This window comes from Miniopterus schreibersii (genome assembly GCF_964146895.1).
Source record: "Miniopterus schreibersii genome assembly, chromosome: 13".
Classification (NCBI taxonomy): domain Eukaryota; kingdom Metazoa; phylum Chordata; class Mammalia; order Chiroptera; family Miniopteridae; genus Miniopterus; species Miniopterus schreibersii.
Window position 1 is genome coordinate 2620513 of NC_138113.1, and position 69037 is coordinate 2689549.

At 54.8% G+C, this 69037-nt stretch overlaps 2 protein-coding genes across 3 annotated transcripts; both read left to right on the forward strand.

Moving 5' to 3' along the window:
- The first annotated feature begins 684 nt into the window (after positions 1-684).
- On the forward strand, positions 685-42360 carry GRHL1 (grainyhead like transcription factor 1). 2 transcript variants are annotated; one of them, XM_081156285.1, is made up of 16 exons: positions 685-838; positions 4024-4210; positions 6794-6864; positions 9062-9452; positions 10418-10494; positions 11955-12111; positions 12294-12405; positions 13551-13645; positions 29786-29944; positions 33598-33649; positions 34836-34975; positions 35876-35913; positions 38983-39074; positions 39379-39464; positions 39887-39951; positions 40614-42360. In XM_081156285.1, exons 1-16 carry the CDS (start codon positions 819-821, stop codon positions 40726-40728), a joined length of 1857 nt encoding a protein of 618 aa, XP_081012411.1. In that variant the 5' UTR covers positions 685-818; the 3' UTR covers positions 40729-42360. The 2 variants fall into 2 exon arrangements, with proteins under 2 accessions (XP_081012411.1, XP_081012410.1); XM_081156284.1 differs by having other exon boundaries at positions 699-838; positions 33598-33685.
- A 16269-nt stretch (positions 42361-58629) lies between these two features.
- On the forward strand, positions 58630-68376 carry KLF11 (KLF transcription factor 11). Its single transcript, XM_081157165.1, is given in 5 exon segments — positions 58630-58808; positions 60188-60457; positions 61675-62638; positions 65375-65614; positions 65617-68376. Coding segments are annotated over 5 exon segments (1551 nt in total). The 5' UTR covers positions 58630-58766; the 3' UTR covers positions 65652-68376.
- Positions 68377-69037: the final 661 nt, after the last annotated feature.

Consider the following 69037-nt stretch of genomic DNA (forward strand, 5'->3'; position numbering starts at 1 on the left):
AGCCAGAGGCCGCCTAAGCGCGGGGACGCGGACAGAGAGGGGACGGGGGCGGGAGGAGGTCGGGGCGCTCAGAGGCTCCGGCGGGAAGGAGCCCGGGCGGCGGGCGGCGGGGAGGCTCCGTCGCGAGGGCGCCCAGCGCCGGGAAGGCAGCGCCAGGCCCGGTCCGGCCCGACCCGCAGGACGGCGGCCGAGGGCGCGACGGCGGGCAGAGCGCGGACACGGTGCCCGGCCGCCCCGGGTGGGCGCGCGGAGGCGGGGACGCGGGGGCGCAGGAGACAGGGGCGCAAGAGGCAGGGGGCAGGGGGGCGGGGGCGCGGGGGCAGGGGGGCAAAGGGTAGGGGGCCAGGGGCGCAAGGGACAGGGGGCAGGGGCTCGGGGGCAGGGGCGCAAGGGGCAGGGGCTCGGGGGCAGGGGCGCAAGGGGCAGGGCGCGGGGGCTCGGGGGCAGGGGCGCGGGGGCAGGGGCGCAGCGCGACCGCGCGGGTCGAGACGGGAAGGAGGCCCGGGCGCCCCGCGCGCCCCCCACACGCGGCTCGGTCCCCGCGCCCCGGCCCCCGCACTCCGTCCCCCGCGCCCGCGCCCCAGCCAATCAGGCGGCGCCGCGGGCCGCCCGTCCCCGAGGCCCCGCCCCGGCGCCGGCCAATGGGCGGCCGAGCCCGGCTCCCAGGGCGCGCAGCCCGCGCGGACCGGCTCAGAGCGAGAAAAGCGAACCCAACCCGTCGGGGCTGCCGCTCCGGACCCGCCGCCGCCTCCCCGAGTCGGGCCACCGTCCCAACCCGAAAGTCCAGTTCTGCGGCCCGGCCGCGGCGAGCGAGCGCGATGACACAGGACTACGACAAGTGAGTGCGCGGCCGGCCCGGCGCACCTGCCGCGGGGCCGGGGCCGGGGCCGGGGCCGGGGCCGGGGCCGGGGCCGGGGCCGGGGCCAGGGGGCGGCGGGGTCGCGCGCCCCGGGAGACGGGCTCCCCCCGCCCTCCCTGCCTTTGTTCCGCCGGGAGGGGCGCCCTGGCCTCGCGGACTGACCGGGCTCTGCGGCCCCCTCGCGCCCCTCCCCACCTCGGCGTCCCCGGCGCGGGGGGCGGGGGGAGACCGCGCGGGCGCCCCGGGCTCTGCCCCCCGGTGCTCGGGGCGCGGGCCTCGAGGGCTGCGGGCCGAGCGCGCGGACCTTGCGCGGCGCCCCCGCGGGTCGGGCGGCTGCTCCTGCGCCGGGAGCCGGGAGCCGCTGGCGGCGCCCCCGGGGGTCCCGCCGCGCGCGCGCCCGTGAGGCCCGGGGAGGATTGGGGAGGACCGAGGAGGACCCGGGAGGATTGGGGAGGACCCGGGAGGATCGGGGAGGATCGAGGAGGACCGGGGAGGACCCGGGAGGATCAGGGAGGACCCGGGAGGGGAGGATCCGGGAGGGGACCCCGCCGGCCGCGCGGGGAGGGGACCCTGCGGGAGCTGCTGCGCCGCGGGTGGGGCCCGGCTGGGGCCGTGGGAAAGCTCGGGGACGGCGGGGGGGCTCCCGCGCGCGACGCTGCCCAAGGCGCCGGCCCCCGCGCCCCGGCCGGAGCTTCCAACTGTTCCGCCCGGCGCAGGGCGACTTCGGGCGCTAAGCTAGGGGACCCTGCGAGGCGTAGCGCTGGGCTTTCTTGGCAACTTCCCTGTGATGATAAAATTGTCCCAAAACATTTTTTTAAAAATACACAAAAAACCACAAATCGCACCCACCCGAATCAGGCTGTGCCAGCGCGCCCGCCTCCTGGATGCGCAGGGAGGGGTTTACGCGGGACGTCCCACGCAGAGCCACCGTTTGCTGTGGAATATGCGGTGGGATCGTCTCTCGAAACACAGCGTGGGCAGCGTTGGGGAGACCGCGGGTGGAGGGCCGGGGCGCCCCAAGGCGCTGACGGCCCCGGGGACTGGCGACAGCCTGTCCTACGAGGAAGTGCACAAAGGCGGCCTGTGTCATATTTATTTCTCAACCTGCGGCCCAGATAAGGCAGGTTTCCAAAGCTGACATTTCGGCCTTAGGCACACTTTGGAAACGCAAGACACCTTCGGGGTGATCGCAGGCAGAACGATTTGCGAAAAAAGCTGTTCTACCTTCTGCTGCCCCTCAGATTTGGGCCGGCGTGGGAGATGGGAAGCCGAGCAGCCGGCGTCACGGGGGTTGAAGGAGCCAAGGGCTGTCATCGCCCTTTGAAAGTAGCTATTAACGCTATTAATAATTAGCAGTAGCACCAGCGAGTCACCCCAAAAGGCACCCGCCGGTTCAGGAGCTGCCGTGCGCCCTGTGCCCGATGGCACCGGCAGTGCCCCTTGCGCGTTTCGTTCCCTCGCCTCTTTTCAGCAGCCCGTTGGGTCTCTGTTCCAGCAGCGCACCGTCCCGAGTCTCCTTTTTCCTCCAGATGTAAGCTCCTAGGACTTTGATGCCTAGACATGCGTGAAAACACTGCCTTTGAAATACGACTTAATTTTGACGGAGATAAATTAAGTTGTTGGATTCCTCCCACCCCCTTTTTCAAAGACGCTCTCCTTTTTTTAAAAAAAAAAAATCTGTGTCTGTTTTTAAAGGGCCTGGGTGACTGCCAAACCCTAACCTTTGTTGATTACTTGAAAAGATAACCAGTCAGTCTTTCTACATTCACTTTTAGAGTGGGTAGGTCACCTTTAGGCAATTTACATATTTCATCTGTGTGTTGCAATGAGAACTGATCCTTACGTTGGCTTGTCAGAATAGCGATCGTTCAGAGTGGTTCTGAACACTTCAGTTTTTTTCCTTAAAAAAAAAAAGAAAGAAAACCACTTCATTTCGCTGGAGTTAGTGTTCCACTTTCTCTCGTTATTGACTTACTAAATAGTACCCACTGAACGGTTGTTGAGACTGTTTGCATTTCACGTTTTTGGAATCAGTAATGTTTGCTTTAATCTTTTAAGTCAAATCTTCTGTGAGAGTTTACTAAGATCCACGTTGATTTTTCTGGATTTTTCCCACCAAACTACACTGTTGAGAGGAAACCGTTGTTGGGCCGTGTGGAAAACTGGTAGAGATTTTTTTTAAAAAAACAGACAAACAGATTTCTCCTTCCTAGTTTTGTAAAAACCTTTTTGTTCAGTGGCTTCATTTATTGTAGATTCTCAAGTGTTTATCTCTAAGATAAACAGTTCACTCCCTCCTCGGGCCAGAAAATTATGCCTCCTTATTGATTTACAGTCCCCTTTGGCCACATTCCATGCTCAATCTGCGGGTAATCAGTAGAATACTCTAACTTTCTCATATACCCCGGAGGATTAAACCAAGTCTCCCTTTTCCTCCCGCCCCCTCCTCCCCTGCTCATTTGGCTGCGGGAAGGTTTTTAAGGCCTGGAACCAGCGGGAGGAAGGGAAGTAACGTGTGGCAGGGTGAAGACTGAACCGTATGTGCTCCCTTTAGGAGGGTACGGCCTGGTTGCCTGTGTCTGGAGAGAGTCGGCGTTCTCTGTGGCCCTACTGTGTCCTTGGTGTTTGCTTATGTGAAGTGTTGGAATAGCTGAATTTTCCTGCCAGATGGTACCTCCTGGGTTGCATGTGTAGGTTAACTGCAGCTCCTCTGGCAGCCTAAATACCTTATATCTTACGGGGTGACCCACTGGCCTGCGATTAAGTGAGTTGTCTTCTGCTCTTGTCTTGATTTACTTTATAGAGTCATTGAGGAAACAATGGACTATTTTATTGGAACATCAGTGAATTGGTTGTTTGTTTCGTTTTGTTTTTTAAATATATCTTTATTGATTTCAGAGAGAGGAAGGGAGAGGGAGAGAGAGAGAAACATCAATGAGGAGTCATTGATGGGCTGCCTCCTGCACGCCGCCTGCTGGGGGCCGACCCGCCCCCGGGGCATGTGCCCTGATGAGGAATCGAACCCCGATCTCCCGGATCCTAGTCGACAGCCCTCAACCGTGAGCCACGCCGGCCAGGCTGTTCGGCTCTTCTTAAAAGCGAGCTTATGATGCCTTGCAGAAGGAATACATGTGTTTATACATGTTTCTTAAATGTCTCCGAAGCAAACGGCCGGTGTTGGTTCTTCAGAATGAGGCACTTTACCCGCAGCGGCGCTCCTACACGAGCGAGGACGAGGCCTGGAAGTCCTTCCTGGAAAACCCTCTCACCGCGGCCACCAAAGCCATGATGAGCATCAACGGCGACGAGGACAGCGCGGCCGCGCTGGGCCTGCTCTACGACTATTACAAGGTAGGGCCGCCGCCCCTTCCACGGCCCCGGTGTAAAACAGTAATTTGCCGGTAGGATGTAGCGCAGGTTGCTTGTGTAGTGACTATAAATAGTTTAATGAGCACTTTGAATTGCTCTGGTTCAAAGCTGAAGATCCGAGATCGTAGAATCAAAGGGTTGTTTTTCAAACGTGAGAAGAAGCCGGCTGCTCTGGCTCCGTCGGGAAGGACAGGATGGGGGATGCGTCTTACTGACACTGAACGTTTTACGGAAGGTGGTTCTTAGCGCCATCGGGGTGGCGGAGGCGCATCCCTGGGTAGTCAGAGTGATCCCCTTTCCCCGGAATGATGTAAAGCCTTGGATTGGATTGGACTGGGTTGTAGGATTCATGAAAAACAAGCTCCCGGTATTTTCTAGTCTTGGACTTTCTAGTTCCGAGATCAGAATATTTTTTGTTGCCTGTCGCTAGAGGTTTGGATGAGTCTTCATTAAGGAGAGTCTCTCCTCTGCCTGGAGGTTCACGTGGTGTTCAGGACATGACACACTGCCCTGTATCGTCATCGCTGTATCACTGTCCTAGTGATGCTAACTGCCACTTACCGGTCACCTAGACTGTGCTAGACCTGCTCACAGCGTGCGTGATACTTCCGACGCGTCCCTGCAGGATCCCTGTGGCGTTACCCCTGGTTTGCAGATGAGAAAGATAAGTCCTCAGGTCCCACAGCTAGTGTGTGTTGCCGCCAGGACGTCGGGCCTGGTCTGGTTTGTGCCCGGGTCGTCCTCTTGGGTGTGCCATGGGGTCTCCCGAGGGATGGGCCCCGCTTGCTGGACTCTCCTCAGCAGATACGTGAGGATGGCTACGTGTTAAGTTCATGTTTGCCGCCTTTTTGTTTTGAAAACTTCCAAACCTGTAGAAAACTTAAAATAACAGGATAATCAACTCCTTCATACTTTCCCTTAGGTTGGCCATTTGCCTGCCTTTTGTTATAGTCGGGCCCTGAGTTCCTTCCCGAATGTAAGAAATGCAGAGCCCTGGCCTGTTTGGCTCAGTGGTTAGAGTGTCGGCCCTTGGCCCTTGGACTGCAGGGTCCTGGGTTCGATTCTTGCCCAGGGCACATACCTCAGTCACAGGCTGGATCCCGGCCCTGGTTGGGTATGTGTGGGAGGCAACCAGTCGATGTGTATATCTCACATCGACATTTCTCTCTCTCTCCCCTCTCACTCCCTCTGAAAAGCAATGGAAAAAATATCCTCAGGTGAGGGTTAAAAAAAAGAAAAGAAAAATGCAGAGGGGAAAAAGCAAAGAAGATAGTTTGATTATCAAAATTAGGGTGGGACCTAAACAAAAGGTTTAATTATTTTCTGATACGAGGTCGTGTGGTCAACTTGTGTTTCGGAGAGCGAGGTATTTTTTTCTTTGAATATGAATGGAAACTTGTGTAGTAACTAGTGAGGCTGCAAGAAACCTTGTCTGGGAAATACGGCCACTAAGGTTCCTTTGAAGTAGAACTTATTATATAATCTGTTCTTTTTATGGCTTGTTTTATTGACTCAATCAGTGTGAAGACCCTGAGTTCTTCCTAAGTATTAATTATGAAGTTTGAAGTTACATATTTGTAACTGAAACTCTTGAGAGTGGGAGGAAACCAACAGGTTTAGTGCCAGAAAGACTGACTAATGATACTGATTGCAGTGTGTGTGTGAAATAAAGGGTCCTAAAGGTATTTTACACCTTAGGAGGAGATCAGTTTTCCTGTCTGCTCATTAAGGGTGATAATCTTAGTAGTTCTCTATGTCAAGCTGCTTTTGATAAGTGTAGGGTTTTTTGTTTGTTTGTTTTTAAATGAACCAACTTATTTGTTTCCATTCTTCAGGTATAACCACCAGTCATTTTTACATAACAACCTTGGTAAAGATTTAAAAGCACATTATTAATGCATGAAAAATACATTTTTTTTCCTTTAAGGGTAAAATAAGTTTCAGACATCTTAGCAGGGTTGGCGCACACATTGGGTGTACGCCTCAGCTGGTTGAGGTGCGCAGTGTCCCTGCGACGTTTACCTGTGCTCGCCTCCTGTGCAGAGAAGAGCAGAATCGGACAAGGAACGGAGCTCACTGAGTTCCGTTTGTCCTTTGGATGATGGGCCATGATAATCCCCAGTGTCTAAAGAAATTTATCATTGGAAACCAGCATTTGGATCTTGGGGGTGCTCTGTGAACACAGCTGATCCTTCTGATTTTGCATTTGATCTGAAAGGAAAAGTAGCAGAGAGGAGCAGCAAGAAAGCCGGACGCGCCCAGATGTGCGTTCAGTAACGCCTTTTCCCCATTTTTCTGCATAAACCAGGGCAGAGCTATTTCTTTTAAGAGATGAAACCCAAACTCAGTGACAGTAAGTGTTGGGATGCCCTGAGTCTGTTTGACAGCGAAGTGATAGTTGGTTTTTCCATATGCACCTGGTGGCCAGGTTGGAAGCTCTTGAGGGCAGACGCTGTGCCATCTGTCCTGCTGCCCCAGAGCCTGGCGTTCGGGAGGCGGCAGGAGGCGGAACCTGTGCGTCGCTGAGTAAGGGTCAGATTGTCACCATGTGTGTTAATATCTCAGGTTCCTCGAGAGAGAAGGTCGTCAACCGCAAAGGCTGAAGTTGAGCACCCAGAGGGCGATCACAGCAAAAGGTAATGTCTGGCGCAAGCCTAAAGCAGGCCTCTTGAAAAATGCCAGGTGTCTGTGACGGTAAGATGGGAGTTTGTTCCAATGAACCAGTACAAGAGGAAGAGAGAGGTAGGCTGGACTCTGGCTGTCTAAACTGACATTTCATTACTGCTTTGCCTCTCACCGGTGATGATTCTGTTGCTCTGAGGAGTCACCAGCTCCTTTAGACGTGGTTGCCTTTTCTAGAAAGCAAAGCGAGAACTTTCTCCCCCCCACAGGGGTGCTTTCAGTGATCACAAACGTGTTCGCTTATTTGTCTTTGATGTTCTCTTAAGGATGTGGCTTACGGCAGTGGTGGGGTCCATGAAAAAAAGTTGAGTACCAGTGATCTTGAATAACTATGTAAGCGAACCTTAATAAAGCAAATTCAACTGTATTCCAAACTCCTGTTAAAGTTATTTTTAAAAATATTCTATGTTAAAACTTTCAGAAAACTAAATTAAGGTTTGAGTTTATAGTCATGAAAAGAAAATTTAAATATACCTTTAAAATTGCCCTGTGGCCCTAGTCAGTTTGGCTCAGTGGCTAGGGCATCGGCCCTTGGACTGAAGGGTCCTGGGTTCGATTCCAGCCAAGGGCATATACCTCAGTTGCAGGCTCGATCCCTCGCCCCTGTCGGGGCACGAGCAGGAGGCAACCAATCGGTGTGTCTCTCTCACATCGATGTTTCTCTCCCTCTCCCCTCCACTGTCTTTGAAAAGCATTGGAGCCCAGCCGGGCGTGGCTCAGCGGTTGAGCGTTGATCTAGGATCCAGGGGATCAGGGTTCAATTCCCAGGCAGAGCACATGCCCGGGTTGTGGGCTCCATCCCCAGTTGGGGGCGTGCAGGGGGCAGCCGATCAATGGCTCTCTCATCATTGATGTTTCTATCTCTCTCCTTCTCCCTTCCTCTCTCTAAAATCAATAAAAATATATTTTTTAAAAAAAAGAAAAAACAGAAAAGCAATGAAAAAAATATCCTCAGGTGGGGATTAAAAATAAAAAAGAGCCTAAATGATTCGAGGACACTTGGAAAATTCATTAATTTTACCCTGGACTAGAATCATCTTCTATTTCCCAGGGTATTTATTAAAGCAAAAGTGATTTTATGCAAATATATCTACTGGTGCAGTGTAATCATAGGTGCTCTTATGGTGGAAGAGAAAGTCAAAGAAGTATAAGTATTGGGAACACAGGTGGCCCAGTAATAACAGCACACATTTCTTGAGCCCTGGGTGCGAGGCATTGTTACACACGGCAGGGCGTTGACTCATTCACCCTGACACAGCCTCGTGAGGACAGACACCACTGTCCCCATTTCACAGGTGAGCAGTTACTCAGAGGTGGAGTAACCAGCTCAAGGTCACACCGAATTTGAGCCAGACTCTAGAGCCTGTATGAGAGCCACCATACTAGACAGACCCAGCTAACCATGTTAGTAGCTTCAGGGCTCTAGTAAAACTTGGAAATTTATTAGAATTATTGAAAGTAAAGTGTAGCCCATGGCTCAGCGGTTGAGCATCGACCTAGGATCCAGGCGATCGGGGTTCGGTTCCCGGTCAGGGCACATGCCCGGGTTGTGGGCTCGATCAATGACTCTCTCTCATCATTGATGTTTCTATCTCTCTCTCCCCCTCCTTTCCTCTCTCTGAAATCAATAAAGATATATTTAAAAAAAAAAAAAGTAAAGTGTAATAGAGGAGAGTTCTGAGTTCTTAGTATTCAAAACTCAAAAATACGTTTGGATTTCATTTGACCTGTAACTATGAAGTCTAAGGCCATCATGGGTTGTTCTGCATTTTCTATTTCTTTCATTTCTACCAAGTGTATTATAATTATTGCACAGGACCCAGCGGCCCAGTGCCGTTAGAAAAATAAAAATTGTCCCTGGCCGGGTGGTTCAGTTGGTCGGACCACCGTCCTGTGCACCAAAAGGTTGTGGGTTCGATTCCCAGGCAGGGCACACACCTGGCTTTTGGATCTGATCCCCAGGTGGGGTGCGTATGGGAGACAGCCCGTCAGTGTTTCTCACATCGATGTTCCTCTGTCTCCCTTCTTCTCTCTCTAAATCAATAAAACATGTCCTTGGGTGAGGATTGAAAATAAATAAATACAATTAAAAAGTAAAAATCGTCAGAGGGCTGTGTTCACATTGAAACTGCTCTGTTTGTCTTCTTAAAGAACCAGCGTGCCAAACGTGCCCGAGCCGCCCCTCGTTTCTGCCGGAGAAAACAGGGTGCAGGTTCTGAAAAACGTGCCGTTTAATATCGTCCTTCCCCACGGCAACCAGCTGGGCGTCGACAAGAGAGGCCACCTCGCAGCTCCGGATACAACAGTCACCGTCTCCATAGCAACGATGCCGACCCACTCCATCAAGACGGAAACCCAGCCCCACGGCTTCGCTGTGGGGATCCCGCCCGCAGTGTATCACCCTGAGCCCGCCGAGCGGGTGGTGGTTTTCGACCGGAGCCTCAACCCCGACCAGTTCAGCTCGGGCGCCCAGCCCCCGAACGCGCAGAGGCGAACTCCGGACTCCACCTTCTCGGAGCCCTTCAAGGAAGGCGTCCAGGAGGTAGGGAGGCGGGCATCCTCCTGCGGCGCGGTGCGAGTGTGGGGTCCGCCCCTTCCCCGTTACGTAAGCCTGAAACTCAGCCTGAAGAGAGTGGATTAGGAACAAAAGTGGGGCTTTCAAAGAGAAAAAGCCCCGGGGTGTAATTTGTAAACTAAACCTATAAAACCAGAAATTATCGGGCACACGGCTAATCTTACCAGCAGCTGAGTTACCGATTAGGATTCCAGCGAGCGGAGCAGGAGGAAGGGAGCCCCGCACCTAGTTCTCCACCGACAGCAGGTGGATCCACGTGGTCTGTTTTCGGCTGCTGTCCTAGGCCCACGCAGGCTCCGCGCAGCCGGTCTGAGTGTAAAGTGACGCGTCGTGTGTGCGTTTGCTCGGCGGTTCTGGGTTGGTGGTGCTGTCAGGGAGGCAGGCGGAGCTGGAGGACAGGCGCGCTGCGTGGAGTTTACAAGTGAACTGCAAATGCTTCCGAGCGCTTTGGACTGAAGATGTTTCAAACCGCGTTTAACGAGGGGGGGGGGGACTATCTCTCTGCCTGTGGAAATGGGAGTAGAGTAATAACCTCTCCTGAGAAAGCGCACCGGTCCACCCCACCGTGTGTGAACTTGACACCCTGTCCTAACGTGGTACAGTGACAGTGCCGACTCCCAAAATCAGGAGGCGACGTTTGCAGACACGAGAATTTGAACAGAATTAGTATGTTGGGGAAAGGGAATTAGTGAAGCACTTTGTGGGCGTCCTTAGATTGTTTTAATTTAATCGAGCGGCATATAAAATGAATGTTTTTCTTTTTAATGTCTTTTTTTAAGTTTTCATAGAATTAAAACTTTTATTTTCAAACAAACGTTGAGAGAGTAGCGGGTTGCTGCAGCCACGGGCTCTGTGCCGTGTCTACGTGGGTCTTTAGTGAGCAAGCCTGGTGACCGGTTCAATAGTTGTGGCTCATTCCCTTGATATTTCAGGTTTTCTTCCCCTCGGAGCTCAGTCTGCGGATGCCGGGCATGAACTCAGAGGACTATGTTTTTGACAGTGTTTCTGGGTAATAGTTGTCTTTTAATTTGACTTTTTATCTTTCAGCTTTTAAAACATTTCCTTTCGTTAATTTGATGTTGAAAAATCAGAGGTGGCTTTCGCGGGCTCTCAGCTGCACCTTACTGCAGTCGCTGTCGCAGTGGCGCCTTTCTTTGCCGCAGGACGGTTGCTTCGTGCTTTCGACTCTGAGCTGTGGTTCGTGTCCCTCAACCCTCGGTGTTGGTGCTTCTTCTGTCCTTTGGCTTCTTTATGTGATGGTGGCAGAGCGGGACCCGAGGGAGGAGAGGAGGGCGGCAGGTTAGAGCCCTGAGGTCCCAAAAGTCCATTTCTAAAGTGCATCATTCCGTGAGAAACGGGAGTAACATCAGGTGGATAAAGGCTTCTATTTTTTTTTAATTAGCCTCGCTAATTATAAAATAAATGAAGTCAACTTTTTTTCTGACCAGATAACCTCTTCTTTTAAACCTCACAAGACGGTGTCTCACTCTCGGAATATGCGTGTTTTCCAGGTTAATTATGAACATATATAAAAACACCTTCAGATTTTTCAGAAAGAGTTTAAGATTTCATTTTATAGTCTTGTTTTATGTATTTTTTTGTGTGTGTATATTTTGAAGTAAAGAAACGTTTTATTCAGAAGTCTAGGATTTTATGGGAATGGAGACTTCCCTTAAAGACGCGCCTCGGGGTGCAGGAGTCAGAGACTGAGATGCCTTTAGGGTCTAGGCCAGGGGTTGGCCACTCTCTCTGGAGGGTCAGGTGGTGAGCGTTTTGGGCTTCGTGGGCCCGGCAGCCTCTGCAGTGAACGGGCTCTGCTGCTGTAGCACAAAGTCGGCCGCAGATGACGCGGAAACAAGGCGTGGCTGTATTCCAGCACATTTTACATTTTATTTACAAAAGTAGATTTATTTATAAAGATAGGTGTTATTCACCAACCCCTGGCCCAGGCAGGTGATGAAGCAACTTCAGGGGGCTATACGGATGGCACTCTCAGGTAATAGCAAATGTAGAGGATTGTGTGCCTGTCTAAAGACAGTTAAATTACAAGCAGAAACAACCAAAAAGTGCTGTGCAGACCAAATCTGATTTAATCGGAGGCCTGCCGGCCACCTGTTGGCAACCCTTGCTGGGCAGATACCAGATGGGCAGCGTGTCTTGAGACTCCCTCCCAAGTCCTCCCGCTGAGTAGCATCTTTACCAACCTCAGCCGCCCACCTTCTCATAGTCAGCGTTACTCCACGGAATCTCTGGCGGGCACTTTGTGGCCCCACGTGTGAAATCTGAGAGCTTCTGTGCTGCTTGGGTCACGTTTATCATGGGAAAGCAGATGCTGTGTGTAATAGGACAGGGTCAGTCGGACGTTTCCTGTAGCCTGCTGTTCTCACACTGAAGCTCTTGGAGGCTGAGCTAAAGTGCGCGGGAAGCGTCGGGGGGTGGACTCGAGCGCTGTGACTTGTTTGCCCCCAGGAACAACTTCGAGTACACGCTAGAGGCCTCCAAGTCGCTGCGGCAGAAGCCGGGAGATGGCACCATGACCTACCTGAACAAAGGCCAGTTCTACCCTGTGACCCTCAAGGAAGTGAGCAGCAACGAGGGGATCCACCACCCCATCAGCAAAGTGCGGGTGAGCCTGCCTGGGTGCTGCTCTCGGGAGCCGTCAGAGCTCGGTGGTCCCAGGCCTGCCGCGGATCTAGATGAGCTGAAGTGCAGTTTTAAGCCTTCCCTGTAAAACCCGGCACTGGATCCATTTCCCCAAAGATACTCACCCTGCGTTGCCCTCACGTTGTAATGACTTCTCTCTCGTAGAGTGTGATCATGGTGGTGTTTGCTGAAGACAAAAGCAGGGAGGACCAGTTACGGCACTGGAAGTACTGGCACTCCCGGCAGCACACGGCCAAACAAAGGTGCATTGACATAGGTACGTAGCTCCAGAGCTGCTGTTATTCCCAGAGGCACAGGCATCCAGTCTTCTAAATCCAATTATTTTTGGCAGCGACCAGCTTCCTGCCGAAAGCATTTGAATTTTTTTGCCAGCCACTGGCCTGTTCCAAACACTGTCCCTGGCCTCCTGGAATCAGTGCTCTTCACGTTACTTCCTTCACAAGGACACATGCCCCTGCCAGTGGCTTCCCGCATGACACCCGGCCGGCAGCTGCAGCGCCACCCCTCACAAGGGTGTCCACGTCCTGGCCTGCAGAATCTTTGAAGGGTACTGTCTGTCCGAGATTCTGATGAGCTGGAGGTGATAGTAAGGTAGAAGGGAACGGCCAGGCACCAAGTGAAGGAAAACACTGCTGATGCCCACTTACCTGCAGGCCGCCTCCCTGCCTGCTGCGCTGCACACGAGGCTCTCCTGTCGGGAAACGGACCCAGAGAGTCGTCACCAGACAGAGCAGCGGATCCACGTAAATTCATAGTGAAGTCACTTATGAAAACCCCATTTTAAAAATAAAATTTTTATTTTAGAGAGAGAGAAACATCAATGAGAAAGAAACATCAACATTGATCGGCTGCCTCCCCCACACCCCCTGCTGGGGATTGAGCCCGAAACCCTGGCCTGTGCCTGGACGGAATCAGACGGGCGACCTCCTGGTGCACAGGATGGTGCTCAACCACTGAGCCACACCGGCCAGGCGGAAAACCTCTATTCTTGCCGTGTATACAATTTTCGTGTAAAACTCTTGTCTGTATCATAAGATGGCTCTTAACCTTAGTGCTGCTCCTTTCCTTTGCCTCTTACAATGTTCATCATGTTCTCTTTTCAGAAGAATTAAAAGAATCGGGTTCTAGTCTTGGTTCTCTGGACTAGTTTTCTGACCTTGGGACAATTACTTGAACATTTTTAGACCTGAATGTCCTAATTTTGACGTCATGAGATAAAGTTAAATATATCTAAGCTTGCCTATATTAGAAAAGTCCTTTTCTTCACTTTTAAAACTTCAGGCCAACAGAATGTTAAGTTAACCAGAGGTGATCGTGTGAAAAACAGACTCTTACTATGAACTGCCGTCATCTCACGGTGGAGTGAGACTCACAAATTCCTTTTCTTTTTCTCGCTCGTAGCCGACTATAAAGAGAGCTTCAATACCATCAGCAACATTGAGGAGATTGCTTATAATGCCATTTCTTTCACGTGGGACATTAACGATGAAGCAAAGGTAGGTCACGAATTCCGGGGGCTCCTGTGTTGCCCTCGCCTTGAGAGCTTCATGATTTGACAACTGATGTTTTTTACAGTGCTACATGTTTTCCTTTTTTAAAAATTTTTATTTATTGGTTTTTTAGAGAGAGAGAAAGTATCAATTTGTTGTTCCCCTTATTGATGCATTTCATTCATTGGTTGACTCCTGTATCCTGACCAAAGATTGAACCCCCCGCCCCGGCGCATCGGGACAGTGCTCCAGCCAGCGGGGCTGCCCGGGCGGGGCCCCCCGTCTTCACCTCTTTGCTAAGGAAAGGGGGGGTAAGCTCGGCCAGAGGAGCTTAGAGCCGTGAGTCAGGAGGAGCCTGAGAATGGGCAATACCTGGGGGAAGAAACCCCGTCAGCCTGTGCGCTCTCCCTAGGAGCTGCTCCAGCTGACTTTTCCACTTTCTCTCTTTTCACTATTTCACGTTTTCTGAAAGTACCGCTTCTCCCCAGATGTTGTGAAACTGTCCTTCTCCCCTTTCTACCCTCTCTTCCCCGAAAAAAGACAGTTTTTGTCAACACACTTTAACACGGGACGTGTGGAACTCAAGCCATCAGAGCGGGGCCGGGAGTGGGGTGAGTGCCCGCCGCTCACTGTGTGGCCTTGACTCCCTGGCCACTGCCTCTGGTTCCTCATTTGCAAAGTGGACTTGATCCTGTCCCCTCCCTCCTCCGGGCATGGTGTGGGGATTATTGGGACAATGTCAGAGGCGGCTGGAGCGTCCTCAGAAAGGCCCTAAAGGACAGTGTGGGTAGCTGAGGTCTGTTTCACGCTGTCACCTAAGGACAGCTCATCAAAGGTTCTTCCACCTCAGGCTTTCACGGGTGAAGAATTGCCTCCCGCGCAGGTGGCCATTTGGATAATTGGCATTTTTAGTACCTATTGAGAAAAATTAAGCACATTTTTGGGTCATTTCTGCCTTTCCCTTTTAGTGGAATTTCTCTCTTCACTAAATGATTGGAGTTCTGGTATTTATGTCTTTTCATTAAATACACTGTGTTAGATGCTAAACTATCGCCGAATTTTATTTCTCACCGCCTAGGATTGCTGTTAAAAAATCGTGAGACTGGGTTCTGGAGAACCATGTTGAGTTTTATTATAACCGCCTTCCTTTCTTATTGTGGCCGTCGTGGTGAAGGCAGGAGTGTGTCTTCAAGCCTGTGGGATGTGGAGACCGGGGTCGGCCAGTCTGGAAAGAGGCGTCGGCTACTGTGGCTGCGTGAAGGGTTTCCTGCGACCACCGTGGTCCCGGGCACATGTCCTTGGGCTGCTCAGTCCAGAGTGTGGTGCTTGAGTAAACAGTGAGTTCACTGCAGAGGAGCTGCTAGGCGGAAAAGCGAACTTTTCATTTTATGTAATTGTTGTTGCAGTAATTTTGAAATTAAATATCATAATAGGACTCTGTGTGCTGGCTACTAACAGCCTTTAAAAGGAGTTGGCCCTGTGCCCTCCAGGTACTTCTGTTCTTACAGAGAACTAGACAAATATGGCCATTAGGGGCCACTGAGAAATTGTGGAGGGGCTGAGTGAGGACGTGTGAGCCCCGAGGTCACTTTTCCGCCGTATTCGTGACCTTGAGTTCGTCCTCGAGTTCACCAGCTTAGTTTTCTCCCCTTTACCTGCCGGGGAAATGACGAGGCTCTGGTGGCCGGCTCTCTTCTTTGTTGGGGTGTTGTCAGGGCTAATAAACACTTGTCGGGGTGCATGGAGATGTTGGCAGGAAGGCTGGCACATGGGCAGGGTGCTCTGTTTGTTCTATGTGTCACTCGGGTGGGAGGAATGAAAGCCGGATGACGGGTGGGGACCACGGCTGGCTTTATTTAGAAGGCCTTCAGCACGTTTTTACCGAAGAGCGATGTCAGAGGCGTGTCCTAAGTAGCTGTAACAACACGGTGAACTGATGTAGGTGAACTCGGCTCCGTTTCCCGTCCAGGCCCCCAGCACCGACTTGATTTTAAGTGTTTTCCTGCTGCTGGAGGGGCTGTGCCGTCTCTTAATGAGGCCTCTGCCTTTTGAAGCTGGTGTCAGGCAGCAGTTGCAAGTGTGTGTTGGAATTAATCTGCTCTTTTGCTCTCCCTGGCCAAGTGGGTGTTTTCTGCTTTTACCCTTAAAGTAATTGCTGCCTTAGGGCAGCCGGAGTGAGCACACGTAGGAGCAGAATCCCGTGTAGGTTGTTTTTTCTGCTTCATTTTCCGAGTCTCCACTTTCTTGCTCTAATTTAGATGCATCTGTCGGTTCTTGTCTCCAGGCCTTTCTCCCCCATGAACATGACAGTTTGTTGGAGATACGTGGCGTTCCCTCGCTCCCCCCCCCCACTTTTTTCAAAAAAGTTAACTCACCCTTATGGCCAGGCCAGGATGAGTAAAAGCAGGATCCTGGCCCCATGGTGACATCTGAACCCGCCCTCCCTGCCACTTCTGCTCACTCTGGAGGGGACTGTACTTTGAGGACACGTTAGGTTGAGCCTTGAACCCTTGGCTTCTGTTCCAGTTTGGGGGGAAACGCTGTCAGGGCTGGACTCACACTGTTCCTGTACACGTTCATCAGCAGCATCCCACCCGCTGTCACCACGGAAACGTGAAGAAGGAATGGAACTTGTGAAAATCATTAGTTTTCGAAGTGATGGTAGAGAAGGATGTTGCTTAGAGAAGCAGAAAAGTATATTTTTAAAATATATTTTTATTGATTTCATAGAGAGGAAGGGAGAGGGAGAGAAACATCAATGAGAGTCATTGATGGGCTGCCCCCTGCACACCCCCTGCTGGGGATAGAACCCAAGACCCGGGCATGTGCCCTGACCAGGAATCGAACCGCGATCTCCTGGATCCCAGGCCGATGCTCAGCCGCTGAGCCACGCCCGGCCGGCCAAGCAGACATATTTTAGAAGCAGTCCCCCAGGCAGCATTAATCTCTCCACTGCGTAGACCTGTTTCGTTCATTTTTCTGCACTCCGCACAAAGTTATATTTGTTTGGGTAGTCAGGCATCTTTTAAACAGCCAGAAGTCTCTGGACGAGTTAAAGTGCATCAGATGTTCACATTTCATTGTGAAATAACTTAATCAGACCTCGCCCCTCCTGACGTGCACAGCTGAGATCTGCGGCTGGCTTAAGGCGATTCTGGCAGGAAGCAGCAGCCACCTTTGGAACATCAGAAGGTGGTCGGTCCCTGGTGCTGACATTCAGAGTGTGTAAGAGGAGGGCACGAGTCACTTTGGGAAGAGAGGAGTAGGAAAGGGGGTGTGTGAAGGAGGGTGGGGGGAAGACAAGCATCCACCGGGACTCCAGCAGAGATCTCCCCAGAGCCAGTGTGCACCTGCCCCACGCGCAGGGATTCACAGCTGTATCCAGCAAACGCCTGAGTCCTTGCGCTGTCCCGGGCACCGTGGTGGGTCCAGGCTGAGACACCAGTGCTGTGTTCGGGTGTGTTGTGGGTTGAACAGCCTAAATGCAACATCCTGATCTCTAAGGAAGAGTGTGTCCATCTACCGCCTTACAGAGGAGCTGTGGAGACACAAATGGTTTGTGCATGGGGATGACCCGTTCTCATTTTGGTAGTTCCAAAGCCAGGTGAGTGACTCGGGCCAGGCTGCACATCCTGGGATTTCAATTTAGAGTTTACAGCAGCGTTGAGATTTGCCTAGTGATGTGCAATAAGGGCCTCTCAAAGCCTCAAGATCTGAAATAAATAGCGGAAAGAGCAGTGACCGAAAGAATTGACTTCTCTGAATGCCTGTTCTGTGCCGGGCACCCTGGTAAGGGACCTTCCCTGTGTCTACACTTAGAAGGCGGTGCCCCCTGCTCAGCACCCATAAGAGGCACTCGGTTCTCCAGGTGGGAGCGTGTGTGCTGCTTGGTTGCAGAAATGAGGCCGTGAGGAGGTGAGAGTCCGACCCCGAAATGGACAGGAAGTGTCCTTGACAGGAGCACGTTTAAGGCGTGAGGCTTCTTACTAACGAGCAGCGTGGCGGAGCCGCCAGTGAATCCCCGTAGGCGCGAGCGCTCCCGAACCAGAAAGTAGCTTCTCGATTGTTGGGTGAGTGCCCTGCAGCTACAGAGGAGGGCAGTTGTAAACCAAAAAACAGCTGCATGGGACTCAAGTGAAAATTGGGCAGCCCAGTGGGAGGGAGCTGGTAGGAAAGGATGCCTGTCGGTGGTCTAGGGACATTCTTGACGACAGGTCGCCGGACTGAGTGGCAGACAGGGAACCAGCTACAGTTCCAAGCAAAGCACAGGATCTGCTGCACGCGCCGCTGGGACCTCCGTGAGGATTAAGCAGACCCTTTAAAGATGTAATGAACCCGGGAGTAAAGTACCTAACATGCTTTTTCCAGCAGAGCCTTCTGAGTCCCTCCGCTGGACCGTGGACTGTGCTGCAGCCAACACTCACTCGTTTCCTTTCTAAACGTCAACAGCAGAGAACTCCCGTGGGATCGGATCGGCACCAAGCCTGCCCGGGTGAGCCCGGCACCCAGCTCCCGCGGGAGGGAGCCCGCCCGAGGAGCTGGACGTGGGTCTCATGGGGTTTTCTGTGCTGTGCCTCTGCGGCTGAAGAGCCCGCGGGTGTGCGTTGCTCCTGCGGGGCCGTGGAAGCCGGTTGCTTTTTCTGTCGGCACCAGCCCTCCGGGGGGACGCCCTCCGTTTCCGATGGCGCCCGGCGTGGTTGCAGACAGATGGACTGCATCTCTCTCTTGGTGGCGTGATCTCCTCTCGGGGGGTGACGGAGCCAGTTTCAACCCTCCTTACGTGTCTTTGTGGTTCTCTTAGTTTCTGCTGTCAGTGTGACGTTCGGCCTGTGGAGAAGGGAAAGGGGCAGCCAGGGATGGGACAAAAACAGAGCGCCCAGCTCCCCAGGGGGAAACCCGTCAGCGAGAGCACTTTGTGCTTCTACTTTAAGTTCTGCTGTATCAGCGCCAGGAGGAACCAGCTCCGGGGCCTTCTGCAGGAGCGTCCTGGGCCCAGTGTCTCGTGTGTCGGGCAGCGGCTCACGTGGACCGAAGGGCCAGAGGGGCCTGGGTCGGGGGAGCGGAGCTGCCGTCGTCCCCACGTCCCCTGGCGCAGGGAGAGCCCCGGGCCCTGCTGAGGGATGGTCGAGGCTGGCAGCCTTCCCTGTGTCGGGCGCGGCCCTTTGGGTAACTCGAACTTGAGACACCTGCGTGTGCTCGTGGGCCGCAGGCTTACGGGTGTAGCGACTGTTTGTTTCTTGTGTAAGCGCAGTATCTGGGGTTCACTGGGAGAGTACGTTTTAATTTGCTTGGGCCAAGCATGTTGCCTGCGTTCATGGGGATGCCATTCTAGTGAGGCATCAGTCAGGTGCGCCCTGGAAACGAGGTGTTGCCCTGTTTGGTTGCGTTAAGCAGGGACAGGTTTGGTCTGTTTCACGGCCTGAAGTTTCCAGTGGGGATGGGAGGGAGGGGAGGAGGGTGAGTCAGATACCTTACTCGCAATTATAAGTGGATCGTAGGCAGGAGATTTAAAACAGACGAGTCTGCTCCCTGCCTGGAGGAAGTCAGGGAGCACTGTCACCTTTAAAACAAAGGAAAGGAGGCCTCTCTCAGGCCTGGGCAGGCGCAGAGCCAACTCCGCGAGCTGGATTATCCGGGTTCTGTCCTTAGACCCCGAGGGAAACCCGGGGTGGCCCGGAGGCTTCTGAAATGACAGTCATTCCACTCCGGGGGTTCCTTTTGTGCAGTTTGAAAAGACGAATTTATCAAAGTAAAAAATGAAAAAGTGTTGGTGCCAGAACAATAGTCGTATTTCCTTATAGGAATAGGTTCGATCAGTATTGGAAATGGGAAGACAACTTCCTTGAGTGGAAATCTGCGGAGAAGGCCTTGAATTAGCTGATACGAAATAAATACTTGGCTATTGGAAGGTTTGCTCAGGGTCTGATCGTGAGAGAGGTTCGACCTTGAAACGTCTTCCTTTCTCCAGCGAGGCTTCTCAGACTTTGGCCTTGAAGCCTTTCGCAGAGGGTGTACTCGGTGTCCAAGCAGGGGGGCCGTCCAGATGTGAAATAAATGCACCGAGGCGGGGAGCCTCGGGCTCCGCAGGTAACAATAGCTCGCCTTTGCCGCGGGCACGCCTGGGGTGAGGGCCAAGGGCGGGCTGCTGTTGGTTGGACGGGGAGACACTTGGCAGCGGAAGAAAGCTGGCTCCCAGTGAAACCTGCAGCTTGCGAGACGGGTTTGAGGCACCTCGGCTGCGTGGCCACGATTTGTGCTGTCACTCGAATTCGCTTTTATTTTTTTAATTTTTTTTTTGGCCCGATTTTTCTGCCTCCCCCACCCGGCCACTGCTGAGGAACAATGAGCTCCTCTGTAGAAGGCTGTCCTCGGACGGCTCGTCGCTGTAACCCTCCTTCGTCGCCCTTCCTGGAAAAAAATAAATCTGTCGTTTCAGCCAGTTTTGCTACCTGTGAGCTAAATCACAGGGTTTGACCGACCTGACGTGTTCGGTAGTAAATGAATTTACCTGGAAGAGAGACTGCGAGGCAATACGGGGCCTTGAAGTTCAGGTTTCTTCTCTTTGGCACATCTTCACGCAGGGCTCCCAATCCGTTAGTAGAAATACAAGTGAACTCTCTACGTTAATTAGTCATTTAGGGATTTTTTTCCCTTCAGCCTTTTTTAAAGTGGAACACATCTTAACGAGACGTTTTGATCGGCAGCCGGCTCGCCTGCCCGGTCTCCCCGTGTGACCCACATGCTTGCCTGTCCAGCTCTGGACTGGAGATGCTGGAATGTGGTCTGTGTTTGCCTGTGTCGCACCTGCATCCAGTTCTGCGTATTTCAGAGCAAACATTCTGCTTATTTGGGACAACAGGTGCCAGATCGCCGCGTCTGCCAAGTGTCCTCAAGTTCACCAGGCCCTGCTTCTCTGACGTGACAGGGAAGGCGGCCTGCGGGGCCTGGGGAATCAGCCAGGCAGCGTCTGTCCGCCTCTCTCTCCCCGCCCCTTCCCTCCGTGACTTCTTCCCTGGCTCCGAGATCTGCAGAAACCAAGCCGGGGTGTGGGCGGCGTGGGAAGGCGGCCCTGTGGCAACAGTGAGGGCGAGGACTCCATGACTCGGTCCCTGTCTCCTCTCCAGGGAAACGCCCCTCGGCAACGTGAGAAGATTTCAAGTCGGTGCTTTGCTCCTCCCGAATCCTCTCCTCCCTCCCCAGCCCTCCGGTTCTTTATCTTTCCTCTTGCGGGTCGGCCCTTTGATGGTCTGAGAAACAGCACAAGTACTAGGTGCAGGTTGGAAGGCTCTCAGTCTGTGCTGATACCGTTGGGGGGGGGTGTAATAAGCTCCCATCAGCTGAGCAGCGGGAAATGTGATCTCCCAGGATTGTCCCATGAATTAGTGTGAAACTGGATCCTCCTGAGTTTCCGACTCGGTCTTGGCACCTCCTTGGGTTAATTATGAATTAGGCCTGGCCTGTGGCGTAAGTAGGGCAACTGCCAGGCTTCACAACCAGGGGTATATTTTGGCCGGAGGGGGGAGGGAAGCTGATTGGGGTTACGTGTCTGCTGTGAACTGCTTGGTGAGTGTTCCTGTCCCGTTAGACCTCAGCTGAGGCTGGATCGTGAGTTCTCCGTTTAAACTGTCTCCCACTCCGTTGGCCTCAGCTGACATAGGAACACGCTGGGAAACGGCGATTTTGTTCTCTGTAACTGGCGGTGTTGGATTTGGGGGGAGAATAAGCTGCGTTAGCGACCTCACGCTTTTCATTCGTCAGGTTTCCCACTAAGAAGAGCTGCGTGGACGTGTTCAGAGTCCTTTTTGACGAGTACTGAAGAGAGTTAGTTAAAATTTGTCCTAGGGTTTGTGCTTTCAGTGTGGTAGATCACTCACATCGTAGGAATGAAATTACAGATATTATATCTGTATTTCACCAGGTTGAAGTTAATACTAATTGGGTTAAAATGATGGGGATTCCCAGAGGCGGCGGGGACCGTATTCGAGGTGTCTGCCCTACTGCCGGGGTCTCGTCACCCGCTAAACCCTGTGACTTAGGGGAAGTCAGAGGGGAGCTTGATACCCACTCCCTGCTTGGTCTGAAATACGGGGACCTTTCATTTCACGCCTCGGGGTCAGAAACACCCTCTGCTCGGCCATTTTGGGGGAGTCCCTTCCTCCTGTCCTCTGAACAGTTTGTCCGTGAGGTGTGCCTTCGGCCTTTGGGCTTCCTGGCGGTGTGGTGCCCAGAGCGTGGCGTTGGAACAGAGACGCGCGCCTGGCTCTGGCTTTGTCGCCTGTCTCCTGTGTCTCACTGTGTCCAGAGCCTGAGCCTCGGCTGGACACCAGCTCTCTCGCATCAGAGGGTCTCGAGCAGCCAGACTGCGGAGCCCACGGTGCTCATGTTCGAGGGGAATGTCCTGGGCCCACGGCGAGGACACTGAGTGCATCTGGAATGTAAAACGTTTTCACTTGCCACCCCCACCCCCCCGCCGAGCATCTCCATCGCCGAGTCAACCGGCTTCCCTTTCCCCCAACAGACCTTTGCTCTTCTCTCGCCTGCACTCAGCAGGCTGTTGGGACTCACTCGGACTTGAACCTCGTCCTGGCCACCTCCCGCCACATGAGAGGCCGGCGGGCCTGGCAGGCGGCTCCCCGCGCCGTGTGCTGCCTGTAATCCAATTTGCAAGAGCAAAGCGCCGTTCCCCCTTGGAGATTTTACTGTTATTGATCAGTTTAACTCATTTCTGGCATTCCTATAGGCAGTTCTGTGCAAGGTGATTAATCTCTTGCAACTATGTGGAAGAACTGGCTTAAGAGGTCACGTTGCAAGCGGTTGACTTTTCTTTTCTTTCTTTTTTGTTTTAATCTTCACCTGAGGATATTTTTTCCTTTGCTTTTCAGAGAGGGAGGGAGGGAGACCCGGAGACACCGAGGTTGGTTGCCTCCTGCACACCCCCACTGGGGCCGAGCCTGCAGCGAGGTGCGAGCCCTTGGCTGGGATCCACCCCGGGACCCTTCAGTCCGTGGGCCGGCGCTCTAACCACTGAGCCACCGGCCAGGGCGAGCAGTTGACTTTCTTAACTGTGTTTGTTCAGCAGAGTATTCACTGAACTTCTCGAAAGAACTGAGAGAGTTAAAAACACGACTCGAACGTAAACCTGCCCTGAGCAGCGATGACTCGGCGAGGGTGCAGGTCGTGGCGAGGTTCAGGCGCCCTTCAGGCGTCGAGGGGACGCGCGCTCGGTTCCGGGTGGGGGAAGGCTGTGAAGGATTCTTTAAATTGGACCTGCAGAGTATTTTCGCGAAGCCCGTTTGGACCTTTTTTAACCCTCACTGGAGGGTGTGCGTCTTGACTTTAGAGAGGGGAGGGGAGAGAACATCTGTTTCTCGAGGGAGCACGTCGGGGGATTGCCTCCTGCACTTGCCCCGGCAGGCGGCAGGGATCAAGCCCCAGCCTTTCGGCACCGTGACGACCCGCCAGCCGCGGAGCCGACCTCCTTCCTCTTCCTTCTGTTTCCTCCACGGAGCAGTTGCTGTGAATTTAAGTGGACAAGCGGCCGCTGGAGCAGCTTGGCCTGCAGAGCGCTGACCTGCTGAGGCCTCAGCGCCGTTGGGACTAGCCTTAGGCCTCCCTGGAATCTGAGTTGTGGACACTGGGACAGGACAGGGCCCTACAACTGAAGGGGTAACGTAGTTAATACAGACGAGACTGTTAGGCGCCTGCGGTTTCTGTCGTGGAAAGACGCTCGCTGTAGGTAACGTTTTAAAGCATAAAAGGGGAACAGACGCGATAGGAAGTCACATCGTAGCTCATGTGGATTTAGCTCTGCCGTGGACCTTGCCTTGTATCTCCCTCTGCGTATCTCACTGGGCCTCTAAGCACCACAGTCTTTTCCAAATTAATTGAGGGAGTGGATATAGTCAATTTAATTACTCATTCAACACATTTATTTAATGTCCAGTGTGTGTAAAAAGCTGCGTGGCGTTCTGGTTCTACCAGGGTGACCTAGGTGACCTGACCTTGAAGCCTTGGTTTCCTCATCTGTGAAATGGGGTCAGAATAGTACCAGTTTCATAGGTCGTTTTGAGAGTCAGGAACATTGTAAGAATGCAGTAACGGGGCTTAAATATCGCAGCACCGTGTAGTCTTCCTCGCGGGGTAGGAATTTGGGCCCTTCCTGCAGTGACCGTGTATTTCGTGTCGGCGGGCACTGCCGGGTGCTCTGGGAAGGCGGCGGCGAGTGAGCCGTGGCCAGGTCCTCAGGAACCTCAGAGTTCAGTGGGGGTATGGCCGCTGCAGTGAGCACAGCGGAGACGTAGACACGAGGGAGCAAAAGGACCAGAGAAGGTTCTCGAGGTGACGAGTGAGCCCTGAAGTGTGGTAAGAACCGCCTGACGTAGCAGCTCAGTCGGTCCATCCTGTGAGCAGAACGTGTTGCTACTCTGTTTTAGGTTAAAAACCAGATCCCTGCCCCGGCCGGCTCAGCTCAGCGGTTAGAGCGTCGGCCCATGAACCGAAGGGTCCCGGGTTCGATTCCAGCCAAGGGCATGTGCCTCGGTTGCAGGCTCGATCCCCAGCCCCAGTTGGGGCGCGTGCGGGAGGCAACCCATCGATGTGTCTCTCACATCGATGTTTCTCTCTCTCTCCCTTCCACTCTCTCTGAAAAGCAATGGAAAAAATATCCTCGGGTGAGGGTTACAAATAAATAATTTAAAAAACACACAGATCCCTTAAAAAGAAAATTCTATCCCTTAAAAAAAATTCAACTAAGAAGAAGACTTTATCCCAACTATCATGAGGGTGGTTCGTATTGTTCCTAGAGGACCTAAAGGTTCACATTGTGAAATATTTTGTTCTGCTCATTGAGAAACCACATTATGAAAGTCAAAGGAGATTCTTCTCAGTGTTACAGTAGCAATGTTATGAAAACATGCAAAATTCTACCCGAGTCTCACAGTGGGGAAGAAACTAGGAGACTATCACTTGGATGCTGGGTTCCTCTCTTGTACGTGAATAACAATACAGAACGGCTGTTACTGTTGCAATGAAAGTTTTAAAAGGAACAGCCTTTTAGGTCATGAAAAATAACCTAGTATCGTGTACTTAGGTTGGGCAGTTTCATCATTTAGCTTCTGACTCAACTACCTGTGGTTCTGGTAACTTGACTGACCAATTCCACGCGCTTTCACGATGCTTTCTTTCTGGGATTAGATGGGTGACAAATACTTCTGTGGCTTCTCCCCACAAATGCGGTTCACTCGCTGAGCTCACGTATCTGACTCTAAACGAGACGCGCGTTTACCGGGCCGCGCGGGGCGTGAGTGGGCGCGCTGAGAGGTGGGCGCTGAGAGGTGGGCGCTGAGAGGTGGACACTGAGAGGTGGGCGCGCTGAGAGGTGGGCGCCCTGAGAGGTGGGCGCCCTGAGAGGTGGGGGCGCTGAGAGGTGACCACATTGGCTCCTGGCTGCTTTCGCTGTGTCGGCAGCTCGTGTTTTGAACACACAGCTTTTTCGGTCTCTCGCCCCCGCTTTGTTCCCCTTGAGTGAAGGTGGAGAGCAGCCGGCTGTGGACAGCACTGTGTGGCCAACGTAGTGCCTCCCGGGAAAATCATCATAAATTAGTTCCAGGCCTTCGTTCTTCTTGGTTCTGAGCTCGTGAGCGTTAGGACTGAAAAGCCTACACAGCTTAGTCCTTGGATAATGTAAATCTTTGTTTTTGTTCTTTGGAAGAGTTGTAAGTGCCTGAATCCTCCGTCCGGAGCGAGGAACCGTCCTAGAAAAATGGGCTGGGCCCTGACGAGGCCCCCCGAGCGCCTTCGGCCGGTCCAGCAGTTCACTGTGTGGTCAGAGCCTTGTCTCCTAGTGAGCGGGGGTGGGAGCATCACTCACTCACCTTTTGAGGTTTATGTTACAATTATTTGAATAAAATCAAACTTCTCCTCAGAATCAGCGGCGAGAAGGGATGAAAACAGGAAAGGCCGTCGGCTTGGGGGTCTCAGGGACCTTTGCGTCGCTCTGGAGAGGAGAGGACTGGACGCACTCGGCTCCTACCCTCGGACTTAGAGCGGGGCGCTTTGAGACTGTCTGCGCGCGTAGGGACACGTTTTATAGACCATTGAATATGTAACGGCCCGACTTTTTAAATTTTTATTTATTTATTTTTAGAGAGAGAGAGAGGAAGGGGGAAGAGAGAGAGACGTCAGTTTGTTCCACTGGCTTGTGCCTCCTTGGTGGATTCTTGCATGTGCCCCGACGGGGATTGAACCCCAAACCTTGGTATATCGGGGCGACGCTCTGACCAGCTGAGCTACCAGCCAGGCTCCGTCATTTTTACCTCTTCCCCACCCTCTGCAGGAGACGCTGGGGCTTTTCTGGAACCACATTACACAAGGTATTTCTCTGCACGGTAAGAATGGTCTGAACATTTGTTTTATCCAGACTTGGGTGACTTGGCCTGTTGTCCTGCTCATTGGGGGGGGGGGTAGCCATTAGGTGGAACCAATCCTCACGTTTACGCCGCGAGGGACAGGACACACCCGTCTTGTCGGCGCCCAGGACCCGCAGGAGGTGGGCGCCTGTGTCCCCTGCGCGCCTTCTCGTCTGGTTTGCGTGCTCCTGCTTAGGGACTGTCACCTTCCTACAGGAAGGTTCCTGGATGCCACGCTTCTGCCTGAGACCGCTGTCCCCTCCATGCGTGGGCGCTCTCGGGAGGCGCGCGGCTCCGTGCGTGGGGGACGGGTCGGCAGGGAGTCTCATGTGGAAAGTGGACACACTGAATTACTAAGAGGGAAATAACACTTCCTGCCGTTTGCCACACTGTGACGTAAAGATAGATTGCTGCCCGAGCAGCTTCGAGGATGGGTGAGATCGCTGAGTCGCCAAGTCGCAGCTCTCGCCCGCCAGCCGGGTGCCTGTTTTATAAAGTTTTATTGAAACACCCATTTGTTCTCTTGCTGCCTGTAGCTGCCTTTGCACTATTGCTGCAGCGTTGAGTAGTTGCACGTGGCCCACAAAAGCTGGAATATTTACTCCTGGGCCCTTTTACAGAAAAAGGTAGCCGACTCCTGGTTTAGATAAATACACGAAAGCTATTTTATTTTTCTATATTGTGCTTCCTCTTGGCCACATTTATTCACTACTCCCTCCGCAGTTTCCTTCTGTTAATGAAAGCATCTGAGTCACGCAGTGCCCTGTACCAGCACGCGGGGCTGGGCGCCCTGTCTCTGCCCTCGGGAGCTCACAGCCCAGTGGGGCATCACCAGCCGGCTTGCGCTGTAGTTCAGAGACGCCTCAGCCCTCACCCGAACACACTCCATCCACGAATGTCAGCCCCTGCGAACATCAAACATCACCCAAGCAATAAATGTCAGTACAGCTTGGTGGGCTTTATTAGGTTTTTTCCCTGGTCACTGTATTATGAACTATGAATCCTTGAGGATTTGTGTGGCCTTGCTGAGCAACAGGGTGAGCATTTCCTTTAATAGATAGCTTTCCATTGATTAAATATTCTCATGTGATAGAGATATAACTGTAAAAATATTTTATTACAAAATCTGAGCCCGGCCAGTGTGGCTCAGTGGTTGAGCGTCAACCCAGGAAACCAAGAGGTCAGGGTTTGATTCCCAGTGAGGCACATGCCCGGGTTGCGGGTTTGATCCCCAGTAGGGGGCGTGCAGGAGGCAGCCCTTCGATGTTTCTCTCTCTACCTCTCCCTTGCTCTCTAAAAAATCAATAAAATAAAATAAAATCTGATGGGATACATCTAAATGCATGTAAGACTATCTGAAATCTTTAAAGAAAGGAAACCATATATTGAGACACGTTTTCATAATCTCTTGAGTTTTGGAGCCAAAGTAACCGTGAGTAATGGTGAGGTCAGTGCCGCCCTGAGGGCTCCGGGTTATGCTGATCCTGGGACTTGGCTCCTGCTCGCTTCTGCTCTGAACAGAAACTGGACTCTGGGAAGCAAGGGGATGCTGGGTTTTAGGCTGGGTTGCCGGGAAGTCCACTTGGAAAGGGGGCCTTGGGTCCAGCACTCCCTGCGTGCGCGGAGGGTGACGCACAGCTCTCCCGGGCAGCTGCTTTTGCGTTAGGAATTCAGCCCTGGGGTCTGGAATGACAGGGAGAAGCTTCGATTTGCCGTGGGTGGAAAGAAGAAAAACACAGTGTTTGGTTACCTTATGTGCTCCGTTGTTTACATAGACTATTGTGTGTCTGCCTGCCTTTGTCTGCCTGTTTTTCTTTCGTCTGTTCCAGAGACTCAGAGACTCTTCTTAACTCGGATTTATGGATTGTATGTGAAGTGTTTTTCAAAAACATATGACTATGTAAAGCACTAAGTTCCTGAAATGGATTTGAAATTCATGTGTACCAGCTGTTACCTGTACATATAGATTTAGGTATTTAAAAATTAAATCAGCTTGCTTGTTTACTAAAAACGGGTTAAATGGAAAGGAAAGCCCGGCCGGGCATGGCTCAGCAGTTGAGCGTCGACCTAGGATCCAGGCGATCGGGGTTCGATTCCCGGTCAGGGCACATGCCCGGGTTGCAGGCTTGATCAATGACTCTCATCATTGATGTTTCTATCTCTCTCTCTCCCTCTCCTTTCCTCTCTCTGAAATCAATAAAGATATATTTAAAAAAAAAGAAAGTCACAGCGGACGAGACAGGCCCTCCTGGGTCAGGCGCTGTGCTCAGGATTGGGAAGGGCACGCGGTGCCGGGTGTGGCCCGAGTGCTGAGATTTACAGTCCCGCCGGGAAGCACAGGCGCGCCCATCCCAGGCGGCTGGGGTGAAGGCTGGCTTGGGAAGGAGAGGAGCAGGGTGGAGAGGGGAAGCCCTGGCTATGAGTCCCTGTCCCACGCTCCCTACCTTGGGGACAATTTAAAAATCTCTTTCCTTGTGAACAAGGAGGACAGGATTGTCCCTCCGGGTTGTGGTGGTGGAACGAGGCCGTGTGTGTGACCTGCCAGCGCAGGTCCTGAAGCATCGCTGCTGAGCGACTGGTGTCACCGCTGTGGCCCGTGACTCGGGTCTGGGGTGAGCGGGGACATTCTGTTAGGTGGGATTTAGGGACGTGGAGAGGCAGAGGAGAGCTGTGGGGTGGCCTGGACGGGGCGAGGGGACAGGAGGAGGGAGGCCCGGCGCAGAGAGAGGCCGAGCGGCGGGACACTGGTGTGAGTGGAGAGCCCGTGAGGGACGGATGAGAGGCGCCCTTTAAATCTGTGGGTTTGGACAAGCTCTGTCCTTTAGGTGCCGTGGCTCTTCCTGCTCAGAAGCAGCGTGTGGGCCAGAGGAGGGATGGAAGCTGCTTCCAGGCCTCGCGAGCCCCCTGGAGCACGTAGGCTCTGCGGCTGCAGTTTTTCTTCCTCCCCACCCTGCCCCCGCTCCCCCCTTCCTGACCTCCCTGCACTCGCCCGTCCTCCAGCCCCCGGGGGGCGGCGCTGGGCAGGTCGGCTCTGGCTGTGGGCCCCAAGGAAGGCCTCGGCCGAGGGTCCCGCGTCTGTGAAATGTGCCCACCAGGTTTTTAAACTGCAATTCCCGGAGCATCCACTGTGCGGTGCTCACGCGGCAGAAATAAATTCTAAACCCGCGTCCTTGAAGGGGAGCTGGGAAAACACCTGCGCGGAGAGGTTAGCACCCAGAACCACGAGAACGGAGGGAGACGGAGCTCGCTCCTGCGCCGTGCGAAGATTTCCCTGGGACTCGCTGAGTAACGGCCCCCACGGCCACTTAATGTCCCTCACTGACCTCGTAAATCCCGGGATATTGGGACATCGGGCGCTGCAGGTTGTCCTGAGCGGGACAGACGTCCACGCAGGCGGGTTCCCAGGGGGCCTGTGCTAAGCTATAGGACAGCTGCAGAGAAAACCTACATGCTGGTGACATCCAAGAGTGACACCAGTAAAGAAGCTCGTCCACTGTGACGTTAAATGAGCGTCGGAAGGACACAGCAGTTCAGAGCTCCTGTCTCTTTCCTTTAGAGTCTCCCGCTGCTGTGACCAAAAGTGGTTTTAAAATGAACCCTTCATTGTTTAAGATTTATTTTCCGTGAGAAGCTGCGCGCTCATTTAGAACAGTTTGAGTAACTGCGAGGACGTTAGTGTTGTTCACGCTGGGCCGCGGTGGCCGTCGGTGCCTGTTGCTCACGAGCCGTCTCTTCGCAGGTTTTCATCTCTGTGAACTGCCTGAGCACAGACTTCTCCTCCCAGAAGGGCGTGAAGGGCCTGCCTCTCAACATTCAGATCGACACCTACAGTTACAACAACCGGAGCAACAAGCCTGTGCACCGGGCCTACTGCCAGATCAAAGTCTTCTGCGACAAGGTGAGGCCGTCGGGCCGGGGCGGGCGCTCGGAGCGGAGTGTGAGGTAGGGTCTTCCTCAGGAGGAGAGCAGTGTAAATGCACCGCTGTTAGTGTAAAATAGGGATTACACATCAGCAGTTGCTGTTTTGGGGACACATTAGGTAGCCCTAGCTGGTTTGCTCAGTGGTTAGAGCGTCCGCCCGTGGACTGAAGGGGCCCGGGCTCGATACCGGCCCCGGGCGCCCCCTCGGCTGTGTGCAGGGGGCAGCCGCCCGATGTCTCTCTCACATCGATGGTCCTCTCCCCTCCCCCCTTCCACTTTCTCTAGAAAGCAACGGAAAAAATATCCTCAGGTGAGGATTTTTTTTAAAAAAGACACATTATATAGGGAGGAACACACCTCGTCTTAGTGGGAAAATGCCATTTTGGGGGGCACGTCTGACAGAGTCAGGGTGGCACACATGGGGCGCACTCCAGACTGCGCCGTCCTGGTGGCCCCTCCGCCTGCCGGCTTTGTAGACGGTGATGCTCTCGGAGCCGTGTCTTGGGTTACCTGTGGGGAAGGACCTCGTTTTTATTTCTGATCTGCCATGAAAAATGCAATAAAAATTCAAATGAAGCGCTGGAAACATGAAACTAAGTTGTGCAACCTACAAGCCCCCAGTTTTAATCACTGACTCATCAGACCTAAAATTCTCCTACTTGCTTCTCAGATGCTTTCCCAATTTCTGGTGTATTGTTCCTCAGACTGTACAGTTTGTGGACTGACGCTGGCCCCGATCACACTGTTAGCGGTGCCGGCATGAGTTGGCACGAACTGAAGTTTTCATGTCAGGTGGTGAGGACTGTACAGGCACTTTCGAAGAGAAGGAACAGGTTCATGCTCCCAGACAAACCTGGCTTTAGCATCGAGACTCCTTGAAGGAGGCTCCTGTGTTGGAAGCCGACTTAGAAGCTGAACACAGGGCAGCTCGCGGATGGTGCAGTTACTTCGCTCATCAGTGGTCGTATCAGGTTTAGAGCCTCGTTCCCTCTGCCGTGTGCTGATGTTTTGTGAACAAAGTGCCTCTTCTTCAAGGTTGCAAAACTGAGAGGGGTTTGGGACGACTCGGAATTCCATGTGCCGGTGTCGCCGCCGCTGAGTGTGTTCATGTAGGTGACGTGTAACGGACACGCTGCCCCAGGTCTTAGCGTGTCGGGTGTCCAGGCAACTCAGTGGCTGTTCCCATGACTTGGCTGTGAGCCCTGTGCGGTGGCGAGAGGCAGTCACGCGGGGCCTCGGTGACAAGGGGGCGTCCGTGTCCAGCAGGCTCCGCCCAGGCGCCCTCAGCCTTCCTGGCTGTGGCTCTGTAAGTCCCCTGACAGTCCCGCACTGTTTTCCCCGCCTGCTGGGGTAGAGATCCGCGTGGAGGCAGAAGTTGTGGTGTCCTCCTGCTTCCAGCCCTGTGGCACGTAGGAGTGGTAACGAGCGTCGTGTCAGAGCAAGCACCCCAGGGACGCGACGGTGACATTGTAGTTTTCATCCCGGGGCTGTTGTGGATTCAATAAAAACCCTGCCCGGGAAGAATGTCCTGTCTGTCACAGCTGCAGTGAGTGTCGCCCTGCCGAAGGGAAGCTGACTGTGGGAAACAGTGTCAGTGAAAGTTCTCTGCTGTGCAGACCCGGGGTAAAGACGCGCCCAGAGGGGAGGCGCCGAATTTCCGCTGGTTAGGGGTCCAGTTTCTGTCCCCCGTTTCTCGAAGAAGTGCTAAACTACTGCTGCTTCTGAAATAAGAGAAAATTCTATTTGTCGAACTAGTTAAGCAACTCAGAGTAAAATACTGATAAAGCTCTTGGGAGAGGAAGACAGTGTAGATACATTTACTCTGAAGGACACCGAAAGGTGACCGGATTCACAGAACGTGCGAGTTTAGGAGCCGGCAGAGGGAAATGAACGGACAGGCACCAAATGACAGGCGACTCAGGTCTCGGGGAAGAGCCCCGGGAAGGCAGGGGGTTCAGGAGGCGGCGGGGGCGGCCTGGAGGAGGAGCCTCGTGAGGGAGGAAGGCCCACAGCCGGGGTGGGTAGCGGGCGAGAGGTCCCGACGGCGCCCCACGGCAGTGGCGGGGAGGCCGGGGAGATCTGCCTGCGTGTGTGTCCGGGAGGCCACGTTGGTGTCAGTGTTAATAGCGGTTTTTATAAGCAGGTGTTGGTGTGGTAACACCTCCCGCATGGGGCAGGAGTGGCCTTGGATGCGGTTTTCTGTTCGATGTGCTGTTTCTGTGCAATGATGCCGAGTCCCCGGGTGCCCCTCACTGCCTCTGTGATGTCGGGAGTTTACTTACGGAAGATAAGCCACTGGTTCACTCAGCTGGATGACACTAAAGAAACCTGCGCCGTCCAGAAACAGTGCCGGTCGGTCAAGCCAGATGGTTCATTAACAGCATGTTGTTCTCCCCTCGCCTGGTCGCAGGTCCTGTTTGTTACCAACACGGTTCTTTCCATCTTTGTGAGGCCACACTGCCCTGTGTAGGTGGCCCCCCTCCGCCTGGGTGTAGGTGGCCCCCCTCCGCCTGAGTGTAGGTGGCCCCCCTCCGCCTGGGTGTAGGTGGCCCCCCTCCGCCTGAGTGTAGGTGGCCCCCCTCCGCCTGGGTGTAGGTGGCCCCCCTCCGCCTGAGTGTAGGTGGCCCCCCTCCGCCTGAGTGTAGGTGGCCCCCCTCCGCCTGGGTGTAGGTGGCCCCCCTCCGCCTGGGTGTAGGTGGCCCCCCTCCGCCTGGGTGTAGGTGGCCCCCCTCCGCCTGGGTGTAGGTGGCCCCCCTCCGCCTGAGTGTAGGTGGCCCCCCTCCGCCTGGGTGTAGGTGGCCCCCCTCCGCCTGGGTGTAGGTGGCCCCCTCACCCTCTGTGTAGATGGCCCCCCTCCACCTGAGTGTAGGTGGCCCCCCTCCGCCTGGGTGTAGGTGGCCCCCCTCCGCCTGAGTGTAGATGGCCCCCCTCCGCCTGAGTGTAGGTGGCCCCCTCACCCTCTGTGTAGGTGGCCCCCCTCCGCCTGAGTGTAGGTGGCCTCCCTCCGCCTGAGTGTAGGTGGCTCCCCTCCACCTGAGTGTAGGTGGCCTCCCTCCGCCTGAGTGTAGGTGGCTCCCCTCCACCTGAGTGTAGGTGGCCTCCCTCCGCCTGGGTGTAGGTGGCCCCCTCCACCTGAGTGTAGGTGGCCCCCCTCCGCCTGAGTGTCCTCTCTGGGGACCGAGCGCTGCTCCTGTAAGTGACTGCAGTGTTCTAGGTCCATCTGTGCGCGTGAGCTGCAGTTGGACACTTGTCACCTGCTGGCGCCGTCCTCGGAGAGGTGACACTTCCCCGGGAGAGACACACAGTGGGCCCCGTGTTCGTTGTTTCATTGTCTTTACTAAGCAATAGGAGAGTCACTGGTGTCCTGAGGGCGGCGTGGGCACCCGCGGACCGTCTCGGCCGCCCTGTCCCCTGGCCGCGTCCACCGTCGAGGGGGCCCCCACAGGGTTGCAGGTGGTTCTCGAGCAGGCTTTTCAGGAGCAGCAGCTGCGCTGAGCTCCCGGAGCAGGGTGGGGACGGAGCCCGTCTCGGGGGAGGCGGGGCCCCCACCCCACCGCCGCTGCCCGGGGTCAGAGCCCAGGCTGTCAGGAGGGTCAGACCAACAGCACCGTGTCTTGTCTTCACCTCCAGGGAGCAGAGCGAAAAATCAGGGACGAAGAGCGAAAACAAAGCAAAAGAAAAGGCAAGTGTCCCGACCCCAGCTCCCAGCCGCACGCCTGTAAGTAGACCTGCTCCCGGCCGTCCCTTCCTTTCAGCCGTCCGCGGGCGTGGGGCCGCTCCTGCTCAGTGGCGCTGTGGGCTGGCAGACGCGTGCCCCATGGCGTTAGGGTGCCCCCCGGCACCAGGGGCAGCCCCCGAGGCCGCTTCAGAGGACAGCTGGCGGCTGGGAGGGCGCGTCGCTGGGCGCTCCAGGGAGGGCGGGCGGGCTCTGGCTTCGTAAATTAAAAGTCAGACGGTGATGCTCACCCCTCACTCGCTGAGGCTCGGTTCTGAAGTGAAGGTCGGAGGTTAAGGCGCGAGCCCCCCGGGAGCTCGGCTGGCTGGAGACCATCCTGTCCCCAGGGTGCGGCCAGAGCCCTGGTCAGGGCACGTGCCAGAGTCAACAGATAAACACTGAATACGCAGGACAGCAAATCTGCGTCTCCCCCCCTTCTCTCTCGAATCAACAATTAATAATTAAATTAAGCTTGAAAGTTAAGGTGTGTGTTTTGAGGTAGAAGCTGTTTAATGCAAATTATTTAGTGAGGACGGCAAAGGTGAATCCCTTCTAAGTTACGTCTGTGCACTCACTGTGCTTAGCTTTTCAGACAAAAACTCACATGCTTTGCGTCTGTTCCAGATCTTCAGGGGGCTGGGGGGTGGGGGGGTAAGTGTGTGATACGGCGTGTGTGTGAGTGTGTGTGTATATGTTATGTGTGTGTGGTGTGTGTATATGTGGTGTGTGTGTATATGTGATGTGTATGTGTGGCGTGTGTGTGAGTGTGGTGTGTGTGATGTATGTGTGTATGTGATGTACGTGTGTATGTGATGTATGTGTATATGTGGGGCGTGTATATGTGGGGCGTATATGGGGGGGTGGGGGGGTGTATATGGGGGTGTGTACATGTGGGGTGTGTATATGTGGGGCGTGTATATGTGGGGGGGGCGTGTGCTTTAAGATGCCTTTTCTCCTCTGGGTTTGATGAGACGCCGGTTGACTTTAGTGCGGTGCACACACCTGCTCCTCCACGAGCGCTGCCCCCCTCCTGAGTCCAGGGCACGGGGCCTGCATCTTATGCCACAGTTTCAGTTTCTTAATATTGAAGAGATGCTGTCGCCTGGTCGTCTGCGTATGAACCGTGGCTGTCGTGTCCCCTTCTGTTTTCCAGTCTCTGACGTTAAAGTGCCGCTGCTTCCCTCTCACAAGCGGATGGACATCACGGTCTTCAAGCCCTTTGTGGATCTGGACACGCAGCCGGTTCTCTTCATTCCCGACGTGCACTTCGCCAACCTGCAGCGGGGCGCTCACGTAGGTACCGGCCCCTGCTGCGGGACGCGAGACTCGGGAGCGGGAGCCAGCGTTCAGTGAGCTGTGACGCGCGGGTGGGCTCCCGGGACTGTCAGCGGGCGGCGAGACGTCCTGGCGGCACAGGGAGTGTCAGCACCGTCGATCTGGAAGCGCAGTAGCAACCCCTCAACCCAATCCCGTGTGTCTTTATTTCTATTTAGCTCATTTAAAAGACACAGGGATAGTAACGTAGCTGGACTTGGCGTCTTTGGTCTCGGGATTTAACTTCCGTGGGTCTGGACGGGAAAGCAGAGGAGTGGGGGGTGGGGCCGCCTCGAGGCGCGAGGAGCGGGGCTTCAGCCTGGAGTCACCTTGGCAGACGGCCGCGTCCCGGCACCTGCTGCGGCGTCCCGGCACCTGTCTGTGCTGAGCTCAAAGAACACCCAACATGGTCCCCTGTGCACACTGTAGACAGATGGGGGTTTGTAAAGACTCGTGGTTTTCCGAGGCTTGGGGGAGGCCATTGCCAGTGTCCTCAGTTCTAATGAGCTTTGGCAAAGTTTTTCTGAAAAGGGTCAGATGATAAATGTTTCGGGTTTGGGGGGTCACATGGCCTCTGCTGTGACGGCCTCGCTCTGCGGCTTGTGGTGCCAAAGCCGGCGGAGCAGCACTGGCGACTGCGTGTGGCCGCCGGCCAGGAGACGCTGTGCGTGCTCGCGGGCGCTGGGCTGGGTCCGGGCGCCAGCCCCGAGTCGGAGAAGTTCAGCTACTCTAAGGTCTCGTTAGCGACAGGAGGTCTGGAGGACTGTGAGAGCTTGGCCGAATTCAACGTCGTGTTCACTGTAGGGATCATTTCTGTGTGGCCTGAAATGTCTTGGGCATGCGCCTGAAAAGAAACCTGGTTTTTTTGTTTGTTCTTAGGTGCTCTCCATTGCCTCGGAAGAACTGGAGGGCGAAGGGTAAGATTTACGTTTTGTTTTCTACAAAATTTTTTTTATCTTGAAGCAATCTTAAACCTCCAGAAGAATTGCAGCTATGGTAGAGAGATGTCCTTTTTTCCTGAGCCATCTGACCTGGTGCCCCATCTTTCCCACGTACTCAGTGTAGGTGCCCCGCCTCCGGGGGTGCTGTACTCAGTGGAGGTGCCCCCCCTCCCGGGGTGCTGTACTCAGTGGAGGTGCCCCCCCTCCCGGGGTGCTGTACTCAGTGGAGGTGCCCCGCCTCCGGGGGTGCTGTACTCAGTGGAGGTGCCCCCCCTCCCGGGGTGCTGTACTCAGTGGAGGTGCCCTGCCTCCGGGGGTGCTGTACTCAGTGGAGGTGCCCCGCCTCCGGGGGTGCTGTACTCAGTGGAGGTGCCCCCCCTCCCGGGGTGCTGTACTCAGTGGAGGTGCCCCGCCTCCGGGGGTGCTGTACTCAGTGGAGGTGCCCCCCCTCCCGGGGTGCTGTACTCAGTGGAGGTGCCCCCCCTCCCGGGGTGCTGTACTCAGTGGAGGTGCCCCGCCTCCGGGGGTGCTGTACTCAGTGGAGGTGCCCCGCCTCCGGGGGTGCTGTACTCAGTGGAGGTGCCCCGCCTCCGGGGGTGCTGTACTCAGTGGAGGTGCCCCGCCTCCGGGGGTGCTGTACTCAGTGTCGGTGCCCCGCCTCCGGGGGTGCTGTACTCAGTGGAGGTGCCCCGCCTCCCGGGGTGCTGTACTCAGTGGAGGTGCCCCCCCTCCCGGGGTGCTGTACTCAGTGGAGGTGCCCCGCCTCCGGGGGTGCTGTACTCTGTAGGTGCCCCGCCTCCGGGGGTGCTGTACTCAGTGGAGGTGCCCCGCCTCCGGGGGTGCTGTACTCTGTAGGTGCCCCCCCTCCCGGGGTGCTGTACTCAGTGGAGGTGCCCCCCCTCCCGGGGTGCTGTACTCAGTGGAGGTGCCCTGCCTCCGGGGGTGCTGTACTCAGTGGAGGTGCCCCCCCTCCCGGGGTGCTGTACTCAGTGGAGGTGCCCCGCCTCCGGGGGTGCTATACTCAGTGGAGGTGCCCCGCCTCCGGGGGTGCTGTACTCAGTGGAGGTGCCCCCCCTCCCGGGGTGCTGTACTCAGTGGAGGTGCCCCCCCTCCCGGGGTGCTGTACTCAGTGGAGGTGCCCCGCCTCCGGGGGTGCTCTGCTGCGTGACCGCCAGTCGGGACGTTGACCCTGAGGCCCCGGTACCCTCGGCCCTCATCCCCGCTCAGCTGGCCCGTTGCTCCCGTCCGCCCTTCACGGCAGGAGAGGATCCAGGGCAGGCGCTCACGGTGTTCCTCTGTCCTTTCTCCCCGCCCGTCAGCCTGCGGCAGCCGCTCTCCTTCAGTGTCCTGAGCTCACACTGTGCGGAGGACACACCATTGTTTTGTGGCATGTCCCCCGGGTTGGGTCCGTCCGTTGTCCTCTCCCGAGTAGATCGTGCGTCTTGGCGGGAACATGAGACATACGCTGCCTTCTCCGTGGGCCTGTCGGGCGGCCCACTGTTCACCCTGATGTCTTGGTTAAGGTGGTGTCGCCAGGTTTCTGTCCCGTGAGGTGACTCTGGCCCTTTGTGATAAGTGATTTATGGGGAAGGCGCTTTGTAGCTTTGTAAATACATCATTCTTCATCAGACTTTCAGTTCAGCCACTTATTTATATCCGTGTGGCCTCATGGTTTCCAGTTTTATTCAGTGAGTTGTAGTCTGGTGCTGTCATTTGCTTTGCTCAGATTGTCCCAGAGGCGGTGGAGCCCCTCCAGTTGCTCCTGGGTCCCTCCCGCGCCCCCGGTTCCTGGGCGCTTTTGCACGTTCGGGCAGCGAGTTCCGGGCACATGTGTTTTCCCTCCCCCAGCCCTAGATCAGCCTCTTCTCCTGGGACCCTGCTCCGTGTGGTGGAGAAGGAATGGGTTTTAGAGCCCCAGCTGGGCCCCGGGGTACGCTCCCTACTGTTGGGGTGTTGCTGCTCCCCCCACGTGCGGGCCCCCTCCTGAGCCCCTGGGGCCCTGGCTGCCCACGCTCGCAGCCCTCCTGCTCAGTGCCCTCCACGCTGGGGTCCCCTCGGCGCCACATCGCAGCTCCTCCTGCCCCCCACGTTGCCCACAGTGCCCCCAACCCCTCGTGCTCAGGCCTGAGTCCTACACCCGCTTTCACTAGAGGCCTGGTACGTTCCAGACGCTGGGACACAGACTGTGTTAAGGCCCAGCCCCTGTACTTGAAGAGGTGATTCCGCTTCCTTCATTTTCAGTTATTTCACGGTTTTATTTGCTCACCCACACTAACCTCACACCGTTAACACCCGTAACTCACGCCTGTGACAGCCAGTCCTGCCCATCTTTTTCCTTCTCTCTCCAAATGCTCCCGCGTCTGGCGTCCCCACTTTATTTGCACCGACACCTGCAATGTAACTTTTAGGACCGTGTGCTGTGAGTGTCCCCAAAGTCTTCTCAGCGGCTCTGCCGCTGTGGGTTTCGAGTCACTTCCCATCTTTCCCTCACACTTTGATGACAGCGTCTGTCCACACAGAACTCGCACCAACTCCCTGATGCCCGCAGCGCAAACCTGAGATTCCTTGGAGCTGGTGGTCAGGCGCCTTCCAGGACAGCCCGCCCTGCCGCCCAGACCCGCCTCCCGGGCGGCCTGCCCCTGCCAGCCCGGCGCTGCGTTCTCCTGCTCGCGCCTCCCTTTTCTGACACACCCTCTCCTTTGTCGGCACCTGTACAAACATTTAAAATTCTACCTCCTCCGTGAAATGTTTCCTGAAGACACTGTCTTTCCTGGGAAGGCAGCCTGATCCGGTGTGGGAGCCGTGGAGGGCGTCAGGCAGGCGACCCGCATGCACCCCTGGCTCTGCCGCTCGGTAGCGGGGCCCTGGCTCGGTCAGTCTCTCTCTGGGCCTCTGGTTTGCGTCCACAAAATAAGGAAGCTTCAGCAAATGCAGAGCGAGGGTTATTTTAGCCTAGAATTCAGGGGCATGCCCTAAGCCTCTCTCTGTTTCTGCAGGTGCCTTAGGTAGAAGCCGCTAATTAAAATTGTGCGTTTGTTTCTGCAGATCGAACCTGAAAAGGGGGCCGTACGCCTCAGAAGACGATTTTGTGATTCCCCCTCCTGCTAAGCTGACCCGGATAGAGGAGCCCAAGCGAGGTGCGTTGGCTCCGCGTCCCAGTGGGAGTGTTAACTGGGACTGAGTTCTGACTGTCGGGAGCGTAAGTCGCTCAGGCCCGTCCCATGCGATAGCCTGACTCCCTCGAGCGCCTGTCAGACCAGCCCCTGCTGAGCTCGACCGTGCGGCAGGCGAGGGCCGCTGAGGGCTGTGCTCCTCCGGCAGGTGTCGGAGGGGCCACGCGGGCCGCCCTGGTGTGGCGCCTCGCGATTCTCACCAGCGCCAGGCTGTCTCCTCGCTCTGCTCACATGAATGACCGAGTCCTTTCTCTCCCCCGACGGCTAGTGCTGCTCTATGTGCGGAAGGAGTCGGAAGAAGTCTTCGACGCCCTGATGCTGAAGACCCCGTCCCTGAAGGGTCTGGTGGAAGCCGTAAGTGGTGTCCTTTGTGATGCTCTTTAGGAGTGAGACAGACTTGCACAGGGTTCCCCTGGACGGATGGTGCAGACCACCCAGGTTTCTCTGCACCGAAATCTCCCAGGCCGCTGCTGCGTCCCAGCGCCTTGTCTGTGCCTGGCAAGAACAAAAAACTAAATGTAAAGAAAATCAGCTATGACCATATAAATACATCTGTGGCCATCTGTAAAGTAGGGAAATAAAGCACCTGATTCCAGCTCCCGCCAAGGGCAGGCCGCAGCCCTCCCCAGGACGTGGGCTGGGCCGAGTGTGTCTTTGCAGAAGCATTTGAAAAACAAAGTCGAGTGACTATCCCACTGTATTGATATATATGGTCAGTTTGTTAAAGCCCTTTAAACATCACTTTATAATTCTTTTTCATTGCTCTTCTCCTTCAGATCTCAGACAAATACGATGTTCCGCACGACAAGATTGGGAAAATATTCAAGAAATGTAAAAAAGGGTGAGCGCTCACTGGCATCCCTAGCGCCTAAGATTAACGTTACTGCCACTGGCCTGCATTGTGCCCAGTCCAGAAACATAGAGACACTAATGCGAGAATGTGGGGGTTTTAATTACCCACATGACATCGGTCTCCCTTTTACGACATCCTGGCGGCAGGACCCACTGTGAGGTTTCCCCCGACGCCAGCAGCCGCTGCCCCATGTAGATCCCCCTCGTGAGCCAGGCTGGGTCGGGCGCGTCCCCCGTGGCTTACTGTCCACGTCACCCTCTGAGATGGGTGTCACTATGCAGAGTTTATAGGTGAGGCAGCTGAGGCACAGAGCCTGAGAGACCCGCGCGCGGTTAGCCCAGTGCCGAGGCCACGGGCCAGGTTAGGCCCTGACCAACTAGCTACAGAGCCTTTGCTCCTGCCACTCCGCTCTCCGCCCTGGGTCGTGTTTCAGCCACAGGGCAGGGCTCCCTTGTCCAGAAATCGGTACTTTTGGTTTCTGTTTTGTTTAAATGTCTGTGCTGTTTGTCATGGGTAAGCAGGGTAGAGCATAAATATTTAAGCTTAATTCTAAAGCAAATCCTAGTTGGCATTTTCAGATGGGCCTAGTGGGGAGGGTTGGGATCTGCCTCCAGCCCGAGTGGGACTGAGTGGTCTGTCTCGCCCTCCAGGATCCTGGTGAACATGGACGACAACATCGTGAAGCATTACTCCAACGAGGACACCTTCCAGCTGCAGATGGAGGAGGTGGGGGGGTCGTACAGACTCACCCTCACCGAGATCTGAGGGCGTCCGGGCCCACAGGTCCCACAGGTCCCACAGTCAGGTGAAGGTGTTCCGTAGGTCTCGTGGTTCGCCAAGCACAGGTACACCGGTCAGCCGCCTCCAGACACGCGCAGAGGCCGGTGGAAGGGACTCCTGTCAGCCTGGAGATGGCAGTGCGCTCGGCTGGGCGATGGCGCCGAATCTACTGCATTGGCGTTTTCTGATGACAGAGAAATCTGTATACTATTATTGTGTTCGAGTTTTCTGGTGTAAATACTTAGAATTAAGAGTGAAAACTTTGTTCTAGGATTTAACAGACTCTCTGGGAACCTTTAGGATATCTGCTATGTTATTTATAAAACTATTTTTTTATTACAGGTTACATTCAATGTTATGTTGTATTAGCTTCAGGCGTATAGCACAGTGGCCAGACCGTAAAAACACCGGGACATCCCCCTTGTCTCGTCACTGTTGGGCCTGCCTGCTCAGTACCACAAGCTGGAAGAGGCAGGGGCATGGCTTTAAGGATCTGGGGCCCCGGCCTGAGCTCAGTGTCACTACCTGCCTCGGGTTAGTGGGAACCGCGTCCTGAGAAGAAGGGATCCCCCCTTTCTCCCGTAGCCTCTCATCTCCCCGCCACCCCCATAAATGTTTACTCAGCTAGAGCCGGTCACCGAAACCTTCCTCTGCAGCTTCCTCGAACACACCAACTGCCTTTCTCACGAAGAACTTCGGCTAAGCTGCCGCGACACTGTACATAAGTGCAATACATGTTCGAAGGCCTGTGTCTGTAAATGTGTACATACGTGTCCTATATAAATAGATAATATATAAATACGGTGTCTGTACATACAGTGAAGAGATGCAGTGAGAACTACCTTGAAGACTTTGCCTAGACGCAGGGTTAAGTTATTTTTGATAACGTGTGCCAAGCAGATGGAGTACCGGGCCTGCGGGAATCCACGGGGACGCTTTCGTGTTCTCCCAGACGCAGCAGCCAGCCCATATCCCAGAGCCCTCGGGCGACAGGTTTGCTTTTGAGACTGTTGTTGCTTGGATTTCTGCACTGTTTGACAAATGAAGTAAAGGGAAAACGCTGCTGCAGTCACTGCGACCCACGCGTGTTGTGTGCTGCCCTCAGTGGCACGCGCCTAATACAGGGAACGGTGACCACAGCGCGACCCCTGCCCACCGGGCGATGCAGCTCCGTGGCGCTCTCCCGTCTTCCTGCGAGAAGGGGGTCACCACGTGTCAGAGCCCTTGCGCTTTCTCTCTCTGCTGACAGCTGTGGAAAGCATTCGTGGATTTATGAGACTTTATTACCATGGCAGGGGAACATTTTGTACACATTTAAATATATAAGAATACTGACAAGTGTAATTTTATAACATAAAATCACGGGTATCTTTCGGTTCAGGGAGCTAGTTCGTTTGTGTAAGTAGGGTTGGCAGTCATGTTCTTACGCCGAAACGGTCTGATGAAATACGTGAACTGAATGCTGGTTTCTAAGATAAGGTATCATGGGACACGGGTCACAGAACAACATTTTCTATTTTGTTTTATGAAATTGATTTTGTCTCGTTTACTATTTTTAATTGTATCGTGGAAGATGTATTTTAAACCAAAGGGATTAAATTTTTATGTCTATTTTGTAATCTGTCATTGCCGGTTACTCAGTTGGGATGTGCCCTTTCCTCGGTCAGGAAAGCAGAGCCCGAGATCCTGAGGTGCGGGGCCGAAAGCATCTCCCCGGCCTTCTCTTTCCTTCGTAGCGCGTGTCCTCCGGCCTCTCCCTTCACCTTAATTTCTGCTCCCTGGTGTCTGACATGATCCCGGTAATTGTTTAGTTAGGGAGCCCTGACTGATTGTTAACTGTTACGCAGTTTAACCACTAAAGCTGCAGGTGAACACTTTTAGACCGAAAATCTTTGTGTTCATAGTTTTTAAACATGTAACAGAAAACGTTTGGTTTAAAAATCTGCCAATAGTGTTTCAGTTCATCAGACTCTAAATTGAATGGCTGTTGTGAGCACATTCAGGTGATCCAGGGCCTGCCTGATAGACACTAAAATACGTTACTAATGAACAAAACCAAATTAATGATGTAGATTTCCTGCCACATCTGTGCGTTTTTCACCCCAATCCGTGGGCCACGAGTCAGGAATCCTTAGGGGCAGACACCGCTCCTGGTCACTCAGCCGTCCCCTCCACCCCCATGGGGGCCTTGTCTGGACCCTACCATTGCCACGGCTGCAGGGAGCCCCTGGGGTTCCCTCACACTGCCCCCCCCATGCTCTGCTGTGTTTCTCCCTTTGTCACTTAACTCTTACTTCTGTCTCAACACTTTGCTTTCCCTGGAGTGCAGCCTCTCGCAGTCTCCCCGTGGGTGACCCCAGCTTCCCTCTGCAGCCTGCAGTGCCCCACGCGTGATAGACCTGCCAGCCCCTCGTGCCTCTCATCTCCCGGCACCTCTGGCGCCCAGCCCAGCGCTGGCTCCTAGCAGACGCTCAGTAAGTGATCTTGTAAGTGGCTAGTCGGTGCCCAAGAGGAGCCCAGTCCCTTCCCAGGCATCAGCAGGGAGACTGGACATGAGAAGCTCTGAAATTGGCCGCAGCTGGACCTGGACCAGTAGGCCAGGGGGTAGGACTCGTGTTTAACTGGGCAATGAAGTCCCCGAGGCACTGCAGAAAAGCTGGTTTCCAGGGGCCAGTGAGCCACCGTGGGGAAGGAGTTCCCGGAGAAAGCAGGCGAGGGCCTGCAGGTCAGAGGCAAGCTGGCCGTCCCGGGTGGGGTCAGAGTGCGCTGACCTCCGTGACTGCCGTGCCCCGTCTTCCCAGTGAGGGGAGCTTGTTCGTGTCATCCAATGTGAGCGACATTTGCATCTCCCGCCAGCATAGCAAGCGGAGGCTGGCCAGCTAGTGGCATCGAACCTCCGCCTCCTGCTTTCCCAGGACCCAAGCCCAGGGACGGTCACTGCAGGTACAGAATGACAGGTGCACAGGTGGTCTCTCCTCCGTTCAAGTTCTGTCTTAGGCGCACACGCAAGTGCACACGCACCCTTGGTCCTGAGCCCCGTTAGCCTTCAGCCCCTTCCAATCTTCCAGCCGAGTTTTATTTTGTGGCGCAGGTAACACACGAAGGAACAGGCGTCGGCCTTTGGGGTAAGTAGTACAGCTCCGGGAGAAGAGGCTCTGAGGGAAGATGCCCAGCTTCGCAACCTCACTCCCCAGAGGTGACCTTGGACGGCTTCTCCGAGGCCACCCAAGGATCCTTCAGGAAAACTCGAGCCTGCTAGTCACATGGTTTTGCAGACAGGGTCCTGATATTTCTTGCAAATGTTTTCATTTATCTCTGCCCTTTGGACGGTTTTTTTAAATGACTGTTTTGAGTCCAAGCATTCTGTAGATAGTATCTTCCCGTCAGTGCCTCCGATGGACAGAAAACGCCCGCGGCAGCCGTCCTTACATATTTGTACAGGGAAAGCAGGAGAATGCCGAGTCCAAGAGTACGTTCAGTAAGCGTCCTGTAGATTGGGCCACACTGCCACCCACGGCGAACCCGCCTACACTCCTGGCTGTCCGCATGTCCTGCTTTGGTCTGCGCTTCTCCAAGGGATCTGAGGTGTAACTTTGTGTGCCGTGGCCATTGGTACTTCATTTTCTGTGAACCCTGTGTTTACATCTTTGAAAAAATCATTCGTTCATTGTCCCAACTTATTTTTTTTTAAATATATCTTTATTAATTTCAGAGAGAGGAAGGGAGGGAGAGGGAGACAGAAACATCAGTGAGAGAGTCATTGATCAGCTGCCTCCTGCACGGCCCCTGCTGGGGACGGAGCCCGCAACCCCGGCATGTGCCCTGACCGGGAATCGAGCCTCAGTCTCCTGGATCATAGCTCGATGCTCAACAGCTGAGCCACACCCGGCCGGGCCCAACTTATTTCTTAAGCACCTGAGGGCAATCTGACGCCCGCCCCTGCCACACCACTTACTGAGCTCTACTGGTCCCTTGGCAATCTCTAATCCTCACTGGGTCAGGTGAAAGGGGGGATGTTGCCCCGTTTCACAGATGAGACTCAGGTGCAGGAGATCACGCTGCTGGGAAGAGACAAGTAGGTCCAACTCCCAACCATTTCTTTCCACACTTTCACGCTGTTCCCACTAAAGATGCTCTTTCTGAGGTTCCCGATGACCTGATTGCCTATCTTTTATCTCTGGAAAATATGTGGACGGTACATAAGCACCTGAAAGGCTGCTCCACATCATATGTCATCAGGGAGATGCAAATAGAAACCACAGTAAGTATACCACGCAAGCAGCCAGAACGACCAAAACCCAGAGCACCGCCAGCACCAGGCGCCCGCCGGCGGCCTGTGCAGCAGGAACGCGGGGGGAACGCAACTCGGTGCAGCCACTTCGTGGGGCAGCTCGGCGGTTTCTCACAAGGCTAAACTTACGATCCGGCCATCGCTCTCCTTGGTGTTTACCCAAAGGATTGAAAACAGGTCCGCACAAAAACCTGCACACAGATGAGATCTTTATAGCAGCCACACCTGGGAAGCAACGGAGACGTCTTTTATAGGTGAACAGGCAAATAAACTGTGGTCTATCGAGACAATGGGATACTGATCGGTGCTAAAAAGAAAGACGCGTCCCAAGCCGTGAAAAGACACGGAGGAACCTTACACGCGTATGACTAAGTGAAAGAGCCGGTCTGAAAGGGCTACGTGGTGGATGATTCCAAATCTGTGACGCTCTGGAAAAGGCAAAGCTAGGGGGACAGTCAGAGCAGCGTGTGCCAGGGCTTACAGAGGTCGGGATGGATAAGGCAGAGCACAGCGAAGCTATTCTGGAGGATGTTGTGATGGATAGATGTCAACCTGTGATTATACAGTTGCCCAAACCATAGAACGTGCAACACCGAGAGTGAACCCGACGTGAACCATGGACTCTGGGTGTCATTGCGGCAAATGTCCCACAGTCGTGAGGGGTGCTTATGTGTGCGTTTGGGTGGGGAGAGGGGATATGGAAACTGTGCTTTTCTATGAACTTAAAACTACTCTAAAAAAGTGAAGTTCTAATAAAAAAAATGTTCTCGCACACGGGCCTGTCCTCCCACGTCTGAGGCACCTGAGAGGGCTGAGGGCCCGCGAGAACCCAGCCCGCCATCCACTCCTGACCCGGGTACCTAAGCCCGAGGGCAGAGAGTGCTCCTTTTGAGGGGGTGCAGGCCGCCCGAGCAGCTCCCCATCCCTGGGCAGCACCTGGGGGTGACCCTATTCCCAAGGTGTGTGATGTGTGCGGCCTGTTTGCCCAGGGCTGGGGCTCAGTCATGCAGGGAGGGTGGTCCAGGTGGACAGGGTGCCAGCTCTCTCTGTGCAGTTCCCTGAATTCCGGTCCCCCACCCCATCTCCCCCTCCCGCGCCCATGTCCCACAGGGCAGACGGGGGCAGTGGGCGCCTTGTCCGCGGCTGCAGAGGGAGCACGAGGTGAGCCTGGCAGCCACACGGGCCGTTACCAGGTGCCCGCACGGAGCACTTCATCTCTGTTTGCCACTCGGCTGTGATAAGAGAAAGCAAACATCCCACTATGGCTCCAGAGGAAGAAGGTGCCCCAGGGACAGTAGCCCCTCTTTAGGAGGGCGCTGGGGCAGAAACGTGGGGGAGGAGGTTCTGCCTTCGCTGTGAAGTGTGGGGGCAGGGTCGTTACCTCCACTTCGTGATGCTGGCGGCCTGTTTGCCCAGGGCTTGGGCTCGGTCATGCAGGGAGGGTGGTCCAGGTGGACACGGCCCCCGGGCCTCCCCCGCACCACGAAGAGAGGCTCAGCGGCCTGCCCCACGCCGCAGGGCAGCCGACCAGAGCTGGCCGTCCGCAGCCCTCTGCAGAGCCTCGGGGCGTTGGCTGTCTGAAGACAGGGTGTCCCTTCGAGTTTCCACCCCTCTCCCAGTAGCTGACTCCCTTCTTCCACTTCTGTTCTTGGGGAGCCTGTCGTCCGAGCAGTGTTCCCGCGCGATAGCGGTGGTCTGGCCCACTCCCTCGCTCAGAGGCCTGGCAGGCTCCTGTTTTCCTTCCAGCTCCCTCCCACGTTGAGGGGCATCTAGTGACCCCCAGTCCTGCCTTTTGACGGCAGCTGCCTCCGGGCAGCACTGAGAGGGTGTGAGAGGGTCTGAGGGCCCACTGCCCGGGAGCTCTGGGCCACTCCCATGGGGCTGCACCTGAGCCTGGGAAGCTAGGGGCCATGGAGCGCTGCCCAGTACCTGAGAAGAGCACTCAGGGCGTGGCCACCTGAAGACTGCAGGACACCTGTGTGCGCATGTATACGTGTGCACGCGTGCACGTGGGTGTGTGTGCGTGCTGCTTTGCTTCTTGGTTCAACACCTGTTGAACAGACCTGGGGCATAGAACTGAGGTGTAACAGGGACCCAGGTGGCGGAACCTGCCCTCACAGACTCCTCACAGCTGGGACCAATCCCTGAGTTGGTTCCTGTGCTGTGAACTCTCGGAGGAGAGACCAGAGGGGAGGCCGGACCCTTCCAAGCAAACCACCCAAAGGAAGGGTCTGCTGGCCTCTGCGGTGTAAGTACCCCCATCACGGCTGATTTCAAGCTGAGACCTGACATCAGTGGACATGGAATTGGGAGATGTGCGCAGTCAGCTCCAGCCCCACCTGGCGGCCCGCCCTCCAGCTCGTGATGACCTGCAGAAACTGAAGGTCAGCTGCTCAGATAAGGTGAGTGAGCTCCGGGCGGGGGCCTGTGTGGCTGGAAGCATTCCCTCTCACAGGGCGAGTTTCGAGTTTCGGCTCAGCCTTATCTCCAGGGCAGCTGTCGGCGGGAAAGAACTTTGGAGCTGGCGCCACTCCTGTGCTCTGGTCTCTTCCTTTGAAGGGTGGAGACGGGACCCTGGGCTTGCAGACTAGAGCTGCTCCTCACTTCTGGGAAAACCAAGGCCACAGTGCAAGGGCTGCTCAGAGGACAGCTCCCAGTACTGTCCCTTAGCTCAGCCCCTGGGCTCAATCAGAAGTCCTCCACCTGAGTCCTGAATGGAGAGGCATGCATCTCTGTGAAGCCCTGGGGACTGGCCAGGGAGCCCTGGAACACCCTCCCCCCACGGCAGCCAGAAGAGTAAGGCGCCAGAGCAGTGAGGGCGCCACAGGGCAATGGCGTGGCCAAGGCTGGTGGCACCTGAAAGCGGTGGTCTCCAGGGCTGGGACTCCGGTTCTCGCCTGTTCCCACCAGCACTGCTTGAGTTCCGGCCCCTGTGCGTGATGGTCAGTTTTACCTGTTAGCTTGGCCAGGCTCTCGCCCAGGTCCTCAGTCATGCACTAATCTAGGGGTTGCTGGGAAGGGATTTTGTCCACGTGGTCAACGTCTACAGTCAGGGCCTGGAAGTGAAGGTCACCCTCGAGGATGTGGCTGGGCCTCGCCCAACCAGTGAAGGGCCTGAAGAGCAAAGCAGAGTTGTCTCTGAAGAAGTAGAAACTCCACCTGTGGGCTGTGGCATCCGTCCTGCCCAGGAGGGCCAGCCTGCCCCCGGCCCTGCGGATTTCCCAGGTGCCTAACCAGCCCCCATGACTGTGCTAGTCAGTTCCTTCCAATCAATCTCTCTCTCTCTCTCTCCCTCCTCTCTCTGTATATATATATAATATTAATCTCATATATGTACATAAAAAGACTTGGGATTGGTTTCTGCAACATATATACACACATACAGATCTATGTGTGTATATATATATACACACACACGTACATATACAAGTATATATACACATACATACCTATGTATATCACACACATATCCCACTGGCTCTGTTTCTCTGGGGGACCCTCCCTGCCTAGTACACTGGGGGTGCTCAGAGCCCTGTGTCATGAGCGGGGACCTCAGTAGTGCAAGGCCCTGGCCGCAGCCGCTCAGCCAAGACAGGAGCCCTTCTCTGGCTCTACGAGTGCAGCAGGCCTCCGAGGAGCCTCAGGCCGGGTCGCCCCGCGGTGCTGGGCGCTATCTGTGTGCTGCAGATGGGGTTGCAGGGCAGCCTTATCTCCTTGAACAGTTTGGGCCCGTTTCTCTTCCCTCCATGGCGGGCTTGGAAGATGCACCCCGACCCGTCTCCCCAAGCAATGGGCCCAGAGCTGCCACCTTGAAGGGGGGGCAAGGATGTGGAAGGATTCAGGGGAAGAAGGGGGGGCGCTGGAGGGAAATACAAGCGCGAGGCTGACCTACACTGGCTCGTGTGGTGTGGACGGGGCCCAGGGAAGAGGGAGCCCAGGGCTGGGCCTCCAAGCTGCTGGAGGCAGAAAAGGAGAGGACAGGACAGTCAGAGGGCTGGCTTCTTAACTCAGCCCGAGGGGACGGAGGGAGGGGCTTGTCACAAGTGCTGAGAGCAAAGGGCCTCCACCAGGCCAGGAGGGAGAATAGAAAAGCACAAATGAGGCCACCAGGCCACCGGCCGGTTTGGGACAGACAGAGGAGCACTGGGGTGAAAACGCAGGATGCAGGCCCCTTGCTCCACCCCCGGCATCTTGATTGACACTGAGAGTGGTTAGAGGGTGTGGGTGTGAAGTCCGAGAACCCGTCGCAGTGGCCACACTTCTCTGACGTGGCCACAGGGGGTGTCTCAGAGGGACCGGTGCCCTAAAGCTTACAAACTGAAAAAAATAAAAATAAATGGAGAGGAGAAAAAACACACTGAAGACTATGGTCTGAAGCCCCAACTCACTCTCCTAGGGGAACGAGGGCAAGACCCTTGGTAAACGAGCCTTTAGCCCAACTCCAACCTGGACAGGGGGTGGAGACCAAGCCCCCCAGCCCCTCACGTCCAGGCCTTTGTGATCCACTCATTTTGCTCTGGATCGCTGTTCCCCCAACACACGCGCACGCACACACGCACACACATGCACGCATGTGCATGTGCACGCACACTTGCGCACGCACACACGTGCTCCCACACATACACCCATGCACTCACACACATGCGCGCACACACGTGCACACACACACCGTTTCCTTTTTCCTTTCCTCTTTGAAGCTCGGCTCAGACGTGGCCAGGAGTTATGTCTGTCTACCTTGGGGTTCCCGCTCCCCGCACTGTTCCTCTGGCCTGTCCCCAATGTTCGGTCACCTGTGTGTCCCCCTTCCTCCCCCAGACTGTGTACCAGGAGGGCAGTGGAAGCTGGCTGTCTCAGGCCAGCAAGGGTCCGTTGAAATGAATTAATGAGTACCATGTCCACTTTCTGAAAGGGGTGGGGGTCATTTAACCCTTTCATGTCCTCTAAATGAGGAGTGGGCGCTACACATGAATTGGGCCATCTCAGTACCCAACCCCAGTCCCCGATCTGGGCTGCCAGGGCCTCTGGGGCCCAGGGGACGGCTGCTGGAAAACAGAGGCTGGTTAAAGCCCATGTGGGCCGTTTTATCTGCACTCTGCCAGCCCATCACTCCCATACTAACAACGCCCTCTCATAGCCCAGGAGCGGAAACTGAGGCTGGGGCAGAGAGGAACCTCTGTCCACGACCGCTCTCCCCTCTCTGCACTGGCTACTGAGGCAATCAGCCTGGGTGTGTCCCCCTGCAGGGGAAGTTGTGGCCAGGTCCACCCATGGCCTGAGGAGGCCTTTTCCCCGGGGTGGGAAGCTTCCTGCTCCTGGGTAGCAGACAAAGCCCTCCTGGGCCCCTGTGGGACAAGCAGCTTCCAGGAGCCCTCCCCACCTCCTCCCACCCAAGGAATGTGCTGGGCCTGCCACACTCTCATCCCCTCCCTTCCTTCTCCACCCAGGGCTTTGTGATGAGAGCCAGGAAGCGGAGCCTTGGGAACTTGAATGGTCTCCAAGCCTTGCCCTGAGCGTCTGGGCAGCCCAGGGCGAGTGTGGCCTGGCTGCAGGGGAGTGTGCTCTCTGAAGGCCCGGGACCACCCAGTCTGGCCGCACAGAGTGTGCTGCCCTAGACGAGAGTTTGGGGTGCCACCCCCTTCCCTGTGGGACACCAGCCCCTGCCCCTGCCCAGGTCACATCTGGGGTTATCCGTGCACCCCACAGTGTGAGGCCCCAGCTGCTCCCTCTTCCCAGGCATAAAATTACACACACACTCACACACCTCTGGCTGACATGGGTGGAAGATTGGGCCCAGTTAAACAACAACAACAACAAAAAAGCCCTGCTGCGGGAGGGGACCCTTTGATTACCTAGAAGCACCTTGTATTGTGAAACACCGTCTCTGGTTCTTAGAACAACTCAGCCAGGGAGGAACTGTTCCTCCCATGTAAGAGCTGAAGACGCCAAGGACTCAGGATGCTCCGTGGGCTCCCGGAGGGTCTGTAAGACTCATGGGCCAGGGCTGTCCTTGGGCCTGGGCGAGACATACTGGGTAGACAGAGCAAACTGCAGGGTGTACACGCGCGACTCAACACCCAAGCAAAGCCGAATCCAGTGTGCATGTGTGTGTTTACACACAGAGAGCCTGGCAGGGTTATCTGCCTTGGAGGCACATGGAAAAGGGGGAGACTTTCACTTCTTTCTCAGAATATGATGAGAGAGAAAAGAGGAGGGAAGGGCTGGAGAGGGGGAGAGAGAAAATTTTCCTTTCTCAGTATGTACTTTTCCATATATCTTTTCTATAATGAGGATGAACTACTTTTGCAGTGTTAAAACTTATTTAAATTAGTATATAAAATATCTTCAATTGGACCAGCCTCAAAAACACCGGTTAAGGGTCTAACCAGGGAATCCAAAGCCCCCTGTTGTCTGCGACATCGGTACTTGGTGGCCCAGGCCTGACGCTTCCACTGGTGAGCAAGGCCACGGGGTGGGGTAGGGAGCAGCTGTGCAATCTGGGCAGGTTCCTTACCCCCCACCTGTCCTCAGTGTCCCCCTCTGTAACATGGCCGATGATACCTACAATGCAAAGTCTATGTAAAAATTAGATGAAGCCGTGGGAAAACGTGTATGTCAACAGTGTCTGGCACACTGTTTAAATATGTAGTGGCTAATATGACTAATTGTTTACTTTATATTAATACTGTTCATATTACTGCACATTAATATTGTTCAGGGTGAGCTGGGTGACTCCCCCTGGTCCTGCTGTGCTCGACTCTGAGCTGGGCTGGCATCTTTGAGGGTTAAAACCCATTTCTGTGCCGAGTCAGGGGACTGGCCGGCGTAGGACCACAGAGAGTGAGGAGCAGGCTTCCAACAGATCCCGCTCAGGCCCCTGCTGGGCCCACACTTGTTCCCTGGCGAGACACATCTCCACCGGCCACTCTGCCAACGCCTTGAGCTGCCGCCTGGCCGGCCCTGCTGCCCGGCTGGGCAGGTTCCAGCTCCATACTGGGTCACTGGGGAAGCTGGGCTGGCAGCTCACCAGTTACAGCAGCTTGGCCAGGCAGAGGGCCGGGCGGCCACTGGGACACTTGGAAGGTTGCCCTCCCAGGCCAGCAGGTAGTGGTGCCATGGCCCAATGCCCCACTGGCCTCCAAAGTCTTTCTTCTGGGGCTCATCTCAGGACAGTGGCTCTGGGCACTGGTCTAGGGGCCTTGTAAGGTGGTGGAGGGCCCTGAGTTGGGCGCCGTCTGCCGGTATGGGGTCCAGGCGTCTCTCGGCTCAGACTCGGTGACTGGGACAAGCTGCCTCTGGTCTGCGGTATCTGTTTCTCTCCACAAAACCAGGATGTAGACTAAACCAGTCGTGTTCCCAGCATGACCCCTGGACTGGTGGTGTCAACGTCTGGGAACTTGCTAGAAATGCCAGTGTGCAGACTCTCCGCAAGTGGCACGGCGTCAGCAGCTCGGGGCTAGCCCGGCAGTGTATCTAAACCCGCCCTCGGGGCTGCTGCCTCTGTTCACATTGTCTGGACTGGATGCTGGGGTGGATGCTCTTACCGTCTTTTCCAGGGCTAATTTCAATCTCTCAGGCCCCCACTCTGTGTGCAGAGGTGGGTGGTGTGTCCTCAATCCTGAAATGTCATCTCCACTCTCTGCATGGCTACCTCCTACTTGTCCCTTAACACCAGCTCCAGTGGCATCTCCTGTGGACACCATCCCAGCTGGCCCCCTGCAGCTCTGCCTGCAGGGGTGGACAGGCCTCCTCTGTGTCCCTGCACCTGCGCCTGCAGTGTGGCCCTGGGTATGAGAGCATCCCCTCATTTGTGGTTCAGTCTCCCCTGCTAAATGGCAGGATCTGAAGGTCAGAGTTGGTCATATTCCTCCCTGGTCCCATAGCACTGAGCACACAGTAGGGCTCTCCTTCCTGGCATCATGGGTTCTCCTGCCCAGAGTCCCTGCCAAGTACCAGTTCCCTTAGAGAAGCCTCCAGGGGCCCACTATACCCATGGCCCTGTCCCAGGGCTTTCCTTCAGCAAAAATCACAGGCTAAGGGCCACATGGCCCCTCTCCCCTGAGTCTGGGGGCCTGACCCATAGACAGAACCTGTGTTTCCTTCTGGGACGGTCTGAAGACACAACACACAGAGAGGCTGTGCCCTGGCCTGGAGACGCACACACAGAGAGAAGGCAGTTGCAGCCCCCAAGCCAAAGTTGGTGGTGGTGGGAGGGGGGGTGCTAAGGAGCAGCAGCAGGGAAAAAGCAGCACCTCCTTCCCACCCTTCCTGGGAGGGACAGAGAGCTGACCACTGGTTTCTGCTGGGAGTGGCCCCAGCTCCCCACTGCCCTGGGCACACTCACAGGGACCCACATATGCTCTTGAGTTGGAGACAGATCCTGGCTCCACCAGCACCAGCTAGGATGGTGCACAGGCTGCTTCACCTCAGTTTCTCCATCTGTAAAATGGGCTGAAAATCAGAGGCTAAAAGGGGATGAAGGGCTAACACCTCCAACTCTTGCGCCACGTTTGGTGTTTAACGAATGTCTGCTGAGCTGAATGAACCTCCTTTGTAACAAACACATCGGAGAGGCATCGTTATTAGTTCTCTCCTGAGCCAGGTGGCTCCGTGTGCACGCACTAGGTTTGTTTCTCCGTCTGTAACTTGAATGGCTTGCTCTGGACATGCTTCAACTGCCCCTCCAAGCCCCTCTGCTCCCCCTTTCCCTGACAGTGCCCCAGGAGGAGACAGGAGCCTGGATACTGGCAGCCAGGCTGTCGGTAGATCAGTCACTTAACTGCCGGGGGATTGGTGGGTCAGTGATTCATTAACACGCCCACTAGTCAACCATTTATCAGGTCATTTAGATTGCAGATCTAGCCCTTGTGCAGCTTCTAGCCTGGTGAGCTCAACCCAGGGAAAAAGAGAAAGGCAGGAAGGATGGGCTGGACCCAGGCCTGGTGGGCAGCCAGCTCTCCCTCCCATGCCGGCGCTCCCTGACCCTCCCACCCAGCCTGGCAGGCAGGCGGGGCAGGAGGGCAGCCCCAGCCTCCCTTTGTTCCTCTCTGCTCTACGGCTGGGCTCTAACCAAAGACTGAATGCTCAGGAGCTGTAAAGGCCTGGGCAGGCCTGTCTGGGGCCCCCGAAGAGGTGCTGAGGGTCTGGAGGAGGAAGGAGTCTGCACTGTGGGTCCTCTCCCCTTGGCAGCTGCCAGGCTCAAGGCAGAGTGGGGTCAGCATGGACCTTCTGTTTCTGACGAGGCCTGAAATCAGCTCCTCCAAGTTCCATGTGGGAAGAGCAGCTCTCGTAGAACCGTGGTTATCAGAGATGGAACCGAGCTCCAAAAACATCTGGTCCAGAGAGTCCCAGATGCGGCCCTTTCACTGACCACAGAACTTCAGAACACATCTGGGGGTCTGCCTCAGGGTTGCCGGTGCTTTATTTTCATAAGTTAGGTACCATCTGCTGTCAGCATCTTTTCATAAAAGACGGGACATCCTAACAAGAAAAAAGTTAGGACATAACCTGTGAGTGATAGTCCACGGATTGTATTTACTCCATGACAAAATGCATTGTTTGTCCTTGTTTTACTCATTCAGAGAAAAAAACCACACATCCTAATTAGTTTGGCTCAGTGGTTAAAGTGTCAGCCCCAGGACGGAAGGGCTCTGGGTTTGATTCCAGCCAAGGGCATGTACCTATGTTGCAGACTTGATCCCTGGCTCCGGTCTCGGGTGTGCGGGAGGCAACCAGTCAATGTTTCTCTCTCTCTCCCTCCCTCTCCCTCCCTCTCTGTCTCTCTCTCTCCCGCTTCCACTCTCTTTGAAAAGCAATGGACAAAGTATCCTTGGGTGAGAATTAAAAAAAGAAAAAAAAGAGAAAGAAAAAAGTAACTTGATCATAGTTCAGGATTGATTAGAATCACAAAGCTAATCCAACTCCATTTTACAGGTCAGAAAATTGCGGCTCGACAATGACAAATAGCCCTGCCCCGGGTGACCCAGCACTTTAATACCAGGAGCAAGGACAAGAACCCAGTCCTCTTGTGATGCCAACACTCTGAGTGGGTCCTCAGTGTGGGGGGCAATCACTATCACCCTCCCTGGCTGAGACCTTTCCCACCTCCCCAGGTGACAAGGTTGTCCTCCCACGTCACCTAGAAGGTGGATCACACGCGAGCACCTGGCCTTCTCTGCTCTCTGTCCCAGAATCTTCCTGGATCTGCAGGCATCTTCTCTTCCCTCCCGGTTCTCTGATAAAGGAGGGCCTTCCTCCGGCACAGGCCGGCCCCTGTGTGTGCCCCCACCCCCAACACACACTTCCCAACCTCTCTCCACCACCGGCCTCTCCCCCCATATGCTTTTTCTCCACCGACCCCTTCCCTTCAGCATGTAAACATGCTCAGGTTGCTGTACTGTCACTTCAAATTCCTTCCAAAGTTCACAGAAAAAATCAAGATGGCTTTTACATATATGACGATTCTTGAGTAAACAACAACAAAAAGCCCGCATGAGCGAAGAAAGAGGGAACTGGCTTTGTAGCCCACCGCTGGCGAGATAAATGGGCACAAAAGCACGTTTGGAGGGCAATTTGAGAATCTTTCTAAATTAGAAATGCACATACCCCTGTATCAGAACTTTCACTGCTCTTTATTCATAACAGCCCCAGGCTGGAAACAGTCCTGATGGCCACTGTGTGTTCTCCGTGTCCTACTGCAACAGGAATAAATGAATTCCAACTAAATGCAACCACGTGCCAGGCCTGAAAGAGAAGGCGCTATATAATTCCCTTTGCACAAGTTTCAACGCGTGCAAGAGTAACCTATGGTGTGAGAAGGTGGTGGAAGGGTGTTGTGGAGGGGCTACAGGATTCTGCCGGTATTCTGCTCCTCGATCTTGGGGCTGGTGACAAGTGTGTTTGCCCTGTGAAAGCCCAAGGAGTTGTGCACTTCCCTGTATCTATCCTATACTTCAATTGAAATGTACCAAAAAACAAAAAATGAAATAAAGTAAGAAAATACAAGAGCAGTTGACCTAGCAATTCCATGCAGACAAACGATGCGTGGACACCATGTCCTGGCAAACCAGAAACAGCATGAGCCCCTTGGTGACATAAGCAAGCGTGGTTAAATAAATGAGGGCCCATCCATGCATCCATGTAAAGAAATAATGTTTAACCATTGCAGAGCCCGAGGCTGACTTTTGTGTACTGATACATAACAGCCACCGAGCTGTTACATATAAAGTCAGCGAGCAAGACTCAGAAGGTGCACAGAACACTATCCTGTGCCACAGTATGTGACATAGGCTCCCTCTGGAAGGACACGAGCAAGTGGTGGCAGCCTAGCTGGGGGCATCTACGTTATATAGGAGTTATGTGTCCATGTCCGTGTCCAGTCTGCCTGCCACTCCTTGCTCTGACTTCAAGTCTGTGGCTCCTGGGGCTGGTGACAGCCTCAGCAATGTCTCTGAGTAACTGTCTTTAGTTTAGAAACCCAGCAATATCCCTCCAATTATAGAACCAGAGCCAGGATTTGGCAGCAACCACAGCCTGGGGGGGGGGGTGTATAGGAAGGCTTCATGGAAAAGTGGTATCTGGGTAGACATGGGGGAAGGTGGAGGACAGACCAGCATGAGTGAAGAACTGTCTGTCTGCCTGCCTGCCTGGAACATGGGCTAGATGTGAAAACAGGGCCTTATGCCTGCAGAGCCCTGAGACAGCCTGCTCCCAAGTTTCCAGGTATTGTTGCTGTGCAGGGAGCAGAAACAGAAACCAAAGCGAGAGAAGCTCGGGCACCAGACTCCTGGGGAGCTGCTACTGCCTCCTGTTCTATAGGAGTGAGACTCGGCCAGCCTCGACTTGGCCACATTGGCAGAACTGGGATTTGGATCGAGACATAGCCAGCCTCAACCTGGCCACACTGGCAGAACTGGGATTTGGATCGAGGTCCGACTTCAAAGCCCTGTGCTCTGCTGAGTGGCCCTGCTGTCTGGGAGTCAGGGAAGGCTTCCTGGAGGAGTCGCACTGTGGTCTTACAGAGTCAACTTGGAGAAGGGTTGGGGTGTTCTGCACAGAAGGAATGAGCACCATGTGCCAAGGGTTCTGTATTTGGAAAACAGGTTGGAAATGATGCAGGAGGCACTGCCTGGGATTTTGTGGCCCAGTCATGGATTCCTGCCCAAGCAGCAAGGTTCAGTCCCCGGTCCCAGAGCTGTCTGAGTTCCAATCGAGGGCTTGAATGTGGGTTTGATACCATCTCTACTTCCGGAAGACCATTCTGGCAGTGAGATGAGGGGCACACTGCACGTGGTGAGGCTGGAAGTAGGGATACCTGTTGGGAGACAATGGTGATAATTCAGGCGAGAGAGGGTGGTAGCCCGGATGAAGGAGGCATGAGTGGGTGACAGAGAAGTTAATAGTTTGAAGGATACTCAGGAAAAAGAAGGGCATGAAATAACTGGCAGAAGGAAGCAGGTGCAGAAAAGGGAGGAGTCAAAGATGACCCTTGGATTCTGGGGTAGCTGGAGGTGAGAAATCCAGATTCGGGTCGAGTTTAGATTCACGGACACTGAATTAGAGGTGTCTGCAGGATAGCGAAGTGGGGGGCCCCGTAGGCGCTCACCCTTACGCACTCATTCGGCCAATAGCTACTGTGAGCTGGGCCCTGCGGGTTTCCCGCATGAAACACGTGCCCTGACCTTGGGAGGGTTCCCTGCGGCGGAGCCAATGAACAAACAACTGAAGACGCCGCAGCTGCGGGTCATCGGAGGGCGGTGGAGGCCCGAGCGGGAGATGGAAGGACGCTGGGGGCCAGTCTGCTCGGCCCTGGTGCCCAGGCAGCGCAGGCCGTGGGAACCAGCTGTGGGCAGAGCCCGGGCCCCACCTGCTGCCTTCTCAACACGGGCGGGGGGAGAAGGAGGGGTCCTGGGGATCCCTCTCCTGCAGGCCGAGGACTGCCCGGGGGGCACGCTTCCCGGGGGCTGGGCATCTTTCGGGTGAACGCCTGCCTCGGCTGCCCCTGGCCTCCCTGAGGAGTGGGAGCTGCGGCCCGCAGCTGCCCGGGGCGGGGTGCGAGAGACGCAGGCCAGGGAACTCGGGGCGCGCGGGGGGCAGCAGGGGCGGGGGGCTGCAGCCGGCCAGCGGCCCCCCAGCTCCGACAGGCCAGGCCCTAATGGAAACCAGAGCGCGCTGGCAGCGCGGGGTCGGGGCCTCCGGGTGCCTGGCGGCGGCCCCTTTAAACGCGGGGCGCGCCCCGGCCCGCGCGCCCCCGACCGGGTCTTCCTGGGCCGCGGCGCCGCCCCCGCCGCCCGCGCGGCCCACGCGGCCGCCAGGACCTTTCCCCTACTTTCCAGGCCCCGAGGCCCCGCCCCTCCGCGCAACCCAAACACGTGCCGCGCCCCGCCCCCCGCCCCGCGCCGCGGCCGGGCTTTGATCACGCGGCTCCCCGCGGCGCCCATTGGCCGGCAGGGCGCGGGCCCGCGCGGATTGGCTGGCGAGCCCCGGCCCCGCCCCGGGGGCGCGGCGTGTTTGGGTTCGCCTGCTCGCCCCGCCCCGCGGCCGCGCCCTCGGCGGGCGCCCCGCCCCTCCCGCGCCGAGAGGGCCGCGCCGGGGCACAGCCGGCGGGAGGGCGGAGGCGCGTGCGGGTCTCTGCAGCGCGGGTCGCGGAGGCTGCCCCGGCCACGCGCGTGCAGCCGCCGCCGCGCCCCGAGCAGCCGCCCCGCCGTCGCTTTGTTGCGTCGGGGCTGCGGGCACCATGCTCACGCCGGCCTCCGTGGGTCCCGGCGAGGCGCGCGTGGTGAGTGGCCGCCCGGCGGAGCCAGAGGCGAGGCGGGGCCGCGCCGCCTTTGCGGGGCCAGAGCGCGAAGGCGGGCGGGGGGCGCGCGGGGCCTCGCTACGGCCGCACCTTTGGGGGCCCGGACGGGCTGCGGAGCCGGGAGGGGCGGCCGCGCGGGCCCGGCGGGGGGTGCGCCCCGCGCCGTCCCACCGCAGCTTCGCTCCGCGCCCCCGCAGCGGCGCTGCCCCGCCGGCTATTTCCAGGCGGTGACGTCACCGGCCCTGGGCGGGCGGCCGCTGGGCGGGGAGCGTCTGGCGGGAACGCGCGGGGCGGGGCGTGGGCTGGCGGGAAGGCGCACGCGGTGGGGCCCCGGGCTCCTTCCTCCTTCGCGGGTCTCCCGCCGTCGAGGCCCGAGGGGCGCGCGGAGGCTGCTGGCTGAGCTGCACGCGGCGTCTCTCCCTCGCCCGCCGAGGGTCGGGGAGGGGGTGCGGGAGCCGTGCGGCGGCGGAGCACGTGGCAGCCCCGCGCCTGTGGCTCCGGTGTGTCCTAGGACCCGGCAGAAGCTGGGCCAGGGGGACGCTTGTAAAGGCCGCCTCGCTACCTGGGTGCCCGGTGGGGACCCTGAGCGGGACAGGCGGGTGGGACGCCCCCGCACGCTAGGTGGACACGCGCGTCTCTGTAGACTCTTGGTGCCTTTGGGGAGAGCCTGGGGTACTTCCCGCCTGAGAAAGCGCCAGTGCGATGCGACACCTGGGAGGACAGTCGCCTGGTAGGGTCCTGACGGACCTACAAACGCTTCCTCGCACCCCGCCCCCGCCAGCCTCGTGGGATGGAGGAGGGACGATGTTCCTGAGACTGGGGAGCAAGGCTTTCCCTCCAAGGGGCCCACGAAGCTGAGCCTCCCCCTTCCCCGAAGTTCTGCTTGACGGGCCGTGGGGAATGGTCCCGAGAACTGCACAAAATTCATCCCTAGGGACGCTCTCCAGGGGGTCTTGCCAACTCAGAGGAGCCGTGCTCTCATCTCCGCCAGCCGAAAGCTGGGATGGGGTGGTGTCCGCGCCTCCCGGGGCGTGACTAGCCTCTCTGGCTCACATCTCTGGAGTTGACGTCTTTTTAATCATTTACCAAAGAAGAATGTGAATTTCGTATCAATAACTTTTTTTTAAGAGTCAGGGTTTTCCGTGGAAACTGCCTGCCAGCCACGTCCCGTCATCTTCCTTCCTTCCTCCCTCTTTAGAACACTGGCATAAAAGCAAAACTGTCGCCAGCGTTCCGTTGACGTCTTTTCCCAGAACAGAGCTTGTTGTGTGTGGTACGTGTGTGATGCAGGCTCCAGGTATGCGTGTCCGCTCGCCCCTTCGTGTTTCTCCCGGACTGAGACCCCGTTGTGTCGCCTCCAGGTTGACATCGTGGACATATGTGAGTCCATCCTGGAGAGGAAGCGGCATGACAGCGAAAGGTCTACGTGCAGCGTCCTGGAGCAGAATGATATCGAAGCTGTCGAGGCTCTTGTTTGCATGAGCTCCTGGGGCCAGAGATCCCAGACAGGTGACCTGTTAAAGATACGACCCCTCACACCTGTGTCTGACTCCGGGGATGTCGCCACCGCTATGCATGTGGACGAAGCTACACCGGAGCTACAAAAGGACTTCCATTCTCTGTCGACTCTGGTAAGAGATGGGGGCGAGGAGTGTTTCTGTGCAGTGGCTAGCATACCTTCAGTAAATGTGCTGGGCTGAGGGACTCATGGGTGGATTCCCTGGGATGCTGGCGAGCAAGTTTATAGCCTCACCTTGTGGAGGACCTAAGGGTGAAACTTTTATCTTTTGGAAACATGATCTTTCCATTGATTGAGCGTAGCCTGCAGCCACAGGCTTAAAATGTCCATAGGACAAAACCTACAGGTGGTTTGGAGAAAGCAGAAATGTATTCATCTCCCTGGTGAATTGCAGGGAGGGGGCGAGGTTCCCCCAGATGACGGAGCCCAGGATCAGGATATGTGGGTGGCAGCTGGGGAGAGCCTGTGCTTTGGCACATACACCCTAAGTTAGGTGGGTGGAAATACTGGCCTCTTTGCCTCCCTGTGGCAGCCAACTTCTTACTTGTGTTAAGTTGACTGCCAGTGTTGGTTTTTTATCTTCTTAACTTATTATAGCTATGAAGTTGCTGGGAGAAACTGCTTCTTAGCTTGGAGAAGTTGAGAGATGTCTGTTGTTAACAGAAGTGAAAATCATAAGCTAATTGTCCTGGGCTGGAAGTTTGCACTGGAAGGAGACTGGAAAACCACTTGGAGAGAGGATTGTACAAGTACTGGCCTGGCTGCCAGAGTACTTGGCATTGGGTTCTTCCACGGGGAGGCTGAAAATAAGTAGGAATTGTTGGGGACATACAGAGAGGTTTGGTTTAGGCAGACTGCTGGTTAGAGCATGGCCTTTTGGGGATTTTTCTGATAAGTTCATCTTGCCTCATCTTGTAGGCAGTGGCTAAGTGTGTATTAAATGAGACCTCTGGAATTTAAAAAAAAAAAATTTTTTTTTTTTTTTTTTGAGAATCTAAAATTATTTACACTCATTTTAAGTGTAAATTTGTCTTCTCATCTGTAGTCCTAATGCTTAAATTGCTCATTTCAGTAATGGTGCAGGCCCAGGAGCGGCACTGACCTTACAGCCAAGCAGATGGATAGGTTTGGGAGAGGTCAGAAAAGGGACAGAAGACTAGAAAGTAAAGGTCCTTATGCAGCCTGAGAATCCACTGTTGTGAGCACGCTTAGACTAGTTTTTCCTAGATACTTCTTTTTAAAGGCGTTGGGGGCAACATGATCAAAGTAAGAGCCTTTTAAAATTTAACCAAAACAACCTTTTTAACATGGTATTTTTTTTTCCCCAAGTGCATGACTCCTCCTCAGAGTCCTGATCTCATGGAGCCATCTACGAGGACACTTGTTCTTTCCCAAGTAACTGATTCCAAAGCACACATGGTCGTGGCCATCCCCCCAGCCTCTGCTGGGGCAGCCAACATGCTGAGCAGGAGGGAGGAGAGGAGCCTGCCTGGTTTGAAGCCAGAGCTGCTGGGGCCAGCCTCTGGCGCCCCCTGCAGGGCTATGGCAACCAGTGTCATCCACCACACAGTGGGGAGTACTGCTCCTGGCCACATTCCTGCCACCCAGACTCAAGGACAACTTTCAGAGGACAGAGAAGGAGAAGCCCCGTTTCTGGGACATACGGAAACTTTGCAGGACACACACCTCACGAACAGTTTACTCAACGTGAGCTCAGCGTCCTGTCCACCTTGCTCGAATAAGCCTGGTGACCTGATTCCCCCTGACAAAGGCCAGCAGGCAGCTTGGCCAGTTGCAATTCAAACCTGCTCACCAAAGAATTATGAAAATGACTTGCCAGGGAAAGCCACCCCTCTGATTTCTGTGCCCGTCCCCAGTCCCCCTGTCCTTTGCCAAATGATCCCTGTGACTGGGCAAAGTGGCGTGTTACCGGCTTTTTTGAAGCCCCCTCCCCACGTACCTTCTGGGACTGTCACACCCATTCTACCCCACACTGCTCCAGTGCCCCAGCCTGTGTTCATGGGACCATCTGTGCCTCAGGGAGCTGTGATGCTGGTCCTGCCCCAGGGGGCACTCCCCCAGCCCACCTCCTGCTCACCGGCAGGTGTCATGGCTGCTGGGAATACCAGGCTGTTGCCTCTTGCCCCGGCCCCAGTGTTCATCGCCTCCAGTCACAACTGTGCCCCTCAGGTAGACTTTTCCCGAAGGAGGAACTATGTCTGCAATTTCCCAGGCTGCCGGAAAACCTACTTCAAAAGTTCCCACCTCAAGGCTCACCTCCGCACCCACACAGGTAAGCGCCAAGGCAGCAGGGCATTGGGGACGTCAGATCCCGTGGTTGGGAAACACACCTGAGCTTTCTTTAAGTGGGAGGGAAGCATGAGAACCACTGGAGGAGGTGGAAATGGACTGTTGTCCTCTGGCTCTGCAAAGCCTTCACGGGCTGCAGAGATCGGCGTTAACGTTAGTACAGCAGTCTGGTTTTTCTAGAACATGGCATCCGCTCACGCAAAATGTAGTACAGGTCTGTGATTGTGACCCTGAGATAGGCTTTTAGGGTGATGCTTTCGTTGCCCCTTTCCTTCACATTGCCGTGGACGTCTTGTTCTCTCTTTGCATTTTAGAAGATGTGCACCGCCATTCAGTAAACGTCAGTGGGACTTAGATTTACTACGGGGAGAGGTCTCTCCAAAGTGTGGAAAGGTTTGCTCTGGCAAACTTTGCCTCTTGCCCTGGCCCCAGTGTTCATCGCTTCGGTTTGATTCCAGTCAGGGGCACATTCCTCAGTTGCAGGCTTGATCCCCAGCCCAGGTGGGGGGGGTGCAGGAGGCAACCAATGGATGTGTCTCTCACATCGATGTTTCTCTTTGTCTCCCTCCCTCCCTCCCTCCCTCCCTGAAAAAGCAATGGGGAAAATATCCATGGGTGAGAATTTTTAAAAAAGGGTGCAAAAATATGAATTCTGGAGTATTTGAAATGTAGAGGAATATAGTTTTCTTTTGGGGATATGTAGTTTTTAATTCAGAAGGAGAAGTCACACAAGAAAGTGTAATGACCTAGCGATCTCTTTACCATCTAATCAGCTGTGTTCAGTAGTTTTCTGTGATGATGGAAATCTTATCTGTCCCTTAGGGTGGCTGCTAGCCACAGCCACTTCAAATATGAACAGTGTGACTAAGAAACTGAATTTTACGTTTTCGTTTAAGTTCATGTTTGCGTAGCTCCATGGGATGGTGGCTACCACGGTGTGTGACAGGTCTGAGGGCATCTAGTAGTTTCTGCTTCAGTTGGTTGGGGAGAGTGTTTCAGGTGTCCTGCGGCACTCGTGTCCCCTGAGCTAGCGTCCTGTCGTATTGTTTTGAAGGGTCCTGTGGTTAAGCAGTTAAACTCGCCTTTCAGGGTTCACACAGATACACACACCTCAGCACGTAAGAGGCCACAGGCTGTGCAGTGAAGATGTGCTTCATGAACTCTCGATCCTGAAACCCCCCCCCCCCCAGAGTACCTGCTAGTGGCCTGGGGACCCCAGTGAATAGTGGAATAGGGTTGGAAGGCTGGACGGGAGGGAGCCGAGGCAGAGCGGTTTCTCGGGCACACTGCCGCCCTAGTGGGGGCCTCCCGCTTGGGGGTGACGCCGAGCCTGACGCGGAGGTCGCGGCAAAGGGAGCTCTGTCCTCCGCTCTGCGCGCCTCAGGTGAAGGCTCCCAACCTGGCCCCCCGCACCTGCTCCCCCGACCCGCTCTCTCCAGGTCCACCTTCCGGCCCGTTACCCGCCTCCTGTCTCTGAGACCCTTTGAGGCCTTCCCAGCGTCCTTCTTGCGAGCGTTCCCTGACCTCACCTTCCCTTGACCCTGGTGGTTACTGTGTCTCCCACCTCATTTTTCCTTTGTGGTTTAGTTTCTTATGTTCTTGGCTGTCTGGATGTGCACTCTTGGTGTCTAACTTGAGGGCCTAACGCTGGTAAGTGGTGGCTGGTGGCTGGTGCCGCAGGTGGTGCCACAGGCGGCTGCCGCAGCTTGTCGGAGTGGACCGGCCCCTCTGAGGGGCTCCCCGACTCGGCGAGTTCTCCTTTCCACTGAGACGACGGAGGTGACCCTCTGGTCACATCCAAGCACAGATTCCAGATTTGGGGTGGCAGTGGGATGAGGTTCACTGTTCATTCAGTCTGCCTCCCTTGGCAGAAACACTGACAGGGTGGCGTAAAGCACGGCGATCGAACAGGTTCTTTTCAGGTTTCCCAAGGTATGCTTCAACTTAACTGGCCATACAGGTTTGAGGAATCAACTTCTTATGCTCTTTTATAACACTGAACTGGAATTTTCATAAGAAGTAGAAATTTTGGGTAATTGTACCTTAGATAAGATAGTTTTTCATATATTTCTACCAACCTGAAATTTTTAAATTTAGAAGGAGGTAGAGAGAGCAAAAGCTCCATTTCTGAAATGTCCAAAACAGATGGGGCACTTTATAAATCCCATGCCCAACGGTGGCTCCTCTCTGTCCAGCACCTGGCCATCCTGGTGTGCTGCCAACAGCGCGGTGGGTTCCTGGGAACATGTGGGCATCCTTATGCCTACAGCATGGGGTCTGTGAAATCCATGCAGTTCAGGCCCTTTTCCTTACAGTGGTTTCAAAAAGACTGTTGTAAGCCCGGCCGGGCGTGGTTCTGTGTTGGAGCATCAACCTAGAATCCAGGAGATAGCAGTTCGATTCCTGGTCAGGGCACATGCCCGGGTTGTGGGGCTCAGTCCCCAGTTTGGGGCGTGCAGGAGGCAGCCGATCAGTGACGACTCTCTCACCATTGATGTTTCTATCTCTCTCCCTCACTCTCCCTTCCTCTCTCTGAAATCCATAAAGTATAGTTAAAAAAAATTAAATAAAAGACTTGTGAGCCCTGGCCGGTGTGGCTCAGCTGGCTGGGCGTCGTCCATGCATCAAAAGGTTTCTGGTGTGATTCCCGGTAGGATTAGCCTGTCTGGTAGGTGCCGGGTATTGACGTTTTCTTTAACACGTGTTTTCTTGCTGTCAGGGGAGAAGCCTTTCAGCTGCAGCTGGGACGGCTGTGACAAAAAGTTCGCCCGTTCCGACGAGCTGTCCCGCCACCGCAGGACTCACACTGGGGAGAAGAGGTTCGCGTGCCCCGTGTGTGACCGGCGCTTCATGCGCAGTGACCACCTGACGAAGCACACCCGGCGCCACGTCACCACCAAGAAGCCCCCCGGCTGGCAGGCAGACGGCAAGCTGAACAGAATCGCCTCCGCAGAGAAGCCCCGGTGCCCGCCGGCCGCATGCCCGCCTCTGCCTGAACTGCTGGCCGCGGCGTTGCCCGTGGAACTTTAAAGGACTTCTTTCAGGTTCTCTCTCCCAGGATCATCGTCTCGGGGCCGAGGGAAAAGGAGAGGCTGATTCTGATGAAAGTATGTTAACTGTTCTTCTTTGGTTGAGAATCTACCCCACCCCAGTTCAGTGTCTTTTACAGTTTCAGAAGTTTTTTAAGGAAATGGAAAAAATTGGACGATCTAAATCACCAGCATTCAAACAAACATTTCGGCAATAAATTTTACAAAATCTGGGTTTTTACAGCCTTTCTATTCATATTTTGTAGAAATGAGACAGGGTATGACTTTATACTGTTTTTTATGAAAAGGTTTATATTGTTGGTACTCAGATCACCAATTTCTAGATAGATGATTTATTTTACAGTCTTCTTTTCAATGTTTAATGCTTTTATAATAACCCTACTTTCAATAACCTTGGAACATTATTCAGCCAGAAGAAAAAAAAAATCACGTTTGCAATCAAGCCTTTTGGATGCAAGAATTTTTTAGAGTCAGAACTGGGTTGATAGGGTCTCTTAAAGAAATGGGGAGAAACTCTGCAATCAGCTTCTTCGTAACATTCTCAAGGGATATTCCAGGCAGCCGTTCCTTCACAGCTGTAGCCCAAGGACTTAAAATTCTGGTTCAGCAGAACTAGCCACCTGTGTCCGTGGTGTGACTTTTGGAAGATGTACCCAGAGCACAACTTAAAAACACTCGGTAGACAGACACCCTGTGTTCAGGGAGCCTCTGTAGGATCAGTGTCTGCTCCGCTGAGAAAACACCTTTTGCAGTTTCCTGTTTGTACCTCAAACACCAAAATAAAAAAAGACAATGTAAGCTCTCAGGCCCAGTTGCTCTGTCAGTGTCAGTTGACTTCTTTTACTGTGGCTTCATCCATAGTATTTTGTGGGCAGAGCAGCTTAGAGGAAAAGGAATGGCTTTGTTGGTGGGAGGAACTTCCCACCAAGTACAGCGTTGTGGTTTGTACTCGGAAGCCAAGTGTACATGCAGGCGGCCCAGCCCCAGTGTTCTGACTCCTTTATTAAGAACTGGAGGAAATGCAAGTTATGCTAAATGGCACTGACACTCCCCAGCTGCCCTTTCATTCACGTTGTTTGAAGGAAATTGTTTTGATCAAACAGAAAACTACTTGGAATGGGGTGTTTCGCAGCCTGATAGGAAATAGGCCGTGGGCACCACGCTGAAGCTGTGGGAGCACAGGCCCTGGCTCCACCGCGGCTGCTCTTGGGCAGCACCGGGAATCCGGGCAGCAGAACACGTGGAAGGAACACGGGTGGTTTTCATTGTGCCGTATGTGTTTAGAGTTTGTCTTTGCCTCTTAGGTATTGGCATTTACCTTTATTAAGGTGATGGTAAGGTAAAATATTGAATAAATAGAATTAGGTTCTGATTTCAGGTCTTTTAAGTCTGATAGTCATCACCTGGTCATTCATTGGTTGATACCATTGAGTTGCCCTTTAGTGAGAACTGGTGACTGACATGCCATCTGTGGGCGCTGGCTGTGTGTTCGGGAGGCTTCCCTGCTTTTTGGACACTTGCTCTGTGTAGTATGCCTCCTGGTCATGAGACATAGCACAGCCGTGCATCAGAGCAGCAATTAGGTATATACAGCTGGTGTTTCCTCACTGCCTGGTCCTTTCTCTCTCCCAGTCGTACCTTAAATCAGCATAAACATTTCCCTGTGCATGCCATAGCTGGCATTCCATTCGGGTGTTTTTCTTAATGTTAGTCCTACCACTGTGGTGGGTAATACAAGGTCTTTGGGTATGTGGTTGCCCGTCACATTGAGTTTCATTCTCTGAGCAGCATCATGTCTAAAGGATAGATGTGTTACACGTGGCTTTAATTTACACCTCCATTTCCTGATTAGATTTAGAAATGCCTTGTCTGTAAGCAAACTTTTTTTTTTTTTGCCTTCTGTTTGTCCCCTGAAACACTTTCGTCTGAAGAATTCTGTCCTGAGAACCAGAACCCTGTGGTTCGTTCCGCATGGAGCCCCTCAGCTGGCCCGGGGCTCTGAGCATCGGAGCAGAGCGCCCCCGTGTGGCCGGTCCCCCAGTGCACTTTACTCCCTGAGCAGTTTTGCTTGACCCTTGTTGACTTTGAGCCTTTTAAGTAATTTCAATAAAATTTTAAATGTTTTGGAAATGTTTTATGTAACAGACCTGGACTTAATTATTTAAGTGAATATGTGTGATGTAACTTCTTTCTTTGGATAGTATAAAACTCCAGATTTGCAAACTGGACTTGTGTCCCGTGTCATTTATCTGTCCCACAGTGTACCCAGTGACTTTTCAGAAAATAATCTACAAAATCCATTGTCTGTTGGCCCAGTCTAAGCCTCTTCTTTGTTTCCTGGGTTCTGTTCTGCACTCAGGGCACCTTTTAGGTTCTGTGGGAGGTTCTTTCTGAAAGAAAGGTGTGAAGAGGCAGCTTCTGTGTTAGCCACTCTGACGTTGGGTCTGGTCCTGGCAGAACAGGACCTGGCTCAGTGTCTGAACCTGGGGGAGATGGCTCTGTGTGTGGAAATTAAGAACAGTGACATGAGGTGCCCAGATGGCTCTACTGAGGGACACCCCCACCAAAGTACCACAGAGGGAGCTTAGTTATGTCCACACATGCCTCTGGGCCCCAAAAGACAGTGGGATCTTGGCTTTGGCAGCTGCAGGGGCCCTTGAAGCCACGGAGTTCACTCACAGGGCCAGCAGGCCTGAGGTTGGCCTCCTCGAGGGGCACAATTGAGCACCAACTCCCTGGGCATGGAAACACCTCTGATGCAGAGCCCATCAGAAAAATGCAGAATGTCTGCTAGCAGATGGGGTGGGGCTCACTGGCACGTCGAGACGTTTTCTCCCTTTATTTAAGCCATGATCCTCCCTGTCCGTGAGCAGGTTCCACCCTCAGCTCCAGAACAGGAGGCTCAGGCTCAGGAGCAACACCAAGCAGCAGGGAGAAGGCCTGAGGCCGACCTAGCACACAGTGGGTGCTCTGCATGGTTTCTGTTGTGCAGCACTCCCCTGGGCCCACCCGGCCGCCTCCAGGACCAGCACCCTCCCCTCGCACTCAGCCACCCCATCTCACCCTTAGAGAATGGGCAGCGGGTACACGGGCTCCGTCTGGCCAGCTGCTGTTCAGAAGATGCTCCTCAATTCAAGGAATAAAAGCAATGGCCGAGAACACCTGCTGTGACTTTAGCTTTGATGAAGTGTGTTCACCTTGACACTGACATAGACTAACTGCGAGGGATTTTTGTTCTTAGCACCTCTCTCATTTAGGGTTTTACGAGGTTCCACTGGAAAATGCAGAGCTGTAATCCTCTTGGAAACGGGCTGAACGTGTTCCATCTGAAC

Bases quoted from the DNA above. Each gene is read 5' to 3' on its own strand.
- GRHL1 (XM_081156284.1), top strand. From the start codon at position 819: ATGACACAGGACTACGACAA. The intron at 35,914-38,982 runs GTAAGATTTACG...TTGTTTCTGCAG, and splicing joins GAAGAACTGGAGGGCGAAGG to ATCGAACCTGAAAAGGGGGC. The intron at 39,465-39,886 runs GTAAGTGGTGTC...CTTCTCCTTCAG, and splicing joins TGAAGGGTCTGGTGGAAGCC to ATCTCAGACAAATACGATGT.